The sequence below is a fragment of the Dendrobates tinctorius genome, unplaced genomic scaffold (assembly GCF_039654945.1).
Source record: "Dendrobates tinctorius isolate UK_male_01 unplaced genomic scaffold, ASM3965494v1 ptg000019l, whole genome shotgun sequence".
In the NCBI taxonomy this organism is placed as follows: domain Eukaryota; kingdom Metazoa; phylum Chordata; class Amphibia; order Anura; family Dendrobatidae; genus Dendrobates; species Dendrobates tinctorius.
Genome location: NW_027361687.1, coordinates 80,177,811 through 80,249,899, shown reverse-complemented (window position 1 = coordinate 80,249,899; position 72,089 = coordinate 80,177,811).

Here is a 72,089-nt window from a genome sequence, read left to right as displayed (position 1 = left end):
TTTCATAGGAATATTCTTAGACGACAACCAAACCATATCACCCACTTTAAGCCGGGGACCAATGGTCCTATGCCGGTTGGAAAATCGCTGGGCCTTTTCCTGAGAGAGTGACAACTTATCCACCACTTGGTCCCATATCTGCTGCATTCTCTTAACCACCGTGTCCACACCTGGGCAGGACGAAGATTCCACTTGCCCTGAAGAGAATCGAGGATGAAACCCAAAATTAGAGAAAAAGGGTGACATCAAAGTGGCAGAACTAGCTCTATTGTTCACTGCGAATTCGGCCAAGGGCAAAAATGAGACCCAATCATCCTGATCAGCAGATATAAAACATCTCAAAAAAGACTCCAAGGTCTGGTTTGTTCTCTCAGTCTGTCCATTGGTCTGGGGATGAAACGCGGAGGAGAAGGATAACTGAATTCCCAGATTGGAACTAAAGGCTTTCCAGAATCTGGAAACAAACTGGACTCCTCTGTCGGACACAATGTTCTCAGGAATCCCATGTAACCGAACCACCTGTTGTAAAAACAAGGGCACCAACTCAGCAGAAGATGGCAACTTTGGGAGTGGTACAAGATGAAAATCTATCACAAATCACCCAGATAACAGTCATTCTCTGAGAGACAGGAAGATCAGAAATAAAATCCATTGAGATATGGGTCCATGGCCTCTTGGGCATCGGCAAGGGCATCAGCAACCCACTAGAACGAGAACAGGGTTTAGACCGAGAACAAGTCCCACAGGACTGTACAAAATTCCTGACGTCAGGAGATAAGGCAAGCCACCAAAAGGACTGACCCACCAAATCTCTGGTACCAAAAATACCTGCATGACCAGCCAATGCGGAGCAATGAATTTCAGACATCACTCTCTTTCTCCACTGGTCAGGAACATACAATTTTCCCATAGGGCAACGCTCAGGTTTATCCTCCTGAAATTCCTCCAGGGTGCGTCTCAAATCGGGCGAAATGGCAGAAAGAACTACCCCCTCACCTAGGATGGTAGTAGGCTCGGTCACACTAAGACAATCGGCAAAAAAACTCCTAGAAAGGGCGTCTGCCTTAACATTCTTAGTGCCCGGAAGAAAAGAGACCACAAAATTAAAACGCGTGAAAAACAAGGCCCATCTAGCCTGTCTAGGATTCAAGCATTTGGCCGACTCCAGATAAATCAAATTCTTGTGATCGGTGATGAGCACAACTTGATGTCTAGCTCCCTCCAACCAATGTCTCCACTCCTCAAATGCCCACTTCATGGCCAACAATTCCCGATTCCCCACGTCATAGTTGCATTCAGATGGGGAGAAGTTTCGAGAAAAGAAGGCACAGGGATTCATCTTAGAAGTCACAGGGTCTTTTTGGGACAAAACAGCTCCTGCACCAATCTCAGAAGCATCTACCTCCGCTTGAAATGGAAGTGAGACATCAGGTTGCTGTAAAACTGGAGCTGAAGTAAATCTCTGCTTAAGCTTCTGAAATGCTGAGATAGCCTCAGGAGACCAATTTAGCACATCAGCGCCCTTCTTGGTCAGATCAGTCAATGGTTTGACAATACCTGAAAAATTACCTTTAAATTTACGATAGAAATTAGCAAAACCCAAAAACTTCTGGAGGGCCTTCAAAGAAGTAGGCTGAACCCAATCATAAATGGCCTGTATCTTGGCTGGGTCCATTTCAGTAGTCGATGGAGATAAGATAAATCCCAAAAATGAAATCCTCTGTACACCAAAGAGGCATTTCGATCCCTTAACAAACAGGGAATTGTCCCTCAAAATCCGGAACACAGTCCGGACGTGTTCCACATGAGAATCCCAATCACTAGAAAAGATCAAAATATCATCCAGATAGATGATCAAAAACTTATCCACAAAGTCACGGAAAATATCATTCATAAAGGACTGGAAGACAGAAGGGGCATTAGTGAGCCCAAAAGCCATCACCAGGTACTCAAAATGTCCCACCGGAGTATTAAACGCCATCTTCCATTCATCCCCGTGCTTGATGTAAATAAGATTATACGCCCCCTGAGGTCAAGCTTAGTAAACCAGCAGGCACTCTTAACTCTGAAGAATAAATCAGACATCAGAGGTAACGGGTACTGATATTTAACCATCATCTTATTAAGGGAACGATAACACAGGTCAACGAAAAAAAAATTTTTTTCTGGTGTCCAAAATATTTTAATGAATTTGGGGTATTTTTGGGGTGCTGATTCTGAATATGTCATCAGTTTTGCCAGATTGGCTCAAGTTTTTGAGATTTTTGGTATCTTATTTATAGCACTTGTTGGTAAATGCGACGCATCATCTCATTAATTTCTTTGGATTAGTACTTGAACTGAGCAGTTCTCAATATAGTTTTGTGTTAATTAGTGTTCTAAAAGTTTGTTCATAGCTTGATTTTTGCACTAACTTTATGTTGTTGTCTGTTTTCCAGTGAAAAGCATGAACTCATCATGAAGAAGTTGTCTTAACGATCCAGACTCATTCTGTTACATTTGTGGTGAATATACACTGCCAAAACATAGAAGAAACATAACACACTTCGTAAAAAAAGTGTATTTTGCCTATTTTGGGGTTATGCTTGGGGACCAAGACAAGTTTTGGGCACCACACATAGTGTGCAAAGCATGTATCGAATTATTACGAAAATGGAGCAAAGGACAAAGAAAAAGCTTCAAATTTGGTGTTCCAATGGTGTGGAGAGAGCCAAAAAATCATCATGATGACTGTTATTTCTGTGCAGTGCAAGTGCAAGGATTCAATAAGCATAAGAAACGAAAATGGGAGTAACATGGAATCTGCAAGAAGGCCTGTCCCTCATTGTGAAGATGTGCCTGTACCTGTGTTTACCATAAATAACAGTCATCATGATGATTTTTTGGCTCTCTCCACACCATTGGAACACCAAATTTGAAGCTTTTTCTTTGTCCTTTGCTCCATTTTCGTAATAATTCGATACATGCTTTGCACACTATGTGTGGTGCCCAAAACTTGTCTTGGTCCCCAAGCATAACCCCAAAATAGGCAAAATACACTTTTTTTACGAAGTGTGTTATGTTTCTTCTATGTTTTGGCAGTGTATATTCACCACAAATGTAACAGAATGAGTCTGGATCGTTAAGACAACTTCTTCATGATGAGTTCATGCTTTTCACTGGAAAACAGACAACAACATAAAGTTAGTGCAAAAATCAAGCTATGAACAAACTTTTAGAACACTAATTAACACAAAACTATATTGAGAACTGCTCAGTTCAAGTACTAATCCAAAGAAATTAATGAGATGATGCGTCGCATTTACCAACAAGTGCTATAAATAAGATACCAAAAATCTCAAAAACTTGAGCCAATCTGGCAAAACTGATGACATATTCAGAATCAGCACCCCAAAAATACCCTAAATTCGATGAAATATCTTTGGCACCAAAAATGCTGTTGACCAGTGTAATCAATACACGGTCTTAATGAACTATCTTTCTTGGCCACAAAAAAAAAACAGCACCTAAAGGTGACGAGGATGGTCTAATATGACCCTTCTCCAATGACTCCTTAATATAGGATCGCATAGCATCATGTTCGGGTACTGATAAGTTGAAAAGCCGACCCTTGGGAAATTTACACCCAGACATCAACTCAATTGTACAGTCATAACTCCTATGAGGGGGCAAAGACGCAGACTTGCTCTCACTAAATACATCAGAAAAATCGGCTAGATAATCAGGAATATCATGAGACTGATTAGAGGTGGAGAAAACAGGAGCATCCCTAAGAACACACTGACAACCCCAACTCACCACAGACCCAGATTTCCAATCCAAAACTGGATTATGAGTTTGCAACTAAGGAAAACCCAGAACAATAGTATCATGCAAATTATGCAGCACCAAAAATTTACAATTTTCTTGGTGGTCTGGGGCAACCTGCATCGTCACCTGGGTCCAAAGCTGAGGTTTATTCTCTGCCAAAGGAATAGCATCAATACCCCTCAAAGGAATAGGTATCCGCAGAGGCGTCATGGAAAAACCACAACGTTTAGCAAAGTCCAAATCCATCAGATTCAATGCTGCTCCTGAATCCACAAAAGCCTTCGTGGAAAATGTGGATAAGGAGCAGATCAGAGTATTTGCCAAAAGAAACTTAGGTTGTATACTGCCCACAGCAAATGTGTGTGCAAAACGTTTCTCTCGTTTAGGGCAGACAGAAATAGTATGAGAGACGTCTCCACAGAAAAAACACAGCTTATTACGCCTTCGAAACTCCTGACGTTGCGCCCTAGACAAAACTCTATCACATTGCATAGGTTCAGACATTTGTCCAAAATGTGGCAACACCTCTCGTGTAGTTTTGCGTTCACGTAAACGCCGTTCAATTTGAATGGCTAATGACATAGGATCGTCAAGACCAGAGGGAACAGGAAATCCCACCATAGTATCTTTTACGGTTTCTGACAAACCCTTCCGAAAGAGGGCTGCCAAGGCACCATCATTCCAGGTAGTAAGGACCGCCCACTTTCGGAATTTTTGACAGTATAACTCTGCAGAATCCTGACCCTAGTTGCCAATAGGGCTTTCTCAGCTTGATCAATAGCATTAGGCTCATGATACAACAACCCCAAGGCTTGAAAAAATGCATCCACATTAGTCAGAATAGGATCTTCAGGTGTCAAAGAAAACACCCAATCCTGGGGATCGCCGCACAGCAAGGAGATGACAATTTTAACCCGCTGTGCAGAGCTCCCCGATGAATTAGGCTTCAAGGCAAGAAATAATTTACAATTATTCTTAAAATTCAAAAATTTAGACAGATCCCCAAAAAACACATCAGGAGTAGGGATCCTTGGTTCAGCAGCATGTGAATGAGCAAGATAGGTGGAAATTCCCCGCACTTCAGCAGTGAGCTGCTCCACACGATCAGACAATTGCTTAATCTCCATTAAAAAAAAATCCTCCTACGGCCCCAGAGAAAAAGAGGAAAAAATATACATATAAAAGAAAAAAAAATTCTGACACTTTTTTTTTCTTTTTACAATTCTTTCCTGCTTTTGAGTGCCCTAGAATCTGCAGTATGGCTGGTGATTCTGTTATGAATGGGTCACCGAGGAGAAAAAGGCAAAACAAGGTAAGCCACAGAAAACCAGAGTGGTTGGTAACTATGCAGATTGCAGATCCCTGATCTTACCACACAACTAGCAGTAGCCGTGGAGCGTGCCTAAGATGTTCCTAGACGCCTCGTCATGGCCGGAGGACTACATAAGCCTAAAGCAAGAAAAGGGAAAACTAACTGCCCTAGAGCAGACCCCAAAGGAATAGATAGCCCCCACACATGTATTGACGGTGAAACAAGATAAAGGCACAAACATAGGAAGGAAAATAGGCTGAGCAAATGATGGGGCCCAAACTAACTAGACAGGAAAGGACAGGGAAGACACTGTCTGCAACCTGCAAAAAACTCTACAAAATAATGTCCAACACTTCTGATAGCAAAATTAACCCTGAAGTCACTAGACTTCTCCCACTATATCAGCACTCTGAAATATTCTGAGACAGAGCAAAAAGAGACCGAACTAGTAAGGGACAAAAAGCCAATTGGCAAAATACTGATAAATAAGAGTGGAAATTCAGCTCAGCCCCCAGCCGGGGCTGGCAGACCACACAAAAAACTGAATAGACCAACAAAATCAAGTGTGAACATTAGCAGAAAAACTTAGCTTTAGATGACTGGAACAGAGCTGAAAACCAAGAGCTGACAAGCCAGAAGGAATCACCAGCAACTAAATAGGGCGTCGGCTGTCTTAAATCCAATCTGAGAATCCTGAGATCCAATCGTCATCCTCATTCTCAGGTGGCAGATCTCCACCGATCAAACCAGCCGCACCACCTCCCGACACCACCAGAGGGAGTCCATAAGGGGAACCAGAGAATGAACTCACAAGATATAAGGACTGGGTACAAAAACAGGTCACCTCCTAACAGAAAACACAAAGAAGGCTGCAGAAACAAACTGAAAACATAAACTAAGACTAGCAGAACCAGAGGTCCCAGAACTGCACTAATTAAACACACAGAAAGCAAAGCAAGGCTCCAAGCCAGACTTCAAGCGGATTAACACTGTTGTCCAGCAAGGAATGGGAGACAGGTGCAGGTTAATAAAGGGTGATACAAGCACGTGACCAAAGGCAAATCCAGCACCAGGGGAAAAAGACCAGCAGCCAGAACACTACAAGAAAATGGCAGATAGTCACAAACTGAGCAGATTCTAACAATGGGTGGATAATAAGGGGCTGTGTGGAGACGGGGAATGATTATGAGGGCTGTGTGAAGGAGTATGACGAGGGACTATGTGGAGAAGGGGGACAATGAGTGGGGACGAGGGAGTGATTTGGTGAAGGACGGATAATGAGAGGCTGTGTGTAGAAGGGGGTAATGAGGGGCTGTGTGGAGAAGAAGGGGGTGATGGTGTAATAAACTGCAGGTACTGAGGATGTCGCCACGGATCCAAGACAGACCAAGAGTTAAAGGTTTATTTACAAAAATATTCAGGATTGAGAGTCCTCAGTAGTTGAAACCTTTTAATGGCTAACTGAAAAGATGGTAGCACATTGCAAGCTTTCAAGACTACTCAGGTCTCTTCATCAGGCTAGACTAATACAAAATCTGAAGTCACATATTTATGCACAATACAGCCTAGAAAAAATGCAATAGATAAGACAAGTGACGTGAAGCAGAACTATCAATATGGGAGAGGGAGAAACATAAATATTTATTTACAGGGATCTTCTCTCCACACAGGGAGGAGCAGTAGAGGGGATAAATGTGACAGTATAAAACAGGAAAAACAGCACAATGGAAAAGTAGAAAGCAATAAGACAGTTATGCAGGCATTGATATGGTTAAAACTCAGGTAACTGTAACCTATCAGAACGGGGAAAGCTTGATTGAAGGGTCTACTTCTCCCACGTTGGCACCAACAACAGCGGCGCTTGCAGTCTCTAGAGTCTCTACTCTGAATGAAGTTGGAACCTCAGGGGTTAAAGCAAGGAGCAGGGTGATGCTGTGAACCTGAGTCTCCCCTGCTCTGTGTCTCTGTATGAGACCCCGTCTGTCTCTCCGCAGGAACAATGCTGCGCACACTGGGATGTCTCTTTACCACACTCAGGGTCTCTGGCTTGTCACTGCGGTCCCCAGGACTATGCTCTCTTATCACTGTCACGGGGGGAAGTCTCCTCTAGTCACGGAGGCTACCGGATCCACGTACTCACATACGGCGCTCTCAATGGCACGTCCTTCAGTCTCAGTCCCTTGACCGGGGGTTCTCTTTCTCTGGGAGCACGGTGCTGCAACCTGCTCTCTGTCCCATCCTCTCATGCTCTGCATCTCACACTCTTCTTTGCGTCTCACTCGCTCTGCTTTCACGCCCTCACCCTGCACAGCTTCCTGTCCACCGCCCTTTCCATTTCGTCCCTGCCCCCCACGGTCACATTGTACAGTCGGTCCAGGCCAGAAAGTCTTCTGATATGAATGGGTCACCTAGGAGGATGGCAGGACCAGGCTAAGCCACCAGAAAACCAGAGAGGTTGGTAACTAAGCAGATTGCATACCCCTGATCCTATCCACACAACTAGCAGTAGCCGTGGAGCATACCTACGATGCCCTAGAAGCCTCGGCACAGCCAGAGAGCTAACTCAGCCTAAAGCAAGAAAGGAGAAATATAAACTGCCCCGGAGTAGACACCAAAGGAATAGATAGCCCCCTAACATATATTGTCAGTGAGACAAGATGAAAACACAAACGCAGGCAGAAAAATTGACTGAGCAAATGATGGGGCCCAAACTGACTAGATAGGACAGGAAAGGAAAGACACTGTCTGCAATCACACAAGAACCCTGAAAAATCCAACACATCTGACGCACAAAAACACTGAAGTCACACGACTTCGCCCCCACTATATCAGCACTCTGGTATATACTGAAAGCAAAGCAAAAAGAGACCAATATAACAGGGGACAGAACAAACTGACACAAGCAGTAACATATGGGCGGTGATACAGCACAGCCCCAGCAGGAGCAAGCTGACCCGCACAAAGCAGAGATAAACAAACCAAATCAAATGCAATTAGATTAGCAAATGAACCACTTAGCTGAACCATGCAGGAACAGAGCAGGAGACATCAGACCTCAGAAGGCACAGGAAGAAAATCACCAGCAGGGATTGAAGGAAGTCAGCTGTCTTAAATACTCCAGTCAGAAACCCCAGATCTCCAATCGCCACCATCATTATCAGGTGGCAAGCCTCTGTCAATCTGACCAGCTCCACTACCTCCAGTAGCCTCCAGAGGGAGCCCAGAAAGAGAACTCGCAACTGTACAACCCCTTGAGGAGTGGTCACCGAACCCTCATCCATGCCACCAGGCCAGTGAGGATGAGCCCGGTGAAAAGTGTGGCGCCCCCAGGAGTATGGCCGCCACAGTGGCTTTGCCTTCCTCCAGGGGAGGGTAATGCCAGGCTTGGAGGCAATGATGGGTCTCTCTTGCAGTCAATCTATGCATGCAACACAGTTCCACTCCAGGCCAGCAGGGGCCGAACCGGAATTAAGGGGAGGAGTGCTCTCTGAGGGCCAAGAGGAAGGAGTGGGCAGATAGTCTGCGGAGGGTGAAGCGTGCAGACGTGTGGAAGGAGCAATGAGATAGAGCTGAGAGGAAGAGCTCATCTCCCATAAGTGCGCATGAACTGGAGCCTGGTCTCCATGGTTGTATGGATACTACAGCAGACACCAGAGGAGTAGAAGGCTGTAAATGCACTACTCCCATCTAAGACTTGAGGGCACAACAGCAACACAGATAGTGAGCCGGGACTTAGGAGTGAGAAGTCCCTGGAACAGGCTACAGTTGTCTGCCGTACAAGTAGAGTTCTTGGGAACATCTGACAGGAAGACCTCCAGTGTAACTCTGTACTGGAGATCCCTTAAGTAAGCGCTAGGAAGGAGACTGCACAGCCCATCTGCTGAGAGAGAATCCCTTGCTTCCAGGCTAGCCTGCTCCGTTACCAGCTGTAATCAGGACCCTGGACTGCATTTATCAAGTAAAGATACAGAAATTGCACCCCGCTGTGTCTTGTCTGCTTCCTACCTTTCCGGCACCGCTACATCCCCGTGCCAACCACATCTACACTGCCCTGGGAATACAGCTTCACCTGTGGGGAGCTTTTACATCTTGGCTGCACCATACCATCAGTCCCAGCGGATCTGCATGCAGCGTCGGCTTAACACCTCCCTTGCCGAACACCACAGGTGGCGTCACAAACTATCCATCTAACTACATTCCACCATTCAATTTCCCCCATTAATTGGGTGCCCAGGGCCACGGACCGGGTCACCGCTGCTGTGACACATCCCGCCGACACCGGCCCAGTACCGAGTACCCCACAGCCCTGGGTGGGCGACCCAACTTGGCGTCATGAACAGGATTACGGAGCCCGATACCCCCCCGGGTCCTGTGTGCCATAGACTGTGTTTGTGTAAAAGACTGTGTGTGAAATTGGCTCCAATTGCCGCCATTGCCGCGCTGTTTGGCGCACGCGGGAAGAAGGGGCAGGCCTTCGTGGGCGGAGCCTGAGACAGAGCGCGAAGAAGTGAAGTGCCGCGCGGGAAGAGAGGACAGCGCGTGAGAAGGGGAGGAGCTGAGGCCTACAGCCCAGAGCATCGGGCCTGCGAAGCGGCCGCCGGTAAGCTCACACAACCCCCGGCCCTGACTAACGTTAACTAGGGGGGAAGAGAAAGAACCCGCCACACAGCCGTTGCCAACCGCAGTGGTCCCCATAATGCCGCTGTCTATACCCCGGGAGCAGCCTGGCTACCGCAGTACTCGGGTGAGTCGCATACCCTGAGTGAATTTAAAGAGAGATTGTGCAGTTTGTTTAAAGTGTACCCCCTGTCTGAAAGCCAGAAAGTGAATATCCTGATTGGACAGCTAACGGGTGCAGCGCAGAGAGAAGTGAAAGCCTTGCAGGACATTGATAAAGAGACTGTTGCAAAGATCCTGGCCAAGCTGAGAAGCACCTTTGACACTCGCACTGCAGCTGAAATCAAGATGAGGTTCTTTGGCTGTAAGCAGAGGGCACAGGGCAGTATCAGGGACTATGCCCTCAACCTGCAGGAGGCGCTGCGAGCAGTTAAGCAAGTTGATCCTGACAGTGGGCAGGATGAAGATAAACTGTTAAAGGAGCAGTTCATCGAAGGACTCCTGTCCAGTACCCACAGGGGACAGTTGCGCATCATAACCTTGCAAGACCCTGATCTGAACTTTGCTAATTTCAAGGACAGGGCTATTTGGGTACTGCAGGAATCCACTGACAGCCACCCAGCGCACCCTAGGCGCCCAGCGATCACCTACCACCAGGAAGCAACATCTTTTCCTTCCATCCCTGTGGAGGCTCATGCCCAGACTCTGGATAAAGACCCCACGGAGGAGCTGCGTTTCAGGTCCAGGAGTTGACCAAAGGAATGGCTGCACTGACTAAAACTATGCAGTCCCTGCAGATGTCCTCCAAAGAAAAGGTCCAGCTTGCTTCCAGTCCAGAGGATGTCCTGTGGCTCCGGAGGAGGAGAGCCCCGCCGCTTCGAGGAAGGAACAACGATCGCTATGACCAGGACGGGCGTCTCATCTGTCGGCGCTGCTACAAGGCAGGTCATCTTGCAAGGTACTGTCCATTAAACGAGCAACCCCTGGGGCAGAGGGCCAACCCCCAAGAGTAGGATCCCCAGGCCCAAAGAACTGGAGAGCCAAGTATGTGGGAGGGAGACCGATCCTTCCTGTGGTGATTGATGGTATTCCCATGAACGCTTTGCTGGACACTGGTTCCCAGGTGACCACCATGCCCTATATTCTTTACAAGAGGTATTGGGCTGATTCTGAACTCACCCGTGGCCCCACTGATGAACTGACAGTAGTGGCCAGTAATGGTCAGACCTTACCGCAGATTGGATGTAAGGAGATTACTGTTAAAGTGGGGAGGGTGGAGCTAAAGTCTCAAGGTCTGATAATTGTTCATATTGATCGACGTGAATGTAATCCCATGATGACTCTTGGCACAAATGTAATTGAAAACTGTCTGTCCGAGGTTATTATCTTGTTGCAACAGGTGGCTGAGACTGCTGGTTCCGGAGAACAACGAGTCCTGCAGAAGGAGATCCGAGCACTGATGCAAAGGCAACAGGTAGAACTCTCTGGCGGAGAGATTGGCAGCGTCAGAGTGAGTGATGCTTTCCCCATTGCAATACCCCCCAGATGTGAAATGTTGGTATGGTGTCGGGCAGCTATAGGTCTTAGAGGGAGAGATTACCAGGCATTGGTAGAACCAATATACTCCGAAAGCAGGCCCACTGTCCTGACAGCCAGCGGTGGTTGATGTCAGAAAAGGGAGAGTACCTGTACGTCTTTTGAATTGTGGGGAAGAGGAAGCCACAATACCTCGGTACGCCACAGTTGCTAAGCTGCTCACAGTTAATAACAACTCTTTGCAGGCAGCAGAACCCTTGGTCTCATCCGATCAGGTGGAGGACAATGGCTCTGTGAAGCAGCCAGAGGAGTGGTGTCAGCAACTGCAGGTGGGAACTGACTCTACACCTTCATACCAGAGAAATGGGGTTTACAGAGTGACACAAGAGTATGAGCGGGTATTCAGCAAACACCCATTAGATTTTGGGCAGGCAAAAGGGGTGCAACATCATATCCCCACTGGAGACCATCCACCCATAAAGGAGAGGTACAGACCTATACCCCAAACACAGTACCAGTGTGCTAAGAGTATGTTGAGGGAGATGAAGGAGGCTGGGGTTATCAGAGACAGTTGTAGCCCCTGGGCAGCTCCCTTAGTTTTTGTAAAGAAAAAGGATGGTACCATGAGAATGTGTGTTGATTACAGGAAAATTAACAGCATTACACATAAAGATGCCTACCCATTACCTAGGATTGAGGAATCATTAGCTGCACTTAAAAATGCTAATTACTTTTCCACCTTGGATCTCACCAGTGGGTATTAGCAGGTTCCCGTGGCAGAAGCAGATAAGGAGAAAACCACATTTACCACTCCAAAGGGACTCTGTGAGTTCAATTATATGCCATTTGGGCTCTGCACTGCTCCTGGAACATTTCAACGGCTGATGGAGTGCAGCCTGGGACACATGAACTTCGAGACGGTCCTGTTGTATCGGGATGATGTCATTATTTTCTCCAAAACCTATGAAGATCATCTGGAACACCTGGCTGAAGTGTTTGAAACTTTGTCCAATTTTGGCCTGAAGGTGAAGCCCTCCAAATGCCACCTCCTGAAGCCCAAGGTACAGTACATCGGTCACGTGGTCAGTGCAGAAGGTGTGGCACCAGATCCTGACAAAGTTACAGTCGTCCGGGACTGGCCGAATCCCAGCAACCTCCATGAAGTGCGCCAATTCCTTGGACTGGTAGGCTACTACCGAAGATTCATCAAGGGCTTTACCGAAATAGCCACCCCTATGCAAAACCTTCTGGTGGGGCAGTCCAAGAAGAACAAGCCGAAAAATTCCCCCTTTGAATGGACTGAAGAGTTGGAGAGGTCCTTCACCAGATTGAAGATGGCTCTCACAGGTGACGAAGTTCTGGCCTACCCAGATTATGAGAAACCCTTTGTGCTGTACACAGATGCCAGCAATGTGGAACTAGGAGCAGTACTGTCGCAGGTACAGAATGGAAAAGAAAGAGTGATCTCCTACGCCAGCAGGAAGCTGCGCCCCACTGAAAGGAACCCTGACAACTACAGTTCTTTCAAGTTGGAGTTCCTTGCCATAGTCTGGGCTGTCACCGAAAGGTTCAAACATTACTTAGCCTCCTCCAAGTTTACCATCTTCACGGACAACAATCCGTTGACCCACTTGGACACTGCAAAGCTAGGTGCACTGGAACAGCGATGGATGGCTCGGCTATCTAACTATGATTTTACTATCAAGTACCGGGCAGGGCACAAGAATGCCAATGCTGATGCGCTGTCCAGGATGCCTAACCTACCAGATGCAGGAGAAGACCCAGAGGCTCTTGAAGAAATAGAGCTACCTCCCTTCCACCAACCACTTGTGGCCCAACGTGCTCAAGGAGTGAGGAACCGACAGTCTGGCTTGAAGTAGGTCACCCTGAACCCATTGCCCCATCATGACTGGGCAGAAGCGCAAGATAGTGACCCTGCAGTCTGCCTGGTGAAGAAGCTGCTGACACAAGCTGACTCATGCCCAGAGTCAGATGCTCCTGAAGAAACCCAGCAGCTGTGGAAGGAGAAGGGTCGGCTGTTCATTTATGAAAGGAAGCTGTGTCATAGGAGCATCAATGCCCGCACACATGAGCTGGTCTGGCAGGTAATAGTCCCAAAGAGAGAGGCATCAATGGTCCTGGAAGCATACCACAATGGAGCTGGACACTTCGATGGAAGAAGTTGGAAGCATTGCTCCGAGAGAGGTTCTACTGGGCTGGTATGAAGAAAGCCATTGAGAGGTGGTGCCGGGAGAGTGGACAATGTAACCTGCGCAAAAAGGATCGAGACAGCCAGAGAGCTCCCCTGCAACCAATCATCACCAAACAGCCCCTCGAGTTGGTAGCCCTGGACAATGTGAAGTTGGTTCCAAGCCGGACAGGCTACCTCTATGCCCTTACCATTGTGGACCACTATTCAAGATTCCTGGTAGTTGTGCCTATCAAAGATCAGACTGCCAGGACAGCAGCCAGAGCGTTCCAACAGCACTTGTGTAGGCCACATGTTTATCCTGAAAGAGTGCTCAAAGATCAAGGTCCAGCTTTTGAGGCAGAAGTGTAGTTCTGCAACTTGTATGGTTGTAAGAAGATCCGAACAACACCTTATCACCCACAGACCAATGGCATGTGCGAGAAGATGAACCAGGTAGTGACTGACCTACTGAAAACATTGCCCTTGAAGGAGAGAAATCTGTGGCCATAAAAGTTGCCAGATCTGGTAGACCTCTACATCCATATTCCAGTGAACTCTACCAACTGTACTCCAGCATACCTGATGAGAGCAAGACCGGGTAGACTGCCGGTGGATTTGGACATGGGAGTCCTGACGCCTGAAGTAACGTCGCCAGACGCTGAATGGGACAAGGAGAGGCAGCAGCAGTACAGGAGTGTGTGGAGAAGAGTCTGGCCCAGGCAAGACAAAAGCAGGAGAAGCTTTACAATCAAAATGCACCTGCTGTTCCTTTTTCCCCGGGAGAACAAGTCCTAAAAAGGAAGAGGAGATTGCACAAGCTGGATGATCAATGGGAGGCTGAACCTTATACCATTCTGCCCTCAAACTTTGATAATACTAAAGTATGCCTTGTTAGTAAAGATGGAGGACAGACCTCGGCAGCGGTATCCAGGGACCATTTAAAGTTATGCCCTGACCAGTTGAAAGCAAGAGCAGAAGAGTCAGAGGACATCCAACCTGTAGAGGCAGAAGAGAAGGTCAGCACAGTGCTTGGGGAGGTCCCTGCGAATTGGACTAGAATTAATGATGCAATAGTGGTGCCAGTGTTGTTATACCCCCAAGTGGAAGCACAGGAGGACGTGACTCGAGAGGATCAGGAAAATCAGGTAGCAGAAGCCACACCAGCAGTGGAGCCAGAGAACCCTCGCCCTGACAGTGGTGAACCTGTTGTGCCCCTGGTGAGTCCAAGAGTTACTAGACAATCGCGCACTCCTGTGCCATGTAGAACACCCAGTAGTGTATCCAGTACCTTGCACACTACATCGGTAGTTAGAACCAGACAATCGGTAGGGACCACTACAACACCAGTGTTATGTAGATCTACTCGTACCACACATGGAATACTACCAGTTAGGTTCTGCAAATAAAGCAAATGTGAATATTGAAATTGTATGTATATATGTAACTGTTCTTAAGTTTTGTGCCTACAGGTAACCTGTAAGAGTTGCCTTTAAAAGTTACCAGTTTTGTTTATTGGACACTGAACCACAGGACTTGGGTGTTGTCAAAAACTTTCTTTATAAATAGTTACCATTTGCCCAGGAATGGACCATGGACATTGATGTTGGACTTGTCATCATAGGACCATTTTTTAAAACATTTTGTTTTTGTACATTTTTCCCTTTTTCAATCTTGTACTATTATTATTGTTCAATTGTTTGTATGTTATTCATGTTTTTCTTTTTGTTTAGCCCAGGAGTGCTGACTTTCACTAGGGGGGAATGTGGTGCCCCCCGGAGTATGGTCGCCACACTGGCTTTGCCTTCCTCCAGGGGAGGGTAATGCCAGGCTTGGAGGAAATGATGGATCTCTCTCACAGTCAATCCTTACATGCAACACAGTTCCACTCCAGGTCAGCAGGGGGAACTCTGAACCAGGATTAAGGGGAGGCGTGCCCTCTGAGGACCAGGAGGAAGGGGAGTTAGTTAGTCTGTGGAGGGTGAAGTGTGCAGACATGGAAAGCGAAGCTGGAGGTTGAGCTGCAGAAGGCGAGCTCCCTCAGCTTGAGAGCTCACGAACTGGAGCCTGGTCTCCACAGTTGTACGGATACTAACGATCCTGCAACAGATACCAGAGGAGTAGGAGGCTGTAAATGCCCTGCTCCCATCTAAGACTTGAGGCACAACAGCAGTTTGGATAGAGAGCCGGGACTCAGAAGAGATTGGAGTCCCCGAGATAGGCTACAGCTGTCTGCCGTGCAAGTAAGGTTCTTGGGAACATCGGACAGGAGGAACTTCAGAGTTACTAAGTACTGGAGTGCTTCACACCACACAATCGCTAGGAAGGAGACTGCACAGCCTGTCTGTGAGAGAGAATCCCAGAGTTGCTTCCAGGCTAGCCTGCTCCATTACCTTCTGTAATCAGGACCCTGGATTGCAGTTATCAAGTAAAGGTACAGAAAATTGCACCCCGCTGTGTCTTGTCTGCTTCCTATCCTTCCGGCACTGCTACATCCCCGTGCCAACCACATCTACACTGCCCTGGGGCTACAGCTCCACCTGTGGGGAGCTACACCATCTTTGCTGCACCACATCATCAGTCCCAGTGGATCTGCACGCAGCGATGGCTTAACATCTTACTTGCCAAACACCACAGGTGGCGTCATGAACTATCCATATAAACTACATCACAAACCACCATTTTATTGGGCGACCAGGGCCACGGACCGGGTCACCGCTGCTGTGACACATCCCCCTGACACCGGCCCGGTACCGAGTACCCTACAGCCATGGGAGGGCGACCCATGTCCTCCATCATTGGCTGAGAAGAGGCGCTGAAAGCATAATTTGAAACGCGACTTTGGCGCTTGGCTCGGTGACCTCATGGCCGACCTCACGCTATGGTCGGGTTTCGATCGGCGAAACCCGACTTTGGCAAAAGTCGGCGATTTTTGAATCTGACCGACCTGTTTCGCTCAACTCTACTCCTAACAAATAAAAACATGAGAATAAGTCAGTATCACAAATAATATTTACATCCAGGTACCTTATAGATGACGTCGTCTCTTGAGTCGTTCTTCTTTTCTTCTTATCCAGACCCTATGATGAGTTTTCTCAACCACATCTTGTCTCTGCAGACTTCCATCTTCTCCGGTCATCTGCAGCAAATCTCCACACGATCCCCTTAAAGATAGAAGTGTCATTATAATGCTCCTAAATAAAAATATCTACAATATACTGTCTCCTCACACTATTCCCCTCCCTCCTCATACTGTCTCCTCTAACATCCCTCTGTTCACCATACTGTCTCCTTATATATTTACCCCCTCACTCTCCATACCAGTGATGGCGAACCTATGGCACGCAGAGCCCTCTCAGCTGGCACGCGGCCTCCGTTCACTGATCCAGAGCTGCACTTCCTGCTTCTCACAAGGTGCGCGGAGAGGTGAGTGTGGCCACTGGTGTGTGGGGCCACTGTGGTGTGTGTGTTTGGCGAGTGTGGCCGCTGGTGTGTGTGGCCGCTGTGGTGTGTGTGGTGAGTGTGGCGGCGAGTGTGGCCGCTGTAGTGTGTGTGTGTGTTTGTTTGTCAGTGATGTGGAGAGGGCCAATGATGGGAGTGATGGGGAGATGGCTGATGGGGTGGGGGCCATTGATCAGAAGAGGGCCAGTGATGGAGAGAAGGCCAGTGATGGGGAGAGGGCCAGTGATGGGGAGAGGGCCAGTGATGGGGGTGATGGGGAGAGGGCCAGTGATGGGGAGAGGGACAATGATGGGGTGACGGGGAGGAGGAAATGATGGAGGTGGTGGAATGAGCAATTTCTACATGAAGGGGATCATGATGGGGCATATTCCTGCATGAAGGGGATCACGATGGGGCGTATTTCTACATTAAGGGGATCACGATGGGGCATATTCCTGCATTAAGGGGATCATGATGGGGCATATTTCTGCATGAAGGGGATTATGATGGGGCATATTTCTACATGAAGGGGATCATGATGGGGCATATTCCTACATGAAGGGATCATGATGGGGCATATTTCTACATGAAGGGGATCATGATGGGGCATATTTCTGCATGAAGGGGATCATGATGGGGCATATTTCTACATTAAGGGGATCACGATGGGGCATATTCCTGCATGAAGGGGATCATGGTGGGGCATATTTCTGCATGAAGGGGATTATGATGAGGCATATTTCTACATGAAGGGGATCATGATGGGGCATATTTCTACATGAAGGGGATCATGATGGGGCATATTTCTACATGAAGGGGATCATGATGGGGCATATTTCTGCATGAAGGGGATCATGATGGGGCATATTTCTACATGAAGGGGATCATGATGGGGCATTTGACACGTGTTGGCAATTCATCATAAATAATTGAGTTTTAGGTTGCAGTTTGGGCACTCGGTCTTAGAAACGTTTACCATCACTGCTTTATACTGTCTGCTCACACATACCCCTGACTCCCCATACTATGTCTGCACATATCCCATCACCCTCACTCCCCATACATTTTTCCCATCGCTACTCACTGTGTCCACATACATTTACCCGTTCGCTCCCCATACTGTCTGCACCCATCCCCCCTACTGTTTCCTCATACATGCCCTCATACATACATACTCTTCATCGTGTCCTCAAATCTCCCCACACATTAAATCCCCCATCCCCACTCCAAATCCCCCCACACATAAAGTACCTCCTCATCCCCTCTCGAAATCCCCCCACACATAAAGTACCCCCTCATCTCCACTCCAAATCCCCCCACACAAAAAGTACCCCCTAATCCCCATTCCAAATCCCACCACCCACATTAAGTACCTCCCATCCCCACTCCAAATCCCCCACACACTTTAAGTACCCCCATTCCCACGCCAAATCTACCATGCACATAAAGTACCCCCTCATCCTCACTCCAAATCACCCCACACATAATGTACCCCCTCATCTCCACTCCAAATCCCCCCACACAAAAGGTACCCCATAATCCCCACTCCAAAACCCCCCACCCACATTAAGTACCTCCCATCCCCACTCCAAATCCCCCACACATATTAAGTACCACCCATCCCCATGCCAAATCTACCACGCACATAAAGTACCCCCTCATCCCCACTCCAAATCCCCCCACACATAAAGTACCCCCTCATCCCCACTCCAAATCCCCCCACACATAAAGTACCCCCTCATCTCCACTCCAAATCCCCCCACACATAAATTATCCCCCCTATAATATCCTCAGATTTCTGTCCCCTTCCCCCCATATGTTTCTACACCAAAAGCATCTGTCTGCACCCATCCACTCCATATAGCGTCCCCAACCCCAACCATCCCTTCCTAGCCCAAAGAGCATGTCATTACATTGCCACCATTGATCTTCTGTGTCTTCAGCTCCATTACCCCGTCTGAAGCTGGAGCACTTACCACCAACCGCAACGCTGCCTGTGCCCTGTCTTCGCAGCTGAAGAGCCGGCGTGTGACGTCAGCAGTGTGATCATGTTACCTGATCACGCTGCTGGCACTTCATTCATGCAGAAGTGTCGGTGACGGTCAGAGATTTCCGCAACAAGTGAGTCACGTGTACTAGCATCTGACACCTGAAGACGCTTGTACACCGAGTTACCGACCGACGCACACTCCCGCAGCACTTTCTATGAGCTAGCTGTCAGTTTGACAGCCGGCTCAGAGAACGGGAGAATCTGTGTGGGGGCGGCAGAATGCCACCGACTGGGAGCCTCCTCCTTAGACTGCCACATCAGGAGGCCCGATGGCGCCCCTCTGTCGGCTGCGCCTGTGGCAAATGCCCCGGCTGCCCCTCCCCTGGACACACCTCTGGCGACGCTCATCCTCTCTCCAGAGAAGCTCTTGCTGACGCTTCTCTTGGGCCTCTCTGAGCACCTCCATATCTTTCACATCTTTTATAGCTTTGTTCATAGTTTGACACGCTGAGAGGTGACCTCTGAGCTCAGAGACTTCCTTCTCCAGCTCATCCACTGTGCTCAGCTGCTTGTCTTAGGACAGTTTCTTGTTCAACATGCTCTTTTACAGTCTCTATAAACCGCTCTATCTCATGGTCCTGCTCTCTTTTGGCCAGCACGTGTCGCACCATCAGTTCTTTAATCAGATTTTCAGAGGGGCTCTCTTGCCCACCCACATGCTGCCTCTTCAGAGCTCCACCTGTTCCTGCATCTGCCTCTATGGTCTCTGCGGATTTACTACAGGTCTGTTTTAATTCCAGCCCATCACTCCCTCTGTGTTGGGGTTTGTCAGAGATAAAATGACCTCCTTACTACACACTTTTTCCCCTGTGTTCAAGTCACAGTCTGAATTGGAGTCACCCACACTCACCCTGTCATCCTGGAACAGCAAGTCCCCACTCAAACAGGTGTCGGACCCCTTTCCTGGAGGTACCCCGTTTCCCACGGTTACACGTTTGGTCATCCCAGCTAAGTCCCCGAATTGGTCAGACCCACACTTTCTCCCGGTCACCCGGAACTCTGGATTATCGACATTAGGGGGTGCCACCTCCTCCTTTGAGCCACCCCACACTTCATCAACTTCCCATGCATCTTCAAACAACACCAAGTCCCAGTCCCTCTCAAATAAGCACTCGACACATTTGGACATATCCATGATCACTCTGTCCACTGTATAATCCACAATAACCCCATGGATGCAACAAACCTTGACCTTTTTCTCGGTCAGAGAATGAGAGGAGTTCCCATCAGAGATACTTGACTCTTTGAGTCCAGCTGCCCTGAGACTCCTTCACGGTGTAACATCACAGTACACACCTGTGGCCTGTCGCCGTACGGAAAGTCTATGCCACGCTTAGAATAAGTCAGACACAAACACCACTGTTCCCCAGATATGTCCACTGAGGTAACCGGTGGTGCCCCCTTTTTGGGCCACTATCACCTTTGGGGACTCCGCCTCCCTCTGGGACTCCACCCCCTTTTGGGCCACCACACCTGTTTTGGACTCCACCCCTTTTTAGGTGCATGTCGAGGATTCCCCATGGCTCTCCCAAGCCCCAGTTCACATAGACCGTTATGTCTCTCTGTGGCTGGTACTGGCCCTTTAAGAGGTTGCCCGCTCTGGATCTCTGATGTCCTTATGGCACCTCACCAGCTCCTACTGGCACTGCCACTGCTCCTGCTGTAGCCACATACCGCCGGCACCTCCGGCTGCTGCTCACAAGCTGCTGCTGCTGTCACTGCAGCTCCTGCTGCTGCAGAACCTCTTGCTGCAACTTGCAACTGCAGCTCCTACTGCCGCAAGTCCCTGCACAGCTCCGTACCACAGACTTCGTGGACCCACCGATCCACAGCCAGATGCTTGTCACCTTCGTGGCCCTGCCGAGCCACCGCAACATGTCTTGAAAAGAAAAAAAAACTTTGTGACCCCACTGAGCCACAGCAATCACCTTCAGCTTTATGGGAAAAAAAAAAAAAACACACAGTCTCTCACTGACCCCGGTCAGTACAACATGGACTCCTGTCCGTTAGCTGCTGGTGTCGGCCACACAGGTTCCCGGGTACCTCTTATCCACGGAGGCACCCTATAACCACTTCTCACACAGTCTTTCACTGACCCCAGTAAGCATAACACGGTTGTCAGACCGTACGCTCCCCTGGCTCAGAGTCGCCAGCACTGCAACATGTGCTTCTTGGACCATTGCCCACAGTCTAGCAACAATTGTAAGGTTTGTACTCACTCAGCTGCGTAGGGGGAAGCAGGAGGCATATTCTCTTCAACATCCATGTGAGTTTATTGGCTTCATAAACCATCAAATCCACAACACAAAGGCAAACAGTCTTTACATCAGGCAGACATAGCATGACTTTTGGATGTGGGACGGACCCCCACTCCATCTTAAAACCACCATAACTACAGTAAACCTAGGCACTAGAATAAATACACAACACATTATTTTGGTTGTCAAAATGGCCACAGCTTTATTTAAATCACAGGATTAAAACAATCACAGTAGGAGTCTGGTGAAGTGCTAGTACATTGGGATTCCCAAGTACTGTGATATCCCCAACTGTCTGACATACAGAACCAGGACAGACAGCCATAAAGGGGCGGCGCGCACTGGCTTGCCATTCAAGCAGAGCCAGTAAACTTTCAGGGCACCAATGACCCTATTATCCTCACTCCTGTGCTTAACCACTGTGCCCACCCCTGATTGACGTTACCATTACAACGTCCTTGAGGCTGGCCACCAAAGCCGAGCTTGTTCACCACCATGAGGTTTTACATCCTCTATTAGTTACAATGAGTCCACCTTAACTTGCCTGCAACTTCCACCTGACTCCTAAACCGCAAAGCTGTGACGGGTTATAAATTCACATTTGACACTTTTTTTTTTTTAATCACTTTAGTAGACTTATAAACTAGAAGTCCCTGCAAAAGCATTAAGGGGACTAACTTGGCAAACCTCCGACTCACAAAGAGTCATCCTACAGCACTCAGGAGAGGAAAAACCCCCTGTGGAGGAAACCTCTAGGGAACCATGGCTGAAGGATGGCCCTTCCCTTGGGCTTAGAAGGTTAATGCTGTTAACTCTTTATAGCCATGATAAAATTGAACCTGGAACAAAATATACAATGGTAATTTCAAAAATACAATAAAGCATTCATCATACAAGCAATAATTAAAACGTTTTAGGACAATGATTATAAACAGGGCGGGAGGGCGGGAAATGCTTCCTCATGTTCATCCTGTGTAAGAAAGAGGGAGAGAGACAGATTTCCTGTTCTATATAAGCCCCACCCTCCTCACAGTAACCCACCCAGGCATATACATACTGTGCTTCTTACTCTGAAAGCAACATCACTCTTGCTTAAAATCTACACCACTATACCAAAAAAGCTGCAGGAGTAAAGGTCCACCCATCCCCAAGTCATGTCCTCCTCCGCCTATGGCTCCAGTGGTTTCTTTAATGTCTGTAGCAGAGCTCTATCTGGAGCCACAGACACAGGAAGACTTCTCCTTCCTCTGCACACAGACCCCTCCTCTGTAGTGTCCCACCTGGACACATGGAAGTCTGTGCACACTGCCAGACTGCCAAAAACTCACTGTTCATGTGCTAAACACACCTCAATTACATAACCTGTAACCACACACTCAGGTTAAGTATGGATAACATGGGCTGTTCACATGGTCCTGACCTCATTGCAGGTCCTGAACATGCACAAACACAGGCTTCATTAGGCAATCAGAAACACACCCCTTTGGTGGGGCTGTAGGTGACCGGACCCACCCATCTCTCCAAGTCACCCACCTGGAAGCCTCCCAATGTATAGCAAACCCTCAGCAGTATATCCGGTAAACAAAATACGCCCGGGGATTCCATCACAAGGCCACCCACCTCTGCGATACATACAGCCCATCAATTACATGCCCAGTCGCCATGCCACACTTCCTAACAAAAAAAAATGTTTCCAAAATGGTTGTGATGTAAAGTAGACATGTGGGAAATGTTATTTGTTAACTATTTGTGTGATATGACTCTCTGATTAAAGGGCATAAAAATTAGAATTTTGAAAATTGCGAAATTTTCAAAACTTTCAACAAATTTCCGTTTGTTTCACAAATAAATGCAACTCATATCAAAGTTATTTTGCCACTATCGCAAAGTACAATATGTCACTAGAAAACAGTGTCAGAGTCACCGGGATCCATTGAAGCGTTCCAGATTTATTATCTCATAAAGGGACAGTGGTCAGAATTGTAAAAATTGGCCTGTTCACTAAGGTGAAAACAGGCTTCATCTCAAAGGGGTTAAAGGGTATATCAAGAACTTTTTTGAAAAGCAAAAAATGTGCCTAAGGACCAACAAACAAGTAGTTGCTATCTAACTGCCTATTGTGCTTGGTGCCATTCTTTCCTGACACAGACAGCTTGTCAGCTGCCTCTGTTGAGGGTGTGTGACTTCTGCCTCATTCTGATTGACAGTCAACTCCTCCAGCCAGGCAGTGGGAATCTGGCTGTCAATCAGAATGACATCAAGGACTCCTGCCATGTCTACAGAGCCGAGCAGAAAAGAAGCCTCTGCTCTGTCAACATGACGTCAGCAGAGGCAGCCGAGTCCCCGGCAGGAGAGTCTGTGACCGCGCTGTGCCAGGAAAGAACGGTGTCATGCACAACAGGTAGGTAAGTAGCAACTACCTACGCATTTGTGCTTAGACACATTTTTTGCTTTTCATTAAGTCCTGGATATCCCCTTTAAGGCCGGTTTCACACGTCCTGACATTTCTGGTACCAGAAAAAAAACAGTACCGGAGATATCAGCATCCATGTGTGTAATACTATCAGTACCATACGTACCAGCACCTGGGAAACAGCAGTACTGTTGGCGACAAGGAACAGCGCTAGGTTCTAAAGACAGCTCTCATCATTCTCGCCTGCTCTGTCGGTGATCAGTCCAAGCAGGAGAGAATGATGAGAGTTAGGCCGGGGTCACACTGGCGAGGAATACGGCCGAGTGAGAGGCGCTAAAAGCACGCATTAGACACGGACCAATGATTCTCTATGGGGTCCCTCGCACCAGCCGTATATTTCTCATCTGTATTCTACGGTCCGTGCCAATCGCAGCATGCTGCGATTGTCAGCGTACTACGGCCGTAATACGCCAATGCAAGTCTATGGGTGCACAAAAAATAGGGATTACACACGGACCACACATGTGACTTGTGAGAAATACGCACCCGGTGTCTTTTAGCAAAGCCGGCAATTCAGTGCGCTATACAGTAAACTCACACTGACAGGTTTAATAAAGAAACGAAAGAATAGATATAGACACATAGAATACATTATATATATATATATATATATATATATATACATATATGCATTCTATGTGTCTTTATCTATTCTTTCGTTTCTGTTAGAAACCCTGTCATAGGGCTCCATTATATGTCCATTTTGCAAGGTGGCGAGAAAATCTCACCATACGGATGCCATACGGATTACATACGGATGCTTACATGCGCAAAATACGCGACCACACCTTGATTACGGATGACATACGGAGCACTGTTTAGGGGTCATTCATCTGTATTACGCATGTAAAATACTAACCGTATTTTGCGTCGGTTAGTGTGACCCCGGCCTTATATTCAACTGATAACAGTGAGAGCAGGTGGCTGCTGATTGGACTACTACTCCCATCAGCCTATACCTGCTGCCACTAATAACAGTGAGAGCAGGTGGTGTTGGATGGGACTACTACTCATAGCAGACTACACCTGCTGCCGCTAATGAGAGCAGGTGATGGCTGATGGGACTACTACTTCTATTAGCCTACACCTGCTGCCGCTAACAGTAAGAGAGCAGGCGGCGGCTGATGGGACCACTACTCCCATCAAAATACACATGCTGCTGCTAACAACAGTAAGAGCAGGTGGTGGCTGAATTAATCATCTGCAACCTGTGTTATAAATATCTTTAGAAAATGCGTGGGTTCCCCTGTATTTTTGATAACCGAGAAGGCCAAACTGACAGCTGCAGACTGCATCCTTCAGCTGTCAGCAAGGCTAATTATCATGAATACTGGGGTCCTCACCCATTTTTTAAAAATTATTTTAGAGTATGTGCACATGTTGCAAATTAGCCGGCGGAATTTTCTGCACAGAATCCACACCTCTTGGCAGAAAATGCAGGAGCATTTTTTATGCGGATTTGATGCAGTTTTTCCTGCATTTTTTTCATGAGGATTTGTATGCGTTTTTGTAAGCTAAATAAAGATATGTTATTTAACAAAAAAAAAGCATGACCCGTCGAAGCACTTGGATAGCGCGAAACGAGCGTTGTCAGCTCCCTCTGCACTCCTGATATCACTCCCCCGGCCCGACATGTGTAACATGTGCCAATAAATCAAGCAATATCTTCACCAGCTCGTTGAGTGCGACCTCATTTCTACTTGGATTAACAAAAAAAAGGATTTGTGATGTCATTTCTTGTCCAACCTCCTCTTTTACATTTGTCTAACCCACACCCCATTATACACACAGATAAACAGATAGATAGATAGATAATAGATAATAAATAGATAGATATGGGATAGATAGATAGTTAGAAAGAAAGATAGATATGGGAAAGATAGATAGATATGGGAAAGATAGATAGATATGAGATAGATAGATAGATAAAGCGTACATAAATAGTTAAAGACACACACAAAATCTTCACGCAATATCTTTAATTTAAAAAAAAAGTGAAAAAAATGGTGTGGGCTACAGCGCAATTTTTTGCGACAGCGGGGGAAAGCCAACGGCCGGGGCCAATATTTCTAGCCTGTGAAGGGGTTAATACCCATGGAGCTTCCCAGGCTATGAATATCAGCCCACAGCTTGCCTTTACTGGCTATTAAAATAGGGGAACCCCCCCAAAACAATGAAATCAAATGGAAGCCCCTTTAATAGCCAGAAAGGCTCCGCAGACAGCTGCGGGCTGATATTCATAGCCTAGAAAGGGGCCATGGATATTGGCACTCCCCCTGGCTAAAAATACCAGCACCAAGACACCCCCAGAATTGGCGCATCTGTACGATGCACCAATTCCGGCACTTAGCCCCCTCTCTTCCCACTGCCGTGTAGCAGTGGCATATGGGGTAATAAGAGGTTAATGTCATGTTGCTATTGTAAGCTGACATTAAGCCCGGTTGATAATGGAGAGGCGTCAATAAGTTGCCTATCCATTATTAATCCTATAGTTTGAAAGGGTTAAAAAAAAACACACACATAAGAATAAAGTATTTTAATGAAATAAAACATGACACACTTTTTCATATTTTTATTGCACGCCTAATCCATGCGAAGCCCGCGGTCTCCTGTAATAAAATGTTAAATAATAAACCAACAGTATACTCTCTGCCCGACGCAGTCCACTTAATAACAAGTTTCCCACGATGATTTCCCCTAGAGAAGAGTGACATCGGGTGAACTCACTGCTCTATAGGGCCTCCCACGATGCACTGACTAATCCTCCTGCAGTGCATGACTGAAGAGGTCAAGTGAGCTCATTCTCTCACTTTACTGCAATGCTGCGTGGGAATTTTCTCACACAGCATTGCCGGGTGAGAGAATGAACTTAAGTGACCTCCCGGTAGCAGTGGAGGTATATACTCCGCGGAGGATTTCCTCCGCTATCAGTGCATCGTGGAGGCCGTGTAGAGCACTGACATCACCCGATGTCAGTGTTCTACACCGGAGATCGTCATGGGACACTCGATAATAACTGGACTATGGCGGAAAGGTAAATATAGGTTGGTTTATAATTTTATCTTTATTAAAGGAGATGAGGGCATCGTGGAATTAGGTGTATATGGTGAGTATGTACTCTATGTTATGTGTTGTTTGTTATGTGTATGTTCTGTATGTTTTTTTTTTTACTACTGATCACAGTCATTGTCAATGGGACTACTTTCCCATCAGTGGCAATGCTGTCATTATGAGCATTCATTGCCGGATGGGAACAGTAGTCCCATCAGATAATGCTGCTTACACAAACACACACACAGACAGGGACACATGCAGACACACGCACAAAACACACATAGACGCACACAGTCACCGCCCACACACTTCTCTTCTCCCAATCTGCAGCGTTTCATCCGCAGCAAATCTGCAGATCTTTTTTAGACCTGCGGAAGTGCCCGACTCAATGCAAGTCAGTGGGTGAAGAAACGCTGCAGATCCCACACAAAGAATTGACATGCTGCAGAAAATAAAACGCTGTGAATCCGCACGTTTTTTCTGCAGCATGTGCACGTGCAACGTTTTTGGATTTCCCATTGATTAACACTGTGTGCACTCTGCACTGCGGATTTGATGCAATTCCGTACATCCAAAAACGCTGCGGAAACGCATCAAAATCCGCAAAGTGTGCACATACCCTTAATAAATACTTATAAAAGCCCACTGCTCAACATGTCATTGCTGCGGACAGGACTATGACAGACGGGAAAAGTCACATTCCGGGGGGGCGTGGCTATGCCGTGACAGGGAGAGGACGCTAATGGAGAGAGCTCCTCATAATCCTGCCATATCCTGGTCCCTAGACCTTTTTCTGGCGGCTCACCTGCTGCTGACTGGACCTCCCTCGGACGCTGGGACCCCTTGGGCGCTTTGTGGCAGGTCAGGAGACGGATCCTGAGAGCGGGCGACGGGGGAGATAAGAGCGGGCGGCTGGTTCTCCCACGAGGCGGCGGCCATCTTGGGCGCACAGCTCAACTGCTGAGAGCTGCAACGCCGGCTTCTCACTGCTGCACCACCACCGGGCAGAGAAGAAATCTGACTGACAATCCGGGGGAGCGCGAGGTGAGTGCCCTGAGAAACGGGCCCCTGCGCGGTATCCCTCTCTGCCTATCTACTCACTACCGGCTGGCGCCATCATTAAGGGAGGCTTTGTGCACCCACCCTCACTGCAGCTGCCTCTGCGGGACCCCCTCCCTCCCCGGGCCATAAAGATCATCTGGACGGTGCCTAGCTGCTGCCCTGGTAATCCCTCAAACGTCCCTCTGTAGTTTGATTCACAAGTAACTGTTACCAGCCCGCTGTGATGCCCATCTGTAGTGGGCAATACCTGGATTGCACACCTTAATTTGTTTTATCAGCCACACTGCAGACAATCATGAGCTGACTTAAGGGGCTGGGAGCGGCGGAAAAATTAAAGGAGTTTGCTAAACCTGACCCCGCTGAAAGTGCGCGGCACAATAGGAGCACATCCTCTCAAATTCAGCGCAAAAATCGCCCTTCTGGGGGTGAGGAGGAGACGGATCAGGAAGAATTGACCCTTAAACAAGCGTCTGCACAGTTGATGCAGGCTATCTCATTGACCAGGACATCCCTGACAGAGAAAATTGAGCATGTTTATACAGTGGTGGGGAGACTCCGTCAGGATATGAAGGGACGCATTACGGAGGTGGAGACGAGGGTGTCCAGGGTGGACGATACCATTACACCTATGGAGGCTAAATTAACGAAGGTGGAGGGCTCCATGAATGCCTGGAAGCAAAAGGCGGATGATTTAGAAAACCGAATGCGTAGGAATAATATACGTATTGTTGGACTGCCTGAGCGCTCGGAAGGTCAGCATCCTGAGCAGTTTCTGGAGGATTGGCTTAAGACCTCCTTAGGGGACGAATTCTCCTCAATGTTCGCCGTTGAAAGAGCTCACAGGGTCCCTACAAGACCCCTGCCTCCGGGGGCCCCACCTCGACCATTCTTGGCACGCCTGCTCAACTGCAAGGACAGAGACACCATCTTACGTCTGGCGCGCCTGAAAAGTCCTATTAAATTCAATAATGTTGTCGTTTCCATCTTTCCGGACTTCTCCGTGGAGCTGCAGATACAGCGGGTGCAGATCTTCGAGGTCAAGAAGCGACTCAGAGACAGGAACATTGTATATTCTATGATATATCCAGCCCGGCTCCGAGTTGTCCATGAGGGTTCTTCTGTATTTTTTACGGATCCGGCGGAAGCGACTGAATGGCTGCGGTCCCATGGGGGATCCCCTGCGAGGGAGTCCTAATGCGGCGACTGTTATTTCGGATCCTTTCAACCAAAGGTCTAATTGGAGCTCTCCCGGCGAGTTCCCAGATACCAGCTATACCGGACACTGTGCTCAGTGATGGTATCCCCTTGTTCATTTTCTGTTGGGGGCGTAAGACTGTACGCCTATGTTACTAGGTTCCTGCATTGCTTTTGCTTTTTCTTTTTTAAAAGTTTTTTTATGTTTGTCGTTGTTTAGATAGAGGCTGCAGCCGACGTCAAATTCTGCTATCTGTGTGGACTCTCTGCACCTGGCTCGGGCACCATTATACACCATATTTGAATGGATGGTAATGGGTTCTGAGCTGATTTGTATGACCTGGAATGTGAGGGGCATAAAAACCCCTCGCAAGAAAATTAAGGTATTCTCACAGGTCAGACATTACCGTCCTCACATATTGGCCCAAGTGGAGACGCACCTGACCAGGGATACAGTTCGGTGGGTGCAAAAACCGTGGGTGCAATGGTTTATGCATTCTTTTCACACCAGCTTCTCAAGGGGAGTTTCTCTGTTAATTCATAAGGATGTTCGGTGGGAGGTCAGGGAAACCCGGAAAGACCCCGAGGGACGATTTGTGTTTGTTCATGCGCTGATTGACTCTCGGAAATACGTCATCCTTTGTATTTACAATCCCCCTCCGGCCAATATATCAATTATCCAGAAGGCATTGAGCTTCGCTTTAAGTTACCCAGACGCACATGTCATCTGTATGGGAGATTTTAATCTGGTCATGAATAGCCATCTTGATAAATTGAGACTGGGCGATGGAATACAGGGTGGGGTCCCCCTCCCCCAGGCACATCCCAACTGACACAATTCATGGCGAGTAGTGGGTGGCTAGATCTATGGAGAATGCACCATCCAGAGACGAGGGAATACACCTGCCATTCCTCCACTAAACGCTCTCTGTCTCGCATAGACTACATTTTTGGATAAAGCGGTCTAGGGCGGCGTGGGTGGAGGACATTAACCACGGGAACAGGGGAGTTTCGGATCATAGTCCAGTCATTCTCAAACTTAAATATAGGCCATTGACTAACAGAATAGCATGGAAGCTGAACCCTTTTTGGCTGAAGTTGATAACACCCTGTTATGAATGAGTCACCGTAGGAGGCAAAAACAGAAATGCTAGCTAAGTCCAGAGAACCAGAGAAGTTGGTTCAGCAGCATGTGAATGAGCAAGGTAGGCGGAAATTCCCCGCACTTCTGCAGCGAGCTGCTCCACACGATCAGACAATTGCTTTATCTCCATTGAGAGAAAAAAAAAATTCCCCCTACGGCCTCAGAGATAAAGAGGAAAAAATACACACACCTTTTTTTTTTTTAAATTCTTTCCTGCTATTGAGTACCCTAGGATCTGCGGTATGGCTGGTGATTCTGTTATGAATGAGTCACCATAGGAGGCAAAAACAGAAATGCTAGCTAAGTCCAGAAAACCAGAGAAGTTGGCAGCTATCGGATTGCAGACCCCTGAACCTATCAACAACAACTAGCAGTAGCCGTGGGGGGTTCCTACGATGCCCTAGACCCCTCGATCACAGCCGGAGAACTGCCTAGCCTAAAGACAGAAAGGGAAATCTAAACTGCCCCAGAGCAGACCCCAAAGCAATAGGCAGCCCCCAACATATGACGGTGAAGCAAGAAGAAAAAACACTAACACAGATAGAAAGATAGACTGAGCAAATGATGGGGCCCAAGCTAACTAGATAGGACAGGATAGGAAAGCTGCTGTCTGCAATCCGTGATAAACCCTATCAAAATAAGAGCCAACTAACTGACAGGGAAAGAGGCCCTGAAGACGCTAGGCTTCAAAAAGACTATGTCAGTATTCAGGTATTTTCTGAAGACAGAGCAAACCGACAAAAAAGGAATTCAGCTCACCCCAGCAGGGAATGGCAGAATCCAGAAAAGCAAGGCAAACTAAAACCAAAACACAAATGCAAAAAGGCAAAGCAGAAAACTTAGCTTTTGAGGAGCAGGAATCAGACTGGTCTCCTAGAATTCCACAGAGAAATCACCAGTGAGGCAGAAGGGCGTCGGCTGCCTTATATCCAGTCAGAGATCCCCGTCGCCCAGTCATCCTCTCCCAGCTCAGGTGCTTGGTAATCAGCCTCACTACCTTCCTTCACCAGAAGAGGGAGTTCATCAAACCTCAATGGTGAAGGGGAAAATGAACTCATAACAACACCCCCTGATAGAACGATAGATCAGCTACGTTGCTTCGTCTCGTTCCACCCCAAACCCCGAAATATTAATATATTTTGGGATGCTCTTAAAGCCTATTTACAGGTGACATCGGAGGAGGATGACGTCTGAAGGACTTGGAGGCAGCCTATATATCGGATCAATCTAACAGTAATAGGATAGAATGGCTGACCGCTCAAAGGTTATATGCTCAATACACGGACACCAAGACGAAACGTAAATTATTTTTTGCCCGGCAGTCTTATTTTGAGATGGGGAATCAGGCGAGTAAGTTTCTGGCCTACTTAGTACAACAGCATAATGCAACCAACACAATTCTACAGATCCGTGATTCAGATGGTACATTGGTTTCCTCAGCGGAGGAGATACTAAAGTGCTTTTCTGACTATTATGGCTCATTGTACAATTCTAAGACAGATGTGGAAGGCACAGAGTGTTTGGACTATTTGTTAGATATAGAGTTTCCCATGCTAAGTCCTTCCCAACAGGCCTATATGGATGCTGAGTTTACTCTGGAGGAGGTAGAGGATGCCATAAAAGACATGGTCTCTGGGAAGGCCCTTGGGCCGGATGGATTTCCTGTGAAGTTATATAGAAAATATCAGGATATACTGGCGCCCCTTTTGTTGACAGTGTTTTGTGGGATTTGGGAGGGGGGATGCATGCCAGAGTCTTTTTATGAGACCAATATAATAGTTCTAAAAAAGGAGGGGAAGGACCCTTTGGATTGTGGATCTTATAGGCCTATATCACTAGTAAATGTGGATTATAAAATTTTTACAAAAATTTTAGCCAAAAGAGTAAATACAGTTATATTGGATCTTGTACACCCTGATCAGACGGGTTTTATGCCGGGTAAGAGCACTTCCACAAATATCAGACGTGTCCAGTCAGTGGCCCAATATAGTTCTCTGGTACCGGATAATGAATGGGCATTGGCATCACTAGATGCGGCCAAGGCCTTTGACTCATTTGAATGGCCTTTTCTCCGTGCATGTTTGCAGAGATATGGATTTGGCGAAAGATTCCAAAACTGGGTCAATGTCTTATACATGAAGCCCAAGGCCCGGGTCATCATAAATAGCTCCATATCTGAATCATTTTCATTGTATAGGGGAACCCATCAGGGGTGTCCTCTTTCTCCAGCCCTTTTTGCTCTCGCTATTGAGGCGCTGGCAATTGGTATAAGATTATCCCCTGATATCGCTGGTATAGAGATAGCGGGTCGGACGGATACCATAGGCCTATACGCTGATGATATGGTGATATTTATGGACAAAGCAGAGGAAACCCTAACAAGAGTGATTACTACCATAAATAAATTTAGTAAATATTCTGGCCTTTACATAAATTGGGATAAATCTGCTTTGATGCCTCTTTCCCATGCTCCAATGCCACGACTTGAGACTCTCTCACTACTGCCCATCGTGACCAGTTTCAAATATTTGGGGGTTCATATCTCTAAGGGCAGTAAATTTGATCTACAACTCAATATACAACTACTGCTGGAGACGGTTAGGGGTAAATTTGCGATCTGGGGTAAGCTTCCATTGTCTGTAGCCGGACGTATTAATTTAATTAAAATGATATTACTCCCCGAGCTTAACTACTTTCTTCAACATAGTGCGGTGGTGGTGCCCAAATCCTTTTTTGCTCATTTAAATTCCCAAACCACATCCTTTATTTGGGGGAAAGCCAGGCCTAAACTAAAGCTGACCACTCTACAGAGGCCCAAGAGGGGAGGGGGGGCAGCATTACCCAATTTATTTTTATATTATCTAGCTGGACAGGCCAAGGCCTTAAGTGCATGAAGGCCTGGAGGCCACCTCCCGAATTCTGAGAGTCATCTTCTTCATGCTACAGGGACTGGTTGCCCACTAGGTATTTTAGAAATGAGGAAAATAAATGTCCCGAGACTGCTGCCTCTGCTCCGTCTGGCACGATCGATATGGAGACAGATTAAGGGGGTGGTTGGATTTGGCGATGTTATAGCTGAAATGCCCCTGTGGAATAATGACTACCTCCCGGTGCTGCGTGAACATCCATCTGCCGAGTTCTGGGTTCAGTACGGTGTCTCTACGATAGGTGATTTATACGATCATGGTACTTTAATATCTTTTGAGCAATTACAAGTCAATCGCGGTGTCCCGAGATCCCAGTTTTTCCGTTATCTAAAACTAAGATCAGCTTTTCAATCGCATATGAGAAATCTAGATATGAGTGATGCCACTTCGTCTCTGCCCTTGATAGGGATCCTCAAGTCACAGGGCCCTCAATGTCTCATCTCCTCTCTATATACATATACTAGCTGAAGAGCCCGGCGCTGTCCGGGCATAGTAATTAACTGTGGTCAGTTATAGCAAATTATAATTATCCTCCATCCCATAGTCCCGTGCCCATACACCCATCATACTTATCCACGATCCCATAGGCCCGTGCCCATATACCCATCATACATATCCTCCATCCCATAGTCGAGTGCTCATATACCCATCACACATCCTCCATCCCATAGTCCCATGCCCATATACCCATCATACATATTCTCCATCCCATAGTCCCATGCCCATATACCCATCATACATATTCTCCATCCCATAGTCCCATGCCCATATACCCATCATAGATATTCGCCATCCCATAGTCCAGTGTCCATATACCCATAACACATCCTCCATCCCATAGTCCCGTGCCCATATACATATCCGCCATCCCATAGTCTCGTGCCCATATACCTGTCAAACATATCCTCCATCCCATAGTCAAGTGCCCATATACCCATCATACATATTCTCCATCCCATAGTCCAATGCCCATATACCCATCATACATATTCGCCATCCCATAGTCGAGTGCCCATAAACCCATCACACATCCTTCATCTCATAGTCCCATGCCCATATACCCATCATACATATCTTCCATCCCATAGTCCCGTGCCCATATACCCATCATACATATCCGCCATCTCATAGTCCTGTGCCCATATACTCGTCATACATATCCTCCAGCCCATAATCCAGTGCCCATATACCCATAACACATCCTCCATCCCATAGTCCCGTGCCCATATACATATCCGCCATCCCATAGCCCCGTGCCCATATACCTGTCATACATATCCTCCATCCCATAGTCCAGTGCCCATATACCCATCACACATCCTCCATCCCATAGTCCCGTGCCATATACATATCCACCATCCCATAGTCCCGTGCCCATATACCTGTCATACATATCCTCCATCCCATAGTCCAGTGCCCATATACCCATCACACATCCTCCATCCCATAGTCCCGTTGCCATATACCCATCATGCATATCCTCCATCCCATAGTCTCGTGCCCATATACATATCCTCCATCCCATAGTCCCGTGCCCATATACCTGTCATGCATATCCTCCATCCCATAGTCCAGTGCCCATATACTCATCACACATCCTCCATTCCATAGTCAACCATTATGACATCATAATGAGCGGCGGCGGGGCTTGCAACCTATGACGACATCAGCGTCGCCATGGCAACCATTGTGACATCATAGTGAGGGGCGGGGCTTGGCGCTCACACACTGCTTCCCCAGTATGCAAATAGGGGCATTGTGAGATCATAATGAGGGGCGGGGCTTGACACACACACACTTTTTCCCCCAGTGTGTAGATAGGGGCAAAATTGTTTGGTGAATTGGAACGCGCGGGTTAAAATTTCGCCTCACAACATAACTTAGGAAGCTCTCGGGGTCCAGACGTGCGACTGTGCCAAATTTTGTGGCTGTAGCTGCGACGGTGCGGATGCCTATCCCGGACATACAAACATACACACACACATACACACTTTGAGCTTTATATATTAGATGTTGTCAGTGGGGACAGAATGCGCCATAGACTCCGTTAAGAAGAAATGGGAGAGGCTCATTCCTGATACACGAGATGAGGAATGGGAAGAAATTCTGGAGTCGCCAATCTGGGTGTCTCCGTCTGCCAACAACAGGATGATACAATTGTACATTATTAATCAATCATATTTGACCCCAATTCGACTCTTTAAGATGGGCCGATATCCGTCATCGGAATGTTTGAGATGTCATTCAATGGATGCAGACTTTATTCATATGATTTGGTGTTGTCCTGTTGTTGTGCAATTCTGGAGAGGGGTGACGTCATTATTAACATCCTTGGTACAAACGCCTGTTCCCCTCGAACCGCTGATATGTCTGTTTGGAGTGTGGGATGAGGAGACATGGGGTCATTATGTTGTTTTTTTTCTACGGGAGACACTGTTCATGGCACGAAAGATACTGGCACTACGATGGATGGGGAATTCACCTCCTTCTCTTGGGTCCTTGGTCACTCTCGTAAATTCGATTATCCCATATGAAAGGACACTGTATCAGAATAGAGGGTGCCCGGGTAAATTTAAAAAGATTTGGGAGAGATGGAACTCCTCTCACTTTACCTTGCAGAGCGGAGATGTCGCACAATAAACTGCTTGCTATATAGAAGTAGGCTGCGGAATAGTTAATGTTTTAGTAGATGTAGGTAGAGTTTAGAAGCTAGGCAGGTTCTATTACTGGTACAATAACATAACACCATTGTGATTCAATTGATATTATGTCTGCTTTATTTACATACAGTTGATGCACATATTATGCCTCATGTCTTCATGCTAATTGTACATATCTATTTTATACTAGGCTTAACATTTTGTACTGAATGTATGTATTGTAAATTTGCTTATGGTTTAATAAACGAATTTAAAAAAAAAAAAAGTCACATTCCGGAAACTCTGAACAATCTGTGCTGAGGGGAAATATTTACATTACAAAAAGCCACAATAAAAATGGAAGTTTTACAAATCAGGAAAAAAAATGAATTTTGACCAAATACTTAACTTGTAACAGTGTAAATAATCTCCATCTGTGCTGCCCTGTGTGCGCCATGAAAGCCTTGAGCAAGTCCATAAAAAACATGAAAAAGCCGGATGAGGAGAGGACGAGAATGGACGTGTATGAGGGTCCAGGGACCACCTGCATCCCAGTCCTCTCATCGGAGATTACTGGGGTCCAGCATCTCCTACAGGTGCTATGGTGATCTCACTCATCAGCTCCATAGTGAGCCGTGCAGGCGGAGGGGCTAAAATGAAGACCCCAAAGAATCACCTATGACCTAGACGCAGCCAGCCCGCACATCGCCTGTAACCAGGCTCTGCCATCACTGCTAGTCCTGAGAGCACAAAACAGCCAATGAGGTGAAGTCAGGCATGCATTCTCAGATTCTCCCACTGACCGTTAAGAGCTTATAGGCTGTTGGTGTGGGGCCCTGAGGGTTCAGTCACCACAGAGGTACTGCATCTCACCCAGAGGTGTGGTATCCCACTTCCCAGGTAAGATGGAGGCCCCTGACAGTACTCTAACACCTGCTCCCAACACACACCCTATAGCAGCAGGACACCCTGGATGTACCCTACAGGAGGAGAATCTCAACCCTGCCTGGGTAGTAAAGGGTGTTGGGAGGCGGGTGGAGCTTGTTGGTTGAGAGCGGGAGAGTAGGGTTTTGGGTTAGAACAGTCTTCCCGGAGGGGAGGAAGTGGAAGGACGTGTGTGAAGCAGCTCCTGGTCAGGAGGAGCTGCTGGGAAGAAAAAAAGACTGAAGGAAGCTCCCTGTAGAGGGAAGGGATCCTAGAGGCACAGTGCAGCGACCATACTGCCCGAGGGGCCCGTTCCATGCCAGCTAACGTCGGGTGGAGGGATCAGGTCGCAGTGGGGTACCGGCCCCCTAGCCTAGTGGAGATATCATCAGACTCAACTAGCAAGCTAGAGGCAGAGGCACCTATAGGTACCTTAGCCATAAGCAACAGTTCTCTTCTCTGGCAGCCATAAGGGAGCAAGGGAACGAATAGAGGATGTTACCCGACAAGGACCGTGGCTGCTGGTCTGGGACACTGACTGTGAGATGTTTGGAAGGAAGAGTAGAAAATCCAGCACAGTGAGAAGGCCAGGAAAGACACACACTGAAGGGAGTTCTGGAAAGGTGTTCTCCATCCGCCAGGAAGTTTGCTGGACCCCTCACCTAGAGGAATGCAGCATCAAGCGGGCATATGCGCATCAGAACTGCGAGTAAAGCTTTGGAACTTCACTCAGCTGTGTCCTCTGAATTCTTTCTGCAACACCTATTCAGCATTGCTACATCTCCCACTACCAAATAAAACATCTTTTCCATCACAACTTCCCTGGGACAAAGCTCTGCCTGTGGAGAGCTGTACCAACTCTGCTGCATCACCATCAGTCCCAGAGGATCTGCCCTGCAGCGCTGGTCACCTTTGACCAGAAATCACATGTGGCATCACAAACACTTTACAAACTCTTTATTTTTCCTTTGTAAATATCCCCTATAATTGGACGCCCAGGGCCACGGATCGGGTCACTGCTGCTGTGACTGACACATCCCTTTAAGAAGCGGCCTGGTACCGAGTATCCCCACTGCCCTGTCGGGCACTCCATTAGCGGCAATTTGTTGGTGTAGTGTGGAGAGTGAGCGAGCAGAGGAGACGAGAGCAGCGTTATTACTATTGTAAGAGCATCGGAGCAGATGTAGAGGAGAAAAGGAGCGGAGGAGTGGCGTGGAGGCAGAGGAGAGGAGCCGAGAGTAGTGGAGCTGATGATGAAGACCGCTGTGGTAATAATGCTGAGGTAATATTGGCAGCCAGCTCCCCCACGCTCACCATCAGTTGTCCTTCTTCCAGAGGCATTTGCGGCATCTGGGAATGGTGGCCGGCAGACTCCAGCAGTGACAGTTGTAGACCAGTTTAACTGTTCCCTTCCTTTCATGGCCGCTGGGACATCTGTGTTACCTGAGCACACGGATCAGCCCTGCCATTAGCCATCTAGGCTGACCATGATGAAGGTGACTCCTTAGTTGGCTGTGGAGTTTTCCTGATTTTACAGGTTCAACAACAAAGACAACAAGAATAAAAGACACTGCAGGGGGATCCATGTAGGAATACACAGCAGCTACACACAGGGGGCATCACAGTTGTGGTAGTGAAAGGGTTAATGACTTTGGCCCACTGACCTCACACAGATAATGGTACCAGGCTGAAGTTGGTTTCTTATTCGTCAGTTTCTTCCACAATTTTTTTCTTTTCTTTTTTTTTTTTTATAGGTTTAACAACAAAGTATAATCATCACAATAATAACATACAATGCAGTGAGGCGCCCTGATGTGAATACACTTAAAATCAGCTACAAAAACTATAAAACTGATACAAAAATGGGCATCAAAGTCGGCACCAAAGGGCATTACTGAAAGGGGTAAATGACTTTGGGCTACTGATACAACACTGCAGACATGTAGAACAGGAGCCCCACATCAAACCCAGGTCTCTTTAGCTTTGCCCAAATGGATTCTGGGCATCAGAATTGGCATCAAAGTGGGCAGAGAGTCGATTTTGGCCATTTGAATAAGTAAGGGTATGTGCACACGTTGCAAATTTTGATGCGGATCCGCAGTGTTTTTGGACGCGTAGAATTGCATCAAATCCGCAGTGTAGTGCACAGGCACTGTTAGTCAATGGTAAATTAAGGGTATGTGCACACGTTGCGGATTCGTGTGCGGAGCCGCAGCAGATCTGCAAGTGATGTACAGTGCCATGTTATCCTATGGAAAACAAAAACCGCTGTGCACATGCTGCGGAAAATTCCATGAAGAAACGCAGCAGTTTATTTTCCGCAGCATGTCAATTCTTTCTGAGGATTCCGCAGCGTTTTTAGGGTATGTGAACACGTTGCGGATTCTGCTGTGGATCCACAGCAGATTTGGCCTCTGCGGATCCGCAGCAGTTCCCCAGACAGTGTACAGTACCATTTAAGTCTATGGGATTTACAGTCCGCAGTGCACATGCTGCGGTTTTTTCACTGCGGAAAAGCTGCGGTTTTAAATCTGAAGAAAGAATTGACATGTCAATTCTTTCTACGGATTCCGCTGCAGTTTGACACCTATTCCATTGTCCAGGTGTCAAACCGCAAGGGAAAACCGCTGGCCAATCCGTAGGTAAAACCGCAGGTCAATTTACCTGCGGTATTACCTGCGGATACGCACGGAAAAATCCGCTGGTGAATCCACAGCGTGTGCACATAGCCTTACACCCATTCCATTACAGGAATCCGCAGGTGTCAAAACGCAGGCCAAATCCGCAAAAAATCCGCAGGTTAAATGCAGGCATTTTGACCTGCAGATTCTGCAGATTCCGCGCGGAAAAATCCGCACACGAATGCACAACGTGTGCACATACCCTTTGAATTGCTGTGCACATGCTGCAGAAAAATCCATGCAGATTTGCAGCGGTTTTTCTGCAGCATGTCAATTCTTTTTGCGGATCCACAGCAGCGTTTTCAGTTTGGTACATATTCATTCTTTCTCTTTCTCGCTCTTTGTCTCTCTCTCTTTCACTTTCTCTCTCTTTCTCGCTCCCTCTCCCCAAATCCCCATAGGCGAAAATTCACACTAACAAATCCGCAGAGCAAAAACGCATTACAATCCGCAAGAGATTCGCATCCATTCCGCCTGAAATACGCAAGCATTTTGCCCTGTGTTTTCTGCCAAGAGATGTGGATTCTCTGCATAAAATTCCACAGGCTAATCTGCGGAATTTTCTGCCCAGAATCCGCACCTCTAGGCAGAAAACGCAGGTGCGTTTTTGATGCGGATTCATGCGTTTTTTTCATGCGGATTTGTATGTGTTTTTGTAAGCTAAATAAAGATATGTTATTTAAAAAAAAAAAAGATTTGTGATGTCAATTTTTGTCCAACCTCCTCTTTTTACATTTGTCTAACCCACACCCCATTACACACAGACAGATAGATAAATAGATATGAGATAGATATGGGATAGATAGATAGATAGATAGATAGATAGATAGATAGATAGATAGATAGATAGATAGATAGAGATAGATAAAAAAATGATACACACACAAAATCTTCATGCAATATCTTTAATTTACAAAAAAAACTGGAAAAAATATGACATGGACCCCCGTGCAATTTTCTGCGCCAGAGGGGGGAAGCCGATGGCCGGGGCTAATATTTCTAGCCTGGGTAGGGGTTACTACCCATGGAGCTTCCCAGGCTATGAATATCAGCCCACAGCTGTATATTTAGCCTTTACTGGCTATTAAAATAGGGGGACCCCAGAAAAAAAAATGACATGGGGTCCCCCTATAATTTATAACCAGAAAGGCTACACAGACAGCTGCGGGCTGATATTCATAGCCTAGGAAGGGGCCATGGAAATTGGCGCCCCCCTGGCTAAAAATACCAGCACCCAGCCGCCCAAGAATTGGCGCATCTGTACGATGCACCAATTCCAGCACTTAGCCCCTCTCTTCTCACTGTCGTGTAGCAGTGGCATATAAGGTAATAAGGGGTTAATGTCACCTTGCTATTGTAAGGTGACATTAAGCCCGGTTAATAATGGAAAGGCGTCAATAAGACACCTATCCATTAATAATCTTCTAGTTTGAAAGGATTAAAAAAAAACACACAAGAATAAAGTAATTTAATAAAATAAAACACGACACGTTTTTTATATTTTTATTGCATGCCTAATCCATGCGACGCCCTCGTTCTCCTGTAATAAAAAGTTAAATAATAAACCAACCATATTCTCCCTGCCCGAGGCAGTCCAATTATTATCGAGTGTCCCACGATGATTTCCCCTATAGAAGAGTGACATCGGGTGATGTCACTGCTCTATAGGGCCTCCCACGATGCACTGACAGGAGATAATCCTCCTGCAGTGCATCACTGAAGAGGTCAAGTGAGTTCATTCTCTCACTTTACGGCAATGCTGCGTGGGAATTTTCTTACACAGCATTGCCGGGTGAGAGAATGAACTTAAGTGACCTCTTCAGTGATGCACTGCAGTAGGATTATCTCCTGTCAGTGCATCGTGGGAGGCCCTATAGAACAGTGACGAGGAAGCCAAGTGCAGTGCCTGTGACAGATCGCTGATCTGTCACAGTGATCTGTGATGTGACAGATCAGCGATCTGTCACATGACAGTTATGTCCCCCCTGGGACAATGTACTAAAGTTAAAAAAAAAAAAGTGTAAAAATAATTGTAAAAAAATCGCTAAATAAATTTAAAAAAAAAAATATTCCCTAATAAATTCATTTTTTGGAAATATAAAAAACAATAAAAGTACACATATTTGTCATCGCTGCGTCCGTAACAACCCGCCTTATAAAACTGTCCCATTAGTTTACCCCTTTAGCGAACCCCTTAAAAATTAAAATAAAAAACGAAGCAAAAAATAATGATTTATTATCATACCACCGAGCAAAAAGTGCAATAACGCGCGATCAAAAAGCCGTATATAAATATTCATGGTATCGCTGAAAACGCCATCTCATTCTGCAAAAAACGAGCTGCCATACAGCATCATCAGCAAAAAAATAAAAAAGTTATAGCTCACAGAATAAAGCGATGCAAAAATAATTATTTTTTATATAAAATTGTTTTCATTGCATAAAAGCGCCAAAACATAAAAAAAGACCTAAATGAGGTATCACTGTAACCGCACCGACCCGAAGAATAAAACTGTCTTATCAATTTCACCGCACGCGGAACGGTGTAAATGCACCCCCCAAAAGAAATTCATGAAACGCTGGTTTTTGTTCATTCTGCGTCACAAAAATCAGAATAAAAAGCGATCAAAAGATGTCTCATGCCCGAAAATGATACCAATAAAAACATCAACTCGTCCCGCAAAAAATAAGACATCACGTGACTCGGTGGGTCAAAATATGGAAAAATTATAGCTCTCAATATGTGATGATGCAAAAACTATGTTTACAATAAAAAGCGTCTTTTAGCATGCGACAGCTGCCAAACATAAAAACCGCCATAAATAGTAAATCAAACTCCCCGTTATCACCCCCTTAGTTAGGGAAAAATAATAAAATTAAAAGAAAATGTATTTATTTCCATTTTCCCATTAGGGCTAGGGTTAGGGCTAGGGCTAGGCGTTATAAACTTCTGTGAAGCACTTGGGGGTTCAACGGGCTCACCACTCATCTAGATAAGTTCCTTGGGGGGTCTAGTTTCGAAAATGGGGTCACTTGTGGGGAGTTTCAATAGTTTAGGTACATCAGGGGCTCTCCAAACGCACATGACACCAGCAGACCATTCCATCAAAGTCTGCATTCCAAAACGTCACTACTTCCCTTCCGAGCCCCGACGTGTGCCCATACAGTAGTTTTCTCCCACATATGAGGTATCAGCATACGCAGGACAAATTGGACAACAACTTTTGGGGTCCATTTTCTCCTGATACCCTTGGGAAAATAAAAAAAATTGGGGACTAAATGATCATGTTTGTGGAAAAAATACGATTTTTTTATTTTCATGCCCGGGCATTATAAACTTCTGTGAAGCCCTTGGGGGTTCAAAGTGCTCACCACACATCTAGATAAGTTCCTTAGGGGGTCTAGTTTCCAAAATGGTGTCATTTGTGGGGGGTTTCCACTGTTTAGGTACATTAGGGGCTCTCCAAAGGCAACATGACACCCGCAGACCATTCCATCAAAGTCTGCATTCCAAAACGTCACTACTTCCCTTCCGAGCCCCGACGTGTGCCGATACAGTAGTTTTCTCCCACATACAGTATGGGGTATCAGCGTACTCAGGACAAATTGGAAAACAACTTTTGGGGTCAAATTTCTTCACACATCTAGATAAGTTCCTTGGGGGGTCTAGTTTCCAAAATGGTGTCATTTGTGGGGGGTTTCCACTATTTTGCTACATCAGGGGTTTTCCAATCGCGACATGGTGTCCGATCTCAATTCCAGCCAAAAAAGTCAAATGGCGCTGCTTCCCTTCTGAGCTCTGCCATGCGCCCAAATAGTCGTTTACACCCACATATGGGGTATCAGCGTACTCAGGACAAATTGCACAATAACTTTTAGGGTCCTGTTACCCTTGGGAAAATAAAAATTGGGGGTGAAAAATCCTTTTTTTGGAAAAAATATGATTTTTTAATTGTACCGCTGTACGTTATAAACTTCCGTGAAGCCCTTGTGGGTTCAAAGTTCTCACCACATAACTAGATAAGTTCCTTGTGGGGTCTATTTTCCAAAATGGGGTCACTTGTGGGGGGTTTCCACTGTTTAGGTACATCAGGGGCTCTCCAAACGTGACATGGCGTCCGATCTGAATTCCAGCCAATTTTGCATTGAAAAAGTCAAACGGTGCTCCTTCCCCTCTGAGCGCTTCCATGCGCAGAAACGGTGGTTCCCCCCCACATATCAGGTATCGGCGTACTCAGGACAAATTGCACAATAACTTTTGCAGTCCAATTTCTCCTGTTACCTTTGGTAAAATGAAAAAAAATTGAACCTGAAGTATTTTTTTGTGAAAAAAAATTAAATGTTCATTTTGTTTTTTTTAAATATTCAAAAAATTCCTGTGACGCACCTGAAGGGTTAATAAACTTCTTGAATGTGGTTTAGAGCACCTTAATGGGTGCAGTTTTTAGAATAGTGTCACTTTTGGGTATTTTCTATCATATAGACCCCTCAAAGTGGCTTCAAATGTGATGTGGTCCGTAAAAATAAAATGGTGTTGCAAAAATGAGAAATCACTGGTCAACTTTTAACCCTTATAACTTCCTAACCAAAAAAAAATTTGGTTCCAAAATTGTGCTGATGTAAAGTAAACATGTGGGAAATGTTACTTATTAAGTTTTTTGTATGCCATATCTCTGTGATTTAAGGGCATAAAAAAATCAAAGTTGGAAAATTGCTAAATTTTCTAAATTTTCGCCAAATTTCCGTTTTTTTCACAAATAAACGCAAGTTATTTGAATGAAATTTTACCACTAACATGAAGTACAATATGTCACGAGAAAACAGTGTCAGAATCACCGGGATCCATGGAAACATTTCAGAGTTATTACCTCATAAAGGGACCATGGTCAGAATTGTAAAAATTGGCCCGGTCATGAACGTGCAAACCACCCTTGGGGGTGAAGGGGTTAAACCTCTTCTTTTTTATTCTCCATTGAAAACTATAATTTCATTACATACCATGTTCAAATATAATGCTTACACACAAAACAAATATACCGTAAGTACACTAGATGGAGGCCCGATGCTATCGCATCGAGAGGGTGGTAATGTCACGATGGGGGAAGACTTTGCAGCATTGAGAATCTCCTCCCCATGTGCTCACCCACCTATCAACGCTCTCGTTCCCCATATGCTGACTTCTCCCGTCTGTGTTCTCTTCTTTGACCTGTCTACCCCATGTGCTATCCCCCTTGTCTGCTGTCTCTCTCCTTCCTGTGCTGTTCTCCCTTCATGTGCTGTCCCATTTGAGCTGTCTCCCCCTGTGCTCTCTCGCTCACCCCTGTGTCTGACCGTGTACAGAACATACCACAGCTCTTGAGCAGGGGAGGAAGCAAAAGACAATACTGAAATTACAGCAGGAGATCGCAGAGGATATATTTTGTGAGGTAAAATATTGTTTAAAAACAGTCAGTGAAATATTTTACCTCACAAAATAAAGCCTCTGTGATCCCCCGCTGTAATGTCAGTATTGTCTTTTGCTTCCTCCCCTGCGCAGGAGATGTGATATGCTCCGTACACGGACAGACACAGACAATTTTTAAAATGAACTTTCGTTCCTGGGAAAAACCCTATAATGTGACCGGTTTCCTCTGCCTGTAGACACATCGCGCATCTGCCACCGGGATCAGCCGAATAATTCACTGCACCTGCGGAGAATTTGCACACTGTATAATATATATATATATATATATATAGTGAGGTAGCGCTGTCATTCAAGTAGGGTAACTCGCTCAGCAGCCACAAAATCAGATCCGGCACAGATTTTCCATAAAGACATAACAGTCCATGCGGTTTATTTAGCAGCAAAAACCATGACCAGCAACATAAAGATCATATAAACGGCATAGCGTCCATGACAGAGCTTCACTCTGTTAGCAAGGTCCAATACGCAGGCTTTTCAGCCTCACAGTTATATCTCACCCCATCAGGGTTCTCTCATGGCTGCTTCTCCATACTGCAGACATTCATTCCCTCCAGGGAACTTTCAGGCACTTGCAGCCATTCAACACAGCGTCCACATGCTGTCAGGAAGGTAGCCACACGAGACCTTCAAAACGGACCAATCGGGTCCCTGCATTCACCCCATGTGACCTACCCTGGCCACATTATATGGTCCATAGCCACGCCCACCGGGTCACATGACTATGACCTCATCACAGGTCCTTCAACCACTCACACTCTTTACAACAGTGTTCTTTAAACACCCCCCGGGTTGGTTTGTAGGTAACTAGTCCCTGACACATTGAACCAGCACCTCAGCAGTATCACTGCTGATTAACACACATATAAATCTCCATCTCAAGGCCACCCACCTTGAGATACATAACGGTCATTCAGTATCTTGCCATTCATCCACTCTCCTTGGATATCCATACAGCGCCCCTAGTGGACACAGTGGTCACTACACCACATACCTCCCCCTCTGTTTAAACTTGTGGGGTTGAGCACACAACATTACACCAGGATCTTGAGACCGGGCACTCATTACACCTTGCCCCACAGGTCGAGAGATCCGTCTCCTTCTATCATATGGCCTCACCTCTACGTTAGGCCTCCCCCGCCCCCAGCGGTCACAATATCGGCCCTGATCTTTGGCCCTCCAGTTACAGTCTGTCTGCATCATCAGACACTGTCTAGTCACCACATTCCTCTCCCTGTTTGTTCCGTTCCCCGACCAGCTCCCCCGGTGGGTACTGTCATCAGTCTTAGTTGGGCCTACTGTCTGGCCTGAGTCTGACCCATTCAGCGTCTCACAGGAACTAATGTCTCTCAGCCTCGTATGGCCCGTTGAACTGCCACTGGCTGACATTCTTCGGCCACCTGTCATGTCACTACTTGGAGGAACCCTTCGAGTCCTTATATCTTGGGTTGGAGGCGGCCGCCACTGGGTATTCCGTACTTCTTTATTAATTCGCCGGTGGTCCAGCCTTAACTGCTCAATCTCTTGCAGGTACCCCACTTGATACTCCAAGAGCATCCGAAAGTTTCTCAGACTTTCCACGAAGCCAACCACCAGGACGGGAATCCTACCCTCTTCACTGGATACCTGGTCTTCATCATCAGGAGGGATCCTCACCCTCACCACACCGGAGCTATTTACAAGGTCTTGCATTACCTTCCCAAATCTTCCAATGATTCTCCCAATCAGACCTTTGGGAACCGGAACTACCTCTTTCCGCAAACCCAACCGACCCATAGCCTCTCTTGCTAACTCTAGGCGTCGAGCAGCTTTCATATTTCTCCGCCTAACCAACTGTTTGACATGGAGACACTGCAGATGCATGTTTTTCAGGACAGCCACCCGCTTTGCTGTGTCTTCCCTGGCTGACATTATCACCAACTTCCGAGTCTCAGGCGCCCAGTGCACCTTACACGCTTTGACCGCCTCTTTGAAAGCCTCATGAACACTTTCCTTAGCACAGGCCTCTTGCATGTCTTTTGGTACATCAATCACAAACTTGAAGGTCGTGGACTTGCTCTGTTCCTGGCCAGGAGGCTCTGGCTTTACCACGGACACTTCCCTCACTACAGTTGACCCGACCAGTTGACTGTCTTCTTCAGTTCTTAGCTCCCCAACTTCACAAGATCTCATCCCTTCATGACAGTCTGCCAAGACGGGCACCAGCAGCTCCGTTCCACCACCAGTCGGACCCGGCCGCTGTTCATCACTGTCAAAGTTCTTCTCCCACAGAAGACCACTTACAGTTTCATTGAGCTCCAAGACTTCTTTCTCAAGCTCATCAACCCTGTGCTCGGCCATTTGTCTCAGGACTCTTTCTTGTTCGAGATGTCCTTCCACTGTCTCCTTTATTAACTGTATCTCATGATCGTGTTCCCTTTTGGCCAGCACGTGTCTCACCACTACCTCTTTAATTATATTGTCAAAGGGTACCACTGGGTCAGTCCCGTCAGCCGAGTGAACCGTCCCATTACCGTTTAACCGTGTTTTTACCCCAGTCGTCTCATCTCCCAGCCCACCATCCGTCATAGCACGAGACGTCAGGTCCTTAAGTTGGGCAGATGTACTTCTTCTTCCGGTTAGTTCTACCTCTGACCTGTCCACGTCAGGAGCCGACACTGTCTCAGTGTCTGCTGGCGCCACAGTCGAAACGTCTCCATTGTCTGACCATACATCATCAAACAAAACAAAGTCCCGGCCCCTCTCCAAGACATAGACTAAGTCCCGTGGTATCCCACCGCCTTGGCACTCACCACCTTTGGTCCCCTCAAACATTACTCTGTCCACTGCCTAGTTCACGTGACCCCATGTTTACAGCGAACCCTGGCCTTTTTCTTGGTCAGAGACAAAACGAGAGGAGCTCCTGTCAGAGTCACCTGACTCTCTGAGTCTAGTCTACCAGAGACTCCTTCCCAGTGCAGCATCACGGTACACACCTGTGGCCCGTCATTATCTGGAAAATACATGCCGCACTCCTCAAAACTCATACAGACACACTGCGGTTCCCCAGACATACCCACTGAGGCAACCAGTGCTGCCATTTCCTGAACCACCCCAATTTGGGTCACCGCCCCCTCCTGGGACTCCACCCCCTTTTGGGCTACCACCCCGATTTGGGACTCCACCCCCTTTTGGGCTACCACTCCGGTTTGGGCCACTGCCCCCTTCCAGGATTTCCCCATGTTCATTATACCGGTCTTCTCAGACCACAGTTCACACAACACAGTTTATGTCTTTTAACGATACCACACAAGTCCTTGCTGGCACCACCACAGCTCCTGCTGTCACCGATCACCGACACCACCGGCTGCTGTTCACACACAGCGGCTGGTGTACTCTTCATAACCCCGCCGAGTTACAGGAAACCACTTGTCCCCTTCGTAACCCTGCCGAGTTACCGAAAGCCGCTTGTCCCCTTCGTAACCCCGCCGAGTTACAGGAAGCCGCTTGTCCCCTTCGTAACCCTGCCGAGTTACCGAAAGCCACTTGTCCCCTTCGTAACCCCGCCGAGTTACAGGAAGCCGCTTGTCCCCTTCGTAACCCCGCCGAGTTACTGGAAGCCGCTTGTCACCTTCTTGACTCCCAGTGAGCCACCGCAGTTAAGAAAAGAAAAAAAACACCACACAAAAAAAATCACGTTTCCTTTCTGTGTGCTATTCAGGATGTTCCGTCTCCTCTCCTGAGACTGTCCAACACACAGGGCGCACCGGGTGCTATTCAGGGAGCGACCCTCCTCCCAGGGTTTCCCAACACACCGGCCTCACCTGGTCCAGGGGCTTAGCGGGTGCTCTTCAGGACATCCATCTCCTCATGAGACTGCCCAACACTCATGTCTCACCAGGTCCAAGGTCATACCACGTGCTCCAGGGATCCGATTCTTTTCCTAGAATCTCCCAACACTGACCCTCCAGGACCTTGCTCACTGAACGCTCCAGGTACACAGTCTCTTTCACTGACCCAGGTCAGTACAACACGAACACCTGTAAATTACCTGTGTCGGCCCCACAGGTCCTCGGATACCTCTTCTCCACAGAGGCACCCTATCAATCACCAGTCTCTTTCTCACTGACCCCAGTCAGTACAACACGGTTTTCACGTCCGTCACCTGCTGGCCGCGCAGGTTCTCGGACCCCTCTACCGCAGAGGTATCCTATAAGTCTCTTTCGCCTGGGGAAACGGCTGCACTGGGCTCACCGATCCGGACAGTGCCTTACTCACTAGGCCAGCCCACGGTTCCAGAACCACAGCCGGACAGTGGCTTCCCCAACCGTCAGCCTTCCTGGCTCAGCATTGCCCTTAGCAACCGACTTTGCAGTCCTCTTCTGTTGCTTCCAGCAACAAGGCTACAACAATACCCATAGCTTTCTCCACCAATTGTGAGGTAGCGCTGTCGTTCAAGTAGAGGGTACTCGCTCAGCAGCCACAAAATCAGATCCGGCACAGATTTTCCATAAAGACATAACAGTCCATGCGGTTTATTTAGCAGCATAAACCATGACCAGCAACATAAAGATCATATAAACGGCATAGCGTCCATGACAGAGCTTCACTCTGTTAGCAATGTCCAATACGCAGGCTTTTCAGCCTGACAGTTATATCTCACCCCGTCAGGGTTCTCTCATGGCTGCTTCTCCATACTGCAGACATTCATTCCCTCCAGGGAACTCTCAGGCACTTGCAGCCATTCAACACAGCGTCCACATGCTGTCAGGAAGGTAGCCACACGAGACCTTCAAAACGGATCAATCGGGTCCCTGCATTCACCCCATGTGACCTACCCTGGCCACATTATATGGTCCATAGCCACGCCCACCGGGTCTCATGACTATGACCTCATCACAGGTCCTTCAACCACTCACACTCTGTACAACAGTGTTCTTTAAACACACCCCCTGGGTGGGTTTGTAGGTAACTAGTCCCTGACACATTGAACCAGCACCTCAGCAGTATCACTGCTGATTAACACACACATAAATCTCCATCTCAAGGCCACCCACCTTGAGATACATAACGGTCATTCAGTATCTTGCCATTCATCCACTCTCCTGGGACATCCATACAGCGCCCCCTAGTGGACACAGTGGTCACTACACCACTATATATATATATATATATATATATTTGCCTTGTAATGTTTTCATTTCCTCTTCTATCCAGATATCCAGATGTCACCGTATCCCAGAATTCCAAGCAGAGGAAGTTTACCAACCGCCATATTGGGACGCCCAAGTGATGGGTGTCTCAATATGGGAACTGCTGCTGGTACTAACCTTTTGCGCGGTACCACCAGCTGAACACCATCACAACACACACACACAAAGGTCAAAAACATTGTTTTTTATTTCATTAAAAATATTTTTTTTTCTTGTGTCTGTGTTTTGTCTTTTTAAAAAAATTTTTATATGGGATTATTAATGGATCGGCGTCTTATTAATAAAGGTGGCATTAACCCCTTTATTACCCCACATCCCACCGCTGCACGGGAGTGGGGGGAGAGAGGCTAAGTGCCGGAATTGGCGCATCTTATAGATGCGCCTTTTCTGGGGCGGCTGTGGGGTGATATTTGTAGCCGGGGGGGGCCCAATATCCATGGCCCCTTCATTGGCTATGAATATCAGCCCGCAGCTGTCTGCGTAGCCTTTCTGGCCCCAAAATGTGGAGACCCCACGTCATCTTTTTTTGGGGTCCCCCTATTTTTAGAGCCATAAATGTTACGCAGACAGCTGCGGCCAGATATTCCTAGCCTGGGAAAGGGGCCATGGATATTAACCCCCTTCCCAGGCTCTAAATATCTAACTGCAGCTGTCTGCGTAGCCTTTCTGGCCTCAAATATAGGGGTACCCAACGTCATTTTTTTGCGGGTCCACCTATTTTTAGAGCCATAAAGGCTGCGCAGACAGCTGCGTCCAGATATTCCTAGCCTGGGAAAGGGGCCATGGATATTAACCCCCTTCCCAGGCTCTAAATACCTAACTGCAGGTGTCTGCGTAGCCTTTCTGGCCTCAAATATAGGGGTACCAAAGGTTATTTTTTTTGCTGGTACCCCTATTTTTAGAGCCATAAAGGCTACGCAGACAGCTGCGGCCTGATATTCCTAGCCTGGGAAAGGGGCAATGGATTTTAACCCCTTCCCAGGTTCTAAATATGTAACTGCAGCTGTCTGCGTAGCCTTTATGGCCCTAAAATATAGGGGTACCCAAGGTAATTTTTTGTTTTGGGTACCCATAATTTAAAATTTTGGTTAGGGCAAGGTTTGGGATTAGGGTTAGGGTGTGATTAGGGTTACGGTTGGGGATGTATTGGGTTTAGGGTAGTATTTTTAATAGAGGGGTTTCCAGTATATTGGCTGATCAGGTGGTCTCCAAACACAACATGGTGGCACCATTGATTCCATGAATTTTTGCCATTGAAAATCAAATTGTGCTCTTTCCCCTCTGAGCTCTGCCGTGCTCAAAATAGTGGTTTCCCACACATATGGGTTATCAGTGTACTCCGTGCAAATTACCTCAAAACTTTGTGTGCCTAAATTATTCTTTAAAAAATTTTAACCAAAAAAATTTTCTAGTATTTTTACATCTGTGCATTGTTAAAAACTTCTGTGAAGCACCTGGGAGCTTAAAGTGCTCACCCCACATATACTTTTTAAGCTCCTTGGTGTGTGTACTTTCCAAAATCGGGTCACTTTTGGGTTTTTAATGTTTAGGCACATCAGGGCTCGTCAAACGCAAATATAACACCCGCAGACCATTACATAAAAATATGCATTCCAAAATGTCAATACTTCCCTCCCGAGGACCAAAGTGTGGCCATTAGGGTTTGGTTAGGGTTATGTTTATGCCTGGAGTTTCTGTAGGGGTATTATATAAATAGATTTTTTGTGAAGGTTTTTAGATTATTTGAGTGTTTGATATAGTATGTAATGACATAATTGTATACATTGTAGGTCCGTGAATATCCAACAATATGGGACCAGCCAGAGGACAGCTTTAACCCCTTAACGACCGCCGATACGCCTTTTAACGGCCGTAATTAAGGGTACTTAAACCACAGCGCCGTTAATTCACGGCGCTGTGATTTAAGTGAATAGCGCCCCCCAGTGTCAGATTTTCTCCGGGGTCTCAGCTGCCAGGGGTAGCCGAGACCCCAGAGAACATGAATCAGTCGGTTTTTACCGACCCCCGCTTTTGCGATCGCCGTTATTAACCCTATAACGGCGACCGCAAAAAAAAAACGCGATTTTACATTTAATTTCTCTTTCGATCGCACATCAGAGGATAGAGAAATAGGGTCCCCGATCCCCCCGGTCCCCTCCCGGTACCTCTCCCTTGTCCTCCGTCCCCTCCCGGTGGTCCCACGCCCGCCGGCGTCTTCCGATGGGCACCGGCATCTTGAAAATGGCGGGCGCATGCGCAGTGCGCCCGCCGGGAATCTGCTGGCTCCGGCTGGCAGATTCCATTAATTATTTTGATCACTATGATAAACGATCATAGTGATCAAAATAATAAAAATAGTACATAACCCCCCCTTTTATCACCCCCTTATTCTGGCACACATAATGAAATAAAAAAAATATTTTTTTTTTCAGTTTTCCATAAGGGTTAGGGTTAGGGTTAGGCTAGGGTTAGGGTTAGGGTTAGGCTAGGGTTAGGGTTAGGCTAGGGTTAGGGTTAGGGTTAGGCTAGGGTTAGGGTTAGGCTAGGGTTAGGGTTAGGGTTAGGCTAGGGTTAGGCTAGGGTTAGGCTAGGGTTAGGCTAGGGTTAGGGTTAGGCTAGGGTTAGGCTAGGGTTAGGGTTAGGCTAGGGTTAGGGTTAGGCTAGGGTTAGGCTAGGGTTAGGGTTAGGCTAGGGTTAGGGTTAGGCTAGGGTTAGGGTTAGGCTAGGGTTAGGCTAGGGTTAGGGTTAGGCTAGGGTTAGGCTAGGGTTAGGGCTAGGCTAGGGTTAGGGCTAGGGTTAGGGTTGGGCTAGGGTTAAGGGTTAGGGTTGGGCTAGGGTTAGGGTTGGGCTAGGGTTAAGGGTTAGGGTTGGGCTAGGGTTAAGGGTTAGGGTTGGGCTAGGGTTAAGGGTTAGGGTTGGGCTAGGGTTGGGCTAGGGTTAGGACGAACTAGGATTAGGGTTAGGATTAGGGATTAGGGTTGGGATTAGGGTTAGGGGTGTGTTGGGGTTAGGGTTGGAGCAAGAATTGAGGGGTTTCCACTATTTACCAACTTTGGGGGTCTAAAAATTGGGGTCTAAAAATCACTTTTGTGGAAATAAAAAAGACTTTTTATTTTCACGGCTCTGCGTTTATAAACTTCTGTGACGCGCTTGGGGGTTCAAAGTGCTCACCACACATCTAGATAAGTTCCTTAGGGGGTCTAATTTCCAAAATGGGTTCACTTGTTGGGGGGTTTCCACTGTTTAGGCCCATCAGGGGCTCTGCAAACGCAACATGATGCCCGCAGACCATTCCATCAAAGTCTGCATTCCAAAATGGCACTCCTTCCCTTCCGAGCTCTCCCATGCGCCCAAACAGTGGTTCCCCCCCACATATGGGGTATCGGCGTACTCAGGACAAATCGCATAACAACTGTGCGGGTATGATTTCTCCTGTTACCCTTGTAAAAATAAAAATTTGGGCGCGAAAAGATCATTTTTGTGGAAAAAAAATGGATTTCTTATTTTCACGGCTCTACGTTATAAACTTCTGTGAAGCACTTGAAGGTTCAAAGTGCTCACCACACATCTAGATAAGTTCCTTCATGGGTCTAGTTTCCAAAATGGAGTCACTTGTTGGGAGTTTCCACTGTTTAAGCCCATCAGGGGCTCTGCAAACGCAACATGATGCCCGCAGACCATTCCATCAAAGTCTGCATTCCAAAATGGCACTCCTTCCCTTCCAAGCTCTCCCATGCACCCAAACAGTGGTTCCTCCCCACATATGGGGTATCAGCGTACTCAGGACAAATCGCATAATAACTGTGGGGGTATGATTTCTCCTGTTACCCTTGTAAAAATAAAAATTTGGGGGTGAAAAGATCATTTTTGTGGAAAAAAAAATGGATTTCTTATTTTCACGGCTCTACGTTATAAACTTCTGTGAAGCACTTGAAGGTTCAAAGTGCTCACCACACATCTAGATAAGCTCCTTCATGGGTCTAGTTTCCAAAATGGAGTCACTTGTTGGGGGTTTCCACTGTTTAGGCCCATCAGGGGCTCTGCAAACGCAACATGATGCCCGCAGACCATTCCATCAAAGTCTGCATTCCAAAATGGCACTCCTTCCCTTCCAAGCTCTCCCATGCACCCAAACAGTGGTTCCTCCCCACATATGGGGTATCAGCGTACTCAGGACAAATCGCATAATAACTGTGGGGGTATGATTTCTCCTGTTACCCTTGTAAAAATAAAAATTTGGGGGCGAAAAGATCATTTTTGTGGAAAAAAAAATGGATTTCTTATTTTCACGGCTCTACGTTATAAACTTCTGTGAAGCACTTGAAGGTTCAAAGTGCTCACCACACATCTAGATAAGCTCCTTCATGGGTCTAGTTTCCAAAATGGAGTCACTTGTTGGGGGTTTCCACTGTTTAGGCCCATCAGGGGCTCTGCAAACGCAACATGATGCCCGCAGACCATTCCATCAAAGTCTGCATTCCAAAATGGCACTCCTTCCCTTCCAAGCTCTCCCATGCACCCAAACAGTGGTTCCTCCCCACATATGGGGTATCAGCGTACTCAGGACAAATCGCATAATAACTGTGGGGGTATGATTTCTCCTGTTACCCTTGTAAAAATAAAAATTTGGGGGCGAAAAGATCATTTTTGTGGAAAAAAAAATGGATTTCTTATTTTCACGGCTCTACGTTATAAACTTCTGTGAAGCACTTGAAGGTTGAAAGTGCTCACCACACATCTAGATAAGTTCCTTAATGGGTCTAGTTTCCAAAATGGGGTCACTTGTTGGAGTTTTCCACTGTTTAGGCACATTAAGGGCTCTCCGAACGCAACATGGCATCCGATCTTAATTCCAGCCAATTCTGCGTTGAAAAAGTCAAACGGTGCTCCATCCCTTGCGAACTCTGCCGTGTGCTGAAAAAGGGGTTTACCCCCACATATGGGGTATCGGCGTATTCAGGAGAAATTGTACAACAAATTTTGTGGTTGATTTTCTCTTTTAACACTTGTGAAAATAAAAAAAATTGGTTCTGAAGTAATTTTTTTCCAAAAAAAAGTTAAATGTTAATTTTTTCCATCCACATTGCTTTCGTTCCTGTGAAGCACTTAAAGGGTTAATAAACTTCTTGAATGTGGTTTTGAGCACCTTGAGGGGTCTAGTTTTTAGAATGGTGCCACTTTTGGGTATTTTCTGTCATGTACACCCCTCAAAATGACTTTAAATATGATGTGGTCCCTAAAAAAAATGGCTTTGTAAATTTTGTTGTAAAAATGAGAAATCGCTGGTCAACTTTTAACCCTTATAACTTCCTAACAAAAAAAAATTTTGCATCCAAAATTGTGCTGATGTAAAGTAGACATGTGGGAAATGTTATTTATTAAGAAATTTATGTGACACATCTCTCTGATTTAAGGGCATAAAAATTTAAAGTTTTAAAATTGCAAAATTTTAAATTTTTTTGCCATATTTCTGTTTTTTTCATAAATAAACACAAGACTTATCGAAGAAATTTTACCACTAACATGAAGTACAATATGTCACGAAAAAACAATCTCAGAATCAGCAGGATCCATTAAAGCGTTCCAGAGTTATAACCTCATAAAGGGACAGTGGTCAGAATTGTAAAAATTGGCCTGGTCATTAAGCTGCAAACTGGCTCTGTCGCTAAGGGGTTAAAGACTGTTACTTTAAAGAAATATGCTGGAACAAAATCTTTGTGGACCTCTACCCGGAATGGTATTCATTCCCAAGTTCTAAGCAGTTGCAAATCGGTAATTATAGTGTTATTTTACACTTTATACTACATATGTTAAGAAAGGGATAGTGAATTAATTAATGGGGTTTTTTGGTTGTTTTTAGATAAAGATGTGAAGCAGAGGTGGCGGTCCGTGAGGGATCGCTTTCATAAATACATATCCAGCTTGCAAAAAAGTGGAGCTTCGCCACCAGGGAGGCACAATTTTCCTTTTTTTGAAGAGCTGCAGTTCCTTGTAACCAGCCGGACATTGCGGAGGTAACTATTTCCCATAAAAAAAAGGAAATTTTTTATGATATCCTTTAGTTTTCTATGTGGCTTAGCACAATTGGCTGGGTATTGAACGCTGCGTACAGCTGCAGCGTTCAATCCGCAGTGTCAAGATGTTACAGCAAAGTGGGTTTGGATTTTGGTAAATCACGCATCCACTCTGCGTACAATCATTGAAGTGCTAGACCTGCTTTACCGGATATGTGGCTTGTCTTTTGACAACACAGCATGCCTATTATCTTGCGTTGGCACTCTGTCTACGCAAGATAACTAGAATACTGTATTGATGGCATGCCATGATTCAGCATGTGTTCAAGAAAAATGTGCGTTATCATCATACAAACACAAAACTGGTCATCAATTTTGGGGAATTGCGATTTTTGCTGAATCAAAACTGTTAGTCATACGCAGCGTGGAAACATACCCTAATAATATTTTTTTTTTCCACAGTATTCAAGGGAACAATTTGTCCAGTAGAGGAAGAGTCCGAAGATGGAGCAAGTTCCTCTAGAGCTGTGACAGCTGTTCGCCATCTGTAGCAACCGCTTCTGCTGGGGCAACTTCTTCATCAGCTGCTGGCCCATCTGCAGCTGCTGGAGCATCTGTCTCCACAGAAGCAGTTGTTACAGCAACAACTGCCTATCCGGTGACAGGTGAGCCAAACAAGAAAAAGCCAAAAAAAAAAAAAAAATAGAGGATAAAACCGTAAAAGCCACCACAGAGACTCTGGAGTTGATAATAAAAAGCCAACTTCAGAGGATCTGTTTGACTTTTTTGCATTAACTATAGCTAATAAGGCTCGCTCTCTGACGCCGGATAGGCAGTCTATTTTTATGAGCCTGGCACAGATGAGTCTCACAGCTTTGGAGGACCCTGCTCCAATTGCTCCATACCACAACATCCTCATGGGTGTTTTTGGACTCTTCCGGCCCACACAAATTCCACAGCAGCCATCAAACATGGGAAACTCACAAAGTATTGGACCCTCACCGACAGCCACCTTCAATTCAGAACCCTCATCATCATATTCGTATGGATACTGCCCTGAGTATCAATACTTATAAACATATGTATTGGAGACACCCAGTTGTTTTTTGTGGAAATGTTCACCTTTAGTACATGTTCTTACATCTTTCAACTATAATGTAAGATATCAATAAAGTAAGGACGGGGATGATTGTCATTTAACCTTTCTCCAGGTTTTTCCGTTCAAATTTATGTATTCTTGCTCAGCTATCCAGCAACCTATTCATAAGTCACTAGTTTCCCACATATCTACTCTCCCCTGCTCTCCCATCCCTGCTCTATCTACCGGAGACCCAGATCACACAACCTAATCTTATAAAGATTAAAGACGACTGTGTACCACAATTTGTTCAAAATTCAGCTTAGAATGACAGTGTTGCTTTATCCACCTGGTTCTTTTTTTGGATGTGTGGCACATTGTCCAGGATATCTGTTTAGATGAGGATTGTCCTATAAACATTGTTGATATTTACAAATATCAACTTTTTGTAACGTAATTTATTTTCATGTGATGGAGGATATGTGCCATGCCAGTGACTTAGCTGTGTCCGCCTGTTGTGCCTCAGCCGTGCTCGCCTAAATTGTTGCCCTCCTCTCTGAGCCTCAGCCCGACCAGCTAGCCAGTGCCCCAGCTTCCTTGCACACACGCTGTCTCTGCACGGTGCATTGCGTGCCCTCTTGGCACGCGTAGGCCCTCGCCTGTACCCTGGCGTGCCTCCTAGCACGCGCAGGCCCTTGCCCTAGCCTGAACCATGGCGTGTCCCTTATCATGCACCCTGCCTTGGACCATGGTGTGCCCCCTACCACGCACCCTGCCTGGAACCATGCCTTTGACCTTGGCGTGTATCCAACCACACACCATGTCTTGAACTATGGCGTGCCTCCTTGCCTGAACCCTGACTTGCCTGCCTGATGCCCGTAGCCTGCTGATCGCTGCCAGAGTTCCCAAGCATGACTGTGGCCTGATGTCCGGAGCTGATGTCCACAGCCTGTTGTCCGTAACTATGTGTACATCCTGATGAAACCATGTGACCATGTTTATTGAAGAAACCATGTGACCACACTTTGTCTTGTTTCCTGCACGTCCCCTGTTGTCAGACACTCACACTCGTGTCTTCCTGGAGCCGGCCATCTTGTTCCAGCAGTTGTGGTGGCTCACCCCCTTGGTGTTGCCCCTGACACTCCCGGTTTGGTGGGCGGTTCCTCACAAGGTCAGCTTGCCCTCTGTGGGTGGGTGGCACGACCCAGAGTGTCCACTTTAGAAAACGAGTCAGCGATACCTGACTCCCTCACAATTTATATGATGGGAATCTGGGCCTGGGAATACGGGATGGAGGAGAGGTGGTACAGTATATGGGCACTGCACTGTGTAAAGTTGAAAAATTAAAACAACCCAGAAAATTGAAAACCTGAAATTAAGCAGCAGGGTGGTCATTAAGGGAAACGCCTCATCCGATAACATCACAAAGGGCGCTGGATGTGTGGAACCCGGCAAAGGTCTTGGGGCTGGGAGCGTTCCATCATCTCGAAGAATATGCTGACCAATCTGTGATGTTCGCAACACCCGAGAATACCCAGTACTGCCATAGGCACCAACGTCAATGGCAAAAAATTTGTAATGTGCATCAGCCACGGCCATCAGGACCACAGAAAAATACTTATTATAATTAAAGAAGCGTGATCCTGATCGTGGTGGCTTCTGCACTCTTACATGTTTACCATCAACTGCACCTATGCAGTTTGGGAAATTGGCCACAGACTGAAATCCTGCTGCGACCTGCAGTCAAGTCTCCTCAGTTGGGGAAGGCATCACCATGGGCTGCAACTTCTGCCAGATCACGGTACATGTGCACCTCACAATTTGAGAGATGGTGGATTTACCAACTCTAAATTGGAGGTGTAAGGGATGGGTAGCTCTCTCCTGTGGACAAAAATAAAAAAAAAAAAAAATTAGAAATGTCACACAAAAATGTAAGGGAACCTGTCAGCAGTTATGGGCGCTATAAGATGCGGCCACCACCTGGTGTTATCTGAAGCATTTTACTATTAGTGAATGCTGCAGATAATCCCTGAAAGGCAGTGGACGGTGTTATGAACGAGTCACCGTAGGAGGCAAAAACAGAAATGCTAGCTAAGTCCAGAAAACCAGAGAAGTTGGCAGCTATCGGATTGCAGACCCCTGAACCTATCAACAACAACTAGCAGTAGCCGTGGGGGGTTCCTACGGTGCCCTAGACCCCTCGATCACAGCCGTAGAACTACATAGCCTAAAGACAGAAAGGGAAATCTAAACTGCCCCAGAGCAGACCCCAAAGCAATAGGCAGCCCCCAACATATAATGATGGTGAAGCGAGAAGAAAAAACACTAACACAGATAGAAAGATAGACTGAGCAAATGATGGGGCCCAAGCTAACTAGATAGGAGAGGATAGAAAAGCTGCTGTCTGCAATCCGCCAAAAACCCTATCAAAACAAGAGCCAACAGACTGACAGAGAAAAAGGCCCTGAAGACGCTAGGCTTCAAAAAGACTATGTCAGTACTCAGGTATTTTCTGAAGACAGAGCAAAAAGACACAAAGGAATTCAGCTCACCCCAGCAGGGAATGGCAGAATCCAGAAAAGCAAGGCAAAATAAAACCAAAACACAAATGCAAAAAGCAAGGCAGAAAACTTAGCTTTTGAGGAGCAGGAATCAGACTGGTCTCCTAGAATCCCTCAGAGAAATCACCAGCGAGGCAGAAGGGCGTCGGCTGCCTTATATCCAGTCAGCAACTCCCGTCACCCAGTCATCCTCTACCAGCTCAGGTGTTTGGTAATCAGCCTCACTACCTTCCTTCATCAGAAGAGGGAGTTCATCAGACCTCAATGGTGAAGGGGAAAATGAACTCATAACAGGACGGATCTTATAGCTGCAAAAAATGCAGACAGGTTATAGTTGGATTTACACATCATGATATGTCCGGTACCGCAAAACACTTGACTCTGGTAAGGTCGATTCCTGATATAGCCATCCCCCCCCAATAAAGATCACAACAACCATTCTTGGGTGTAAACGGCCACAGCAGCCAATTTATTGATAATTTTATACTTAAGAGACACTTGGTGAGGTACTCGAAGCTAAAAAGGGGGGTCTGGTAGTTCACCATTCCAGGGCATTGCCCCTTCCCTCTCAAACTTACTTCTGGCCGCAAGAGCCTGGAAGCACCAATAATCCGAGGGAGAGGTTGCCCTCCTGCCAATTTGATCCCGTCATTCCATCACCGGGTATCACCCAAATTCCTAGTATTGTGACCCCGACGCTCAGTCGCCGGGCGTCACCCAATGTTCCATTAATGTGAATCCGACGTTCCACCGCCGGGTATCACCCAATCTCACCAGACCACCACCACAACACCGTCCAATGAAGGAGATCCATGTATTCCAGGAGTCCCCAAAATGTATTTTAATATTTTAACCAACATCGAGGACCGACCAGCGCCGCGATAATATATCAATGCACCCAGGTAGTACCCTGCCGCTCACACGGAGCTATCTGCAAGCCAGTCAGGAGAGGAAAAAACCCCTGTGGGGGAAACCTCCAGGGAACCTTGGCAAACGAATTGCCCTTCCCCAGGGCCTAAGAGGTACCTATCAATATTCTATTTTCTATATATACAGTATATATATATATATATGTTTTTATAATAAAGCATTGCATGTATATACATATAACAATGATCTGTTAATGCCGTTGATCCTTGCCGCTGCGACCCAGAATTCTTCTCCTCGTGGGTGGGTATTTCTTCCTCTTCCTTGTAGGTTGCCTGAGGACAAAGAGGATTAATCTCTCCTTGCCCTGTCCTTTTGTCCCCGTTTAACCCCACCTCCCTGTCATTTCCCTTTCTTAGCCCCCTATCCTCTCATTCGTCGTCTCATCCCCCTCCCCCCCTGCAGCAGTCTCGTCCCTCCCTTCCATCGTCATGTCAGCCTTCTCCTTACCACTTCGTTTCATGTCCGGCTGATACCTGACTCTGGTAAGGTCGATTCCTGATATACCCATCCCCCCCTAATAAAGATCACAACAACCATTCTTGGGTGTAAATGGCCACAACAGCCAATTTATTGATAATTTTATACTTAAGAGACACTTGGTGAGGTCTTTGAAGCTAAAAAGGGGGGTCTGGTAGTTCACCATTCCAGGGCATTGCCCCTTCCCTCCAAAACTTACTTCTGGCTGCGAGACCCTGGAAGCACCAATAATCCGATGGAGGTTGCCCTCCTGCCAATGTGATCCCGTCATTCCATCACCGGGTATCACTCAAACTCCTAGTATTGTGACCCCGACGCTCAGTCGCCGGGCGTCACCCAATGTTCCATTAATGTGAATCCGACGTTCCACCGCCGGGTATCACCCAATCTCACCAGACCACCACCACAACACCGTCCAATGAAGGAGATCCATGTATTCCAGGAGTCCCCAAAATGTATTTTAACCAACTTCGAGGACCCACCAGCACCATGCCGAGAGCACCCTGACCCCCTCAAGTGCTCGAGACCCCACCCAACTGCCCTGCTTTGGCCTCCTGTATCCCCTTTCGCAATCCCAAAGTCCATAATTCAATCCCCACTGCATTCAGGTGTATTCCATCCACCAACCAAAACTCCTTCTCTAAGTGATCAAAAACTGCATGGCGTACCGCTACTCCCCCGTGCAGCTCCACAAATTTGGACACCGCTTTGTTAACTTTAATGCTTGCTTTGTTGATCTTTGCTACCGACCTGGCTCCACGCCAAAATTTTCGTGGTACTATGTCGGACCACACTATTTTTAATTTCGGGAACCTTACCCACAGCCGCTCCAAGTCTGACTTAATGTCGCAAACCAATCGTTTCCCCGACGTACTCCCAGGTCATTACCTCCTAAATGCAAAACTAATATGTCGGGAGCTTTATGGCGTTGAACTGCTGCTAGAAACTCCCGGATTACCCCGCCCCAAGTTAAACCCCTAAACCCCAGCCACTTAACTAACATTATATCCCTTTTGAAACCTATCTGTCTCCCGTCAGTCCTTCTGTCTGCCAGTAGTGCTCCCCAGTGAACATAAGAATGTCCTAGAATCCAAACTAGTTGCGGAATTTGTTCTGCAAGAAAACAAACAAAAGTTAATGGTCTGTTTTAATCAATGAAGCTTTAGTTATCTCATAACCGAGAGGTCGAACATAGGACCGGTACCGTTGGGACTGCCACCGGCCAATTCTCATTATGATCTCTGGGCTCAAACCTCCTACCGCTGCCTCCGTAGCAGCCCCAATTCGAAACGAGTGGCCCCCATAACTGCGAGGTTCCAAAACCAGTTCCTCCAAGCACTTACGAAAAACCTTAATAAACTGATATTTCAATAAGAAGGATCCATCCTCGTGACATAACAGGGGTCCCCCTTGTCTGGGCCTGGAGACAGCATAATTTTTAAAACAATGCCACGGGCACATAATAGAGCCCTGCACCTTACCCAACATTACCTTCTTTCCCTTTGCCATTTGTTCAGTCTTGGACTTTCTAATCCAAAATTCTAGTCCTCTTTGTGTCGCTATGATATCACTGGCTAAAATGCCCCCAACCTTAGTTTTCCCAGGCGCTACCAATTCTCCAATCCTCATGGCCCCAAAAAAGGCTAATGAGAATGCTAACCTGAACAACCCTATCTCAAAGGCCGACCAGCAAACCTCCTGTAACTGCAAACCTAGTTGCTCCAATAATCCGAATGACACAGGTCTTCGAATATCACTTTGATTTTTCCCTCTACGAAACCCTCTAAGCGCCTGTTTAACCAAAAAATTCTTTGTTACATCAGTTTTGTTTCTTACTTTAAAACCGAAGGCTAATCCGCTAACTAACTGATTTATTTTTGCTGATGACCACTTATTATCGGCTGCTTGTCTAATTCCCATTAGTAATACCCCTATCTGCTCTTCTTCCGTTAAGTTTTCCCTCTCCCGCACTAACTATTGTTCCCAAAGCAGCCAGGCCCGTTGATAAGCTGCCCAGGTGCTACCTGCTAATGATGACCTGATTAGAGGTTCAACAGCCCTGAGACCACATTCCAGAGTTCGGGAGGACAGGATAACCCCTTTTCTTCTGCCTCCGGGGCCAGCTCCCGGAACTGCTCCCACTGAAAACGAGAAAGTGCATCAGCAATTGAGTTATATTCGCCGGGTACATGTGATGTGGTAAAACAAGCATTGATGGATAGGCATTCCAACACCAACTGGTGCAAAACTCTAATGACTGGAGGGGAAGAAGCGGTAATATTATTAATTGCCATTACTACTCCCATGTTATCACACTTAAAGCGAACCCTTCTATTCTGTAGCCTTTCTTTCCACAATGTCACCGCCACTAAGATAGGGAAAATTTCCAATAACGCTATGTTCTTTACCAACCCGTCGCGTACCCAATCCTCAGGTCATTTTCCCGCACACCATTGTCCCCTGAAATATGCCTCAAAACCTGAGCTGCCTGCTTCGTCCGTATACAGATCAATATCAGCATTGCAACATACGTCTTCCATCACCAAGGAACGACCATTGTACCTTTCCAAAAAATTTTTCCAAACCAATAGATCCGCTCTGTTATTGGCTGATAATCGGATGTAATGATGTGGCGATCTAACTCCCGCCGTTGCCCCGGCTAACCTTCTTGAAAAAATTCTACCCATGGGCAATACCTGGCATGCAAAAGTAAGGCTGCCTAGCAAGGACTGCACCTTCCATTTTTAAGCTTCAGCGCCCTACTTATTTCAGCCTTAAGCGCTGTTACTTTCTCTACTGGTAGCCTGCATTCCCATTTATCTGTATCTATTACAATACCTAGAAAGGAAATGCAAGTTGTCGCACGAACTGTCTTTTCAGGGGCTAATGGGGCCCCAAAGTCCCTTGCTACCTCTTCCAGGCTCCTCAATATGGTCTCACACACTTGTGTCCCGGGCGGACCTATACACCAAAAGTCATCCAAATAATGGATCAATGAATCCCATCGTGATACCCTTTTCACAACCCACTCAAAAAAGGTGCTAAATGTCTCAAACACCGCACAAGACAGGGAACAACCCATGGACAAACACCTGTCAACAAAATACTCACCCCCCAATAGCAACCGAGCAGCCTTTGACTAGATGGATGCACCGGCAACAGCTGATTTTACATCCGTTTTTGCCATTAAAGTCCCTTTACCACATTTCCTCACCCACTTCAATGCATCATCAAAGGTTGCATATATGACTGAACACAAGCCAGGATCAATGCCATCGTTCACAGATGTGCCCTGCTAGCGTGGGTGGTCTGGAGCAGGAAACTCTGGGAGTGGACCCTCTGGACCGTGGCACCGAGGGACCCCGGGCGAGCTGCCAGGTGGAACCGACCCCTCTACAGGGACCGTTAGGAGCAGGCCCAGGGGTTCGAGTACCACGGTAGCCGGTACCGAGAGGGGCGGCTCAGGATGGACCGGAGTAAGATTGAGACTGGAGAAAAGAATGACAGAACAAGACTGGAACCAGGAAGCCGGAATGAAGTGAGACAGAAAAACTGGAACGAGAAGGAATGACAGGAGTAGGAACACTGGGGACAGGACTGGAGTAGGACGGCAGGGACACTGAAGGCAGGACTGGAGTAGGACGGCAGGAACACTGGAGGCTGGACTGGAGCAGGACAGCAGGAGCACTGGAGGCAGGGCTGCGGAAGAGAACAAGGAACACGGGTAGCAGGACTGAGAAGCTGCTGCGGGGAGCAGCCGAGAACAGAACTGCAGGAGCAGAGTGCACACGATGAAGTGAGGCCAGAGTGCTAGGAAACACAACGATCAGGTGCCTCCCTCAGGGGGAAGCGGCCTAATATGGCCCCGTCTGGTCAGCCATTGGTCCAAAGATGCTTCCGGGTCAGGGCACAGCCGGAGCATAAAAAGCAGGAAGGAGGCGTGGCCACAGCCTATGGCGCATGCACATAGCATGCAGGGACAGCATCAGTCGCGAGCCCGTCTCACGTGCGTCGTGGCCATCGGGTGGAGAGAGGCTGTGGCGTGGGAGTGGAGGCCGGGTGAGTATGGCGGAGCGGTGTAACAGTACCCCCCCTAAGCCTCCCCCCGGAGGTTAGCAAGAAACCTCTTGAGGATACGGGGAGCATTGATATTCTCCCGAGGCTCCCAGGATCTCTCCTCAGGACCAAAGCCCTTCCAATCAACAAGAAAGAAAGTCCTACCTCTAACCCTTTTCACAGCGAGAATGTCCTGCACTTCAAAAACGTCGTCGGCACCCAACGGCTGAGGACCCGAATCAAGCGAGGAATGGAAGTGATTCAGTACCACAGGCTTCAGGAGAGAGACGTGGAAGGTGTTCGGGATCCGGAGCGAAGCAGGCAACCTCAATTTGTAGGCGACTTCGTTAATAATTCCCAGAATTTCAAACGGACCGATATAGCGTGGGCCCAGTTTGTAGGAAGGCAGTTTTTATCGGACGAATTTGGAGGAGAGCCAGACCTTGTCGCCAACACGATACGTAGGAGAATCCAACCTCTTTTTGTCTGCATAGTTCTTCATCTGATCAGCGGATCTCTTGAGTGATGTGTTGGTCTCAGCCCAAATCTTAGAAAATTCCGAGGACAAGGCGTTGGCCGCGGGTACCTCGGAGGCAGGAGTTATCGGAAGAGGAACACCAGGATGTTTGCCAAAAACAATGAAGAACGGAGACTTGGCCTAAGACTCACCAGCATGGTTGTTATAAGCGAGCTCTGCCCAGGGGAGTAAGTTGACCCAATCGTTCTGGTGGGCGTTGGAGAAGTGTCGTAAGTACGCCGTAAGCGTCTGGTTGGTACGCTCTACCTGTCCGTTGGACTGTGGATGGTAGGCCGAGAAGTCGAGGGAAACGTTCATGAGCTTACAAAGCGAACGCCAGAACTTGGAGGTAAACTGAACCCCTTGGTCAGACACAATGCGTCGAAGTAGTCCGTGAAGTCTCAAGATTTGACGAATAAAGATTTTGGCCAGCTCCAGCGCTGAGGGAAGACCGGGCAGAGGGATGAAGTGAGCCATCTTGGAAAAACGATTCACCACCACCAGGATGACTGTGCAGCCCGCAGAGCAGGGTAGGTCAGTGATGAAATCCATGGCGATGTTTTCCCAAGGAACCGTAGGGACGGGCAACGGAAGCAACAAGCCGGACAGAGGTGTTATGATGAGTCACCGAAGGAGGAAAAAACAAAATACCAGCTAAGTCCAGAAAAACCAGAGAGGTTGGCAGCTATCGGATTGCAGACCCCTGAACCTATCCACAACAACCAGCAGTAGCCGTGGGGGGTTCCTACGGTGCCCAAGACCCCTCGATCACAGCCGGAGAACTATATAGCCTAAAGACAGAAAGGGGAAAAACTAAACTGCTCCAGAGCAGACCCCAAAGCAATAGGCAGCCCCCAACATATAATGACGGTGAAGCAAGATGAAAACACTAACACAGATAGAAAGATAGGTTGAGCAAACGATGGGGCCCAAGCTAACTACATAGGACAGGATAGGAAAGCTGCTGTCTGCCATCTGCAAAAACCCTATCAAAATGAGCCAACCGACTGATAGGAAAAACAGGCCCTGAAGTCGCTAGACTTCAAAAAACTATATCAGCACTCAGGTATATTCTGAAGACAGAGAAAAATATCAACAGATCAGAGACAAAAATGGAGTTCAGCTCACCCCCGGCCGGGGATGGCAGAACTCCCAAAAAACAAGGCAAAACAAAAACAAAACTGAAGAGTACAAAGAAGAGCAGAAAAACTTAGCTTTGAGATGCAGGAATCAGACTGGTCTCCAAGAATCCAGCAGGAAAATCACCAGCCAGGAAGAAGGGCGTCGGCAGCCTTATATCCAGTCCCCAATTCCAGCCACCCAGTCATCATCTAGCTGCCCAGGTGTTTGGTAATCAGCCTCACTACCTTCCTTCACCAGAGGAGGGAGTTCATCAGACCTCAATGGTGAAGGGAAAAATGAACTCACAACAGTACCTCCCCCTTGAGGAGGGGTCACCGAACCCTCATCCATGCCACCAGGGCGATCCGGGTGAGCCCGATGAAAGGCACGCACCAATCTTTCGGCATGAATATCAGAGGCAGAGACCCAGGAATTATCCTCCTGACCATAACCCTTCCACTTAACCAAATACTGGAGTCTCCGTCTAGCCAGACGGGAATCCAGTATCTTCTCTACCTCATATTCCATGTTACCTTCAACCAATATAGGGTCAGGAGGTGCCACCACAGGAACTACTGGTTCAACAAACCTCTTCAACAAGGACTTATGAAACACATTATGAATTTTAAATGTGACAGGAAGAGCCAACCGAAAAGAAACCGGATTAATAATCTCCAAAATCTTGTAAGGTCCAATAAATCTAGGCTTAGACTTAGGAGAAGCCACCTTCATAGCGATATTTTTTGATGACAACCAAACCATATCACCCACCTTAAACTGGGGACCAACGGTCCTACGCCGGTTGGAAAACCGCTGGGCCTTTTCCTGGGAGAGAGACAACTTATCCACTACTTGGTCCCAGATCTGGTGCATTCTCTCCACCACAGTGTCAACACCTGGGCAGGCAGAAGGCTCCACCTGCCCTGAAGAAAATCGGGGGTGAAAACCAAAGTTACAAAAAAAAGGTGACATCAAAGTGGCAGAACTAGCTCTATTATTTAAAGCAAATTCGGCCAAGGGCAAAAATGAAACCCAATCATCCTGATCGGCAGAAATAAAACATCTCAAATACGACTCCAAAGTCTGGATTGTTCTCTCCCTACTGCCCATTGGTCTGAGGGTGAAACGCAGAGGAGAAGGACAACTGAATTCCCAGCTTGGAACAGAAAGTCCTCCAAAATCTAGACACAAACTGAACTCCTCTGTCAAATACAATGTTCTCAGGAATCCCGTGCAAAGGGAACCACCTGTTGCAAAAACAAGGGCACCAACTCAGAGGAAGATGGCAACTTAGGGAGTGGTACAAGATGGACCATCTTAGAGAATCTATCACAAATCACCCAAATAACAGTCATTCTCTGAGAGACAGGCATATCAGAGATAAAGTCCATTGAAATATGGGTCCATGGCCTCCTGGGCACCGGCAAAGGCATCAACAAGCCACTAGAGCGAGAACAAGGTTTAGACCGGGAGCAAGTCCCACAGGACTGCACAAAATTTCTGACATCATGAGACAAGGCGGGCCACCAAAAAGACCGACTCACCAGATCTCTAGTACCAAAAATACCTGGATGACCAGCCAATGCAGAGCAATGAACTTCAGATATCACTCTCTTCCTCCATTGGTCAGGAACATACAACTTTCCACTGGGAGAACGCTCAGGTTTGTCCTCCTGAAACTCTTCCAGAGCACGTCTCAAATCGGGCGAGATGGCAGAAAGAACTACCCCCTCGCCTAAGATGGTAGCAGGCTTAGTCACAACAGGAGAATCAGCAAGGAAACTCCTAGAGAGGGCGTCTGCCTTGACATTCTTAGTGCCCGGAAGAAAAGAGACCAAAAAATCAAAACATGTGAAAAACAAGGCCCACCTAGCCTGTCTAGGATTCAAGCGCTTGGCCGACTCCAGGTAAATCAAATTCTTGTGGTCAGTAAGGACCACGACTTGGTGTTTGGCTCCCTCCAACCAATGTCTCCCCTCCTCAAATGCCCATTTCATGGCCAACAGTTCCCAATTCCCCACATCATAGTTACGTTTGGATGGGGAGAACTTTCGGGAAAAGAAAGCACAAGGATTCATTTTAGATGTCACAGGATCTTTTTGGGACAACACCGCTCCTGCACCAATCTCAGAAGCGTCCACCTCCACCTGAAACGGGAGTGAGACATCAGGTTGCCGCAAAACCGGAGCAGAAGTGAATCTTCGCTTCAGCTCCTCAAAGGAAGAAACAGCCTCCGGAGACCAATTCAGCACATCAGCACCCTTCCTAGTCAAATCCGTCAATGGCTTGGCAATACCAGAAAAATTAGCTATAAATTTACGATAAAAATTAGCAAAACCCAAAAACTTCTGGAGGGCCTTCAAAGAAGTGGGCTGAACCCAATCATAAATGGCCTGTACCTTGGCCGGGTCCATTTCAATAGTTGACGGAGACAAAATAAATCCCAAAAATGAAATCCTCTGTACCCCAAAAAGGCATTTCGATCCCTTGACATACAGGGAATTCTCCCTCAAAATCCGGAACACAGTCCGAACATGTTCCACATGAGAGTCCCAATTCTTGGAGAAGATCAAAATATCATCCAGATAGATAATCAAAAATTTATCCACAAAGTCTCGGAATATATCATTCATGAAGCACTGGAAGACAGAAGGGGCATTAGTGAGCCCAAAAGGCATCACCAGGTACTCAAAATGTCCCTCCGGAGTATTAAACGCCGTCTTCCATTCATCCCCATGCTTAATGCAAATAAGATTAAACGCCCCCCTGAGGTCAAGCTTGGTAAACCAGCAAGCACCTTTAACTCTGGAGAATAGATCAGAAATCAGGGGTAACGGATACTGATATTTAGCAGTAATTTTGTTGAGGGCACGATAGTCAATACAAGGCCTTAATGAACCATCCTTTTTAGCCACAAAAAAAAAACCAGCACCTAAGGGTAAAGAGGATGGTCTTATAAGACCCTTCTCCAATGCCTCCTTAATATAGGATCGCATAGCCTCGTGCTCGGGTACAGATAAATTGAAAAGCCGACCCTTGGAGAATTTACACCCCGGGTTCAGCTCAATTGCACAGTCATAACTCCTATGAGGAGGCAAAGACGCAGACTCATTCTCACTAAATACATCATAAAAGTCAGTCAAATAGTCAGGAACATCATGCGACTGGGGAGAGGTGGAGAAAACAGGAGCATCACTAAGGGCACACCGACAACCCCAACTCACCACAGACAAAGATTTTCAATCCAGAACTGGATTATGGATTTGCAACCAGGGAAACCCCAGAACAATGGTATCATGCAAATTATGCAACACCAAAAATCTGCAATTTTCTTGATGGTCTGGGGCGACCCGCATTACCACCTGGGTCCAAAACTGAGGTTTATTCTTCGCCAAAGGAGTAGCATCAATACCCCTCAAAGGGATAGGCGTCCGCAGAGGTGTCATAGGAAATCCACAACGTTTAGCAAAATCCAAGTCCATCAGGTTCAGAGCTGCTCCCGAATCCACAAAAGCCTTAGCGGAAAATGTGGACAGGGAGCAGATCAGAGTAATTGCCAGAAGAAACTTAGGTTGAACACCACCCACAGAAAACGTGTGTGCACAACGTTTCTCTCGTTTAGGGCAGACAGAAATAATATACGAGGCATCTCCACAAAAAAAAACACAGCTTATTACGCCTTCTGAACTCCTGACGTTGCTCCCTAGACACAACTCTATCACATTGCATAGGTTCAGACATTTGTTCAACAGGTGGTAACATCTCTCGTGTAGTTTTGCGTTCACGTAAACGCTGATCCACCTGAATGGCTAATGACATAGAATCGTCAAGACCAGAGGGAACAGGAAATCCCACCATAGTATCTTTTACAGTTTCTGACAAACCCTTCCGAAAGAGGGCTGCCAAGGCACCATCATTCCAGGTAGTAAGGACCGCCCACTTTCGGAATTTTTGACAGTACAACTCTGCCGAATCCCGACCCTGGCTTAATGCCAACAGGGTCTTTTCAGCCTGATCAATAGCATTAGGTTCATCATACAACAACCCCAAGGCTTGAAAAAATGCATTCACATTATTCAGAATAGGATCATCAGGTTTCAAAGAAAACGCCCAATCCTGGGGATCGCTGCGCAGCAAAGAGATGACAATTTTAACCTGCTGCGCGGAGTTCCCCGACGAGTTAGGCTTCAAAGCAAAAAATAATTTACAATTATTCTTGAAATTCAAGAATTTAGTCCGATCCCCCAAAAATACATCAGGAGTAGGAATCTTTGGTTCAGCAGCATGTGAATGAGCAAGACAGGCGGAAATTCCCCGCACTTCAGCAGCGAGCTGCTCCACACGATCAGACAATTGCTTCATCTCCATTGAGAGAAAAATTCCCCCTACGGCCTCAGAGATATAGAGGAAAAAATATGCACACAAAAAAAAAAAAATTCTGACACTTGTTTTTTTTGTTTTTTTTTTCCTTTTTTTTTTTTATTACAATTCTCTCCTGCTATTGAGTACCCTAGGATCTGCGGTATGGCTGGTGATTCTGTTATGATGAGTCACCGAAGGAGGAAAAAACAAAATACCAGCTAAGTCCAGAAAAACCAGAGAGGTTGGCAGCTATCGGATTGCAGACCCCTGAACCTATACACAACAACTAGCAGTAGCCGTGGGGGGGTTCCTACGGTGCCCTAGACCCCTCGATCACAGCTGGAGAACTATATAGCCTAAAGACAGAAAGGGGAAAAACTAAACTGCCCCAGAGCAGACCTCAAAGCAATAGGCAGCCCCCAACATATTATGACGGTGAAGCAAGATGAAAACACTAACACAGATAGAAAGATAGGTTGAGCAAACGATGGGGCCCAAGCTAACTACATAGGACAGGATAGGAAAAATACTGTCTGCCATCCGCAAAAACCCTATCAAAATGAGCCAACCGACTGATAGGAAAAACAGGCCCTGAAGTCGCTAGACTTCAAAAAACTATATCAGCACTCAGGTATATTCTGAAGACAGAGCAAAATATCAACAGATCAGAGACAAAAATGGAGTTCAGCTCACCCCCGGCCGGGGATGGCAGAACTCTCAAAAAACAAGGCAAAACAAAAACAAAACTGAAGAGTACAAAGAAGAGCAGAAAAACTTAGCTTTGAGATGCAGGAATCAGACTGGTCTCCAAGAATCCAGCAGGAAAATCACCAGCCAGGAAGAAGGGCGTCGGCAGCCTTATATCCAGTCCCCAATTCCAGCCACCCAGTCATCATCTAGCTGCCCAGGTGTTTGGTAATCAGCCTCACTACCTTCCTTCACCAGAGGAGGGAGTTCATCAGACCTCAATGGTGAAGGGAAAAATGAACTCACAACACGGAGGTCTCCG